Here is a 72,089-nt window from a genome sequence, read left to right as displayed (position 1 = left end):
AGTTTTGAAACACACTTTTTGTAGAATGTGCAGGTGGATATTTGGAGCGCTTTGAGGTCTATGCTGGGAAATGAAATATCTTCACCTAAAAACTAGACAGAAGCATTCTCAGAAACTTCTGTGTGATGAGTGCATTCAACTCACAGACTTCAACGTTCCTTTTGATAGAAGAGTTTTGAAACACTCTTTCTGCAGAATCTGCAAGTGTTTATTTCGAGCGCTTTGAGGCCTATGCTGGAAAAGGAATTGTCTTCAAATAGCAACTACACAGAAGCATTCTCAGAAACTTCTTTGTGATGAGTGCATTCAACTCACAGACTTGAACCTTCCTTTTGATAGAACAGTTTTGAAACACACTTTTTGTAGAATCTGCAAGTAGGTGTTTGGAGCGCTTTCAGGCCTATGCTGGGAAATGAAATATCTTCACCTAAAAACTAGACAGAAGCATTCTCAGAAACTTCTCTGTGATGAGTGCATTCAACTCACATACTTGAACATTCCTTTTGATAGAGCAGTTTGGAAACACTCCTTTTGTAAAATCTGCAAGTGTTTATTTGGAGCGCTCTGAGGCCTAAGCTGTAAAAGGAAATATCTTCAAATAAAAACTAGACAGAAGCATTCTCAGAAACTTCTTTGTGATGAGTGCATTCTACTCGCAGAGTTGAACCTTCTTTTTGGTAGAAGAGTTTTCAAACTCTCTTTTTGTAGAATCTGCAAGTGCATATTTGGAGCTGTTGGAGGCCAATGCTGGGAAAGGGAACATCCTCAGACAGAGACTAGACAGAAGCATTCTCAGAAACTTCTTTGTGACGAGTGCATTCAACTCACAGACTTGAACGTTTCTTTTGAAAGAGCAGTTTTGGAACACTCTTTTTGTAGAATCTGCTAGTGTATATTTGGAGCGCTGTGAGGCCTATGCTGGGAAATGAAATGTCTCCACTTAAAAACTAGACAGAAGCATTCTCAGAAACTTCTGTGTGATGAGTGCATTCAACTCACAGACTTGAACGTTCCTTTTGATAGAAGAGTTTTGAAACACTCTTTCTGCAGAATCTGCAAGTGTTTATTTCGAGCGCTCTGAGGCCTATGCTGGAAAAGGAAATGTCTTCAAATAACAACTACACAGAAGCATTCTCAGAAACTTCTTTGTGATGAGTGCATTCAACTCACAGACTTGAACCTTCCTTTTCAAAGAGCGGTTTTGAAACTCTCTTTTTGTAGAATCTGCAAGTGGATATTTGGAGCGCTTTCAGGTCTATGCTGGGAAATGAAATATCTTCACCTAAAAACTAGACAGAAGCATTCTCAGAAACTTCTGTGTGATGAGTGCATTCAACTCACAGACTTGAACGTTCCTTTTGATAGAACAGTTTTGAAACACTCTTTCTGCAGAATCTGCAAGTGTTTATTTCGAGCGCTTTGAGGCCTATGCTGGAAAAGGAAGTGTCTTCAAATAACAACTACACAGAAGCATTCTCAGAAACTTCTTTGTGATGAGTGCATTCAACTCACAGACTTGAACCTTCCTTTTGATGGAACAGTTTTGAAACACACTTTTTGTAGGATCTGCAAGTAGGTATTTGGAGCGCTTTCAGGCCTATGCTGGGAAATGAAATATCTTCACCTAAAAACTAGACAGAAGCATTCTCAGAAACTTCTCTGTGATGAGTGCATTCAACTCACATACTTGAACATTCCTTTTGATAGAGCACTTTAGAAACACTCCTTTTGTAAAATCTGCAAGTGTTTATTTGGAGCGCTCTGAGGCCTAAGCTGGAAAAGGAAATATCTTCAAATAAAAACTAGACAGAAGCATTCTCAGAAACTTCTTTGTGATGAGTGCATTCTACTCGCAGAGTTGAACCTTCTTTTTGGTAGAAGAGTTATCAAACTCTCTTTTTGTAGAATCTGCAAGTGCATATTTGTAGCTGTTGAAGGCCAATGCTGGGAAAGGGAACATCCTCAGACAGAGACTAGACAGAAGCATTCCCAGAAACTTGTTTGTGACGAGTGCATTCAACTCACAGACTTGAACGTTTCTTTTGAAAGAGCAGTTTTGGAACACTCTTTTTGTAGAATCTGCTAGCGTATATTTGGAGCGCTGTGAAGCCTATGCTGGGAAATGTAATGTCTCCACCTAAAAACTAGACAGAAGCATTCTCAGAAACTTCTGTGTGATGAGTGCATTCAACTCACGGACTTGAACGTTCCTTTTGATAGAACAGTTTTCAAACACTCTTTCTGCGGAATCTGCAAGTGTTCATTTCGAGCGCTCTGAGGCCTATGCTGGAAAAGGAAATGTCTTCAAATAACAAGTACACAGAAGCATTCTCAGAAACTTCTTTGTGATGAGTACATTCAACACACAGACTTGAACCTTCCTTTTCAAAGAGCGGTTTTGAAACTCTCTTTTTGTAGAATCTGCAAGTGGATATTTGGAGCGCTTTGAGGCCTATGCTGGGAAATGAAATATCTTCACCTAAAAACTAGACAGAAGCATTCTCAGAAACTTGTTTGTGACGAGTGCATTCAACTCACAGACTTGAACGTTTCTTTTGCAAGAGCAGTTTTGGAACACTCTTTTTGTAGAATCTGCTAGTGTATATTTGGAGCGCTGTGAGGCCTATGCTGGGAAATGAAATGTCTCCACTTAAAAACTAGACAGAAGCATTCTCAGAAACTTCTGTGTGATGAGTGCATTCAACTCACAGACTTGAACGTTCCTTTTGATAGAACAGTTTTGAAACACTCTTTCAGCAGAATCTGCAAGTGTTCATTTCGAGCGATTTGAGGCCTATGTTGGAAAAGGAAATGTCTTCAAATAACAACTACACAAAAGTATTCTCAGAAACTTCTTTGTGATGAGTGCATTCAACTCACAGACTTGAACCTTCCTTTTGAAAGAGCAGTTTTGAAACACACTTTTTGTAGAATCTGCAAGTGGATATTTGGAGCGCTTTGAGGTCTATGCTGGGAAATGAAATATCTTCACCTAAAAACTAGACAGAAGCATTCTCAGAAACTTCTGTGTGATGAGTGCATTCAACTCACAGACTTGAACGTTCCTTTTGATAGAAGACTTTTGAAACACTCTTTCTGCAGAATCTGCATGTGTTTATTTCGAGCGCTTTGAGGCCTATGCTGGAAAAGGAAGTGTCTTCAAATAACAACTACACAGAAGCATTCTCAGAAACTTCTTTGTGATGAGTGCATTCAACTCACAGACTTGAACCTTCCTTTTGATGGAACAGTTTTGAAACACACTTTTTGTAGAATCTGCAAGTAGGTATTTGGAGCGCTTTCAGGCCTATGCTGGGAAATGAAATATCTTCACCTAAAAACTAGACAGAAGCATTCTCAGAAACTTCTGTGTGATGAGTGCATTCAACTCACAGACTTCAACGTTCCTGTTGATAGAACAGTTTTCAAACACTCTTTCTGCAGAATCTGCAAGTGTTCATTTCGAGGGCTTTGAGGCCTATGCTGGAAAAGGAAATGCCTTCAAATAACAACTACACAGAAGCATTCTCAGAAACTTCTTTGTGATGAGTGCATTCAACTCACAGACTTGAACCTTTCTTTTGATGGAACAGTTTTGAAACACACTTTTTGTAGAATCTGCAAGTAGGTATTTGGAGCGCTTTCAGGCCTATGCTGGGAAATGAAATATCTTCACCTAAAAACTAGACAGAAGCATTCTCAGAAACTTCTCTGTGATGAGTGCATTCAACTCACATACTTGAACATTCCTTTTGATAGAGCAGTTTGGAAACACTCCTTTTGTAAAATCTGCAAGTGTTTATTTGGAGCGCTCTGAGGCCTAAGCTGGAAAAGGAAATATCTTCAAATAAAAACTAGACAGAAGCATTCTCAGAAACTTCTTTGTGATGAGTGCATTCTACTCGCAGAGTTGAACCTTCTTTTTGGTAGAAGACTTATCAAACTCTCTTTTAGTAGAATCTCCAAGTGCATATTTGTAGCTGTTGAAGGCCAATGCTGGGAAAGGGAACATCCTCAGACAGAGACTAGACAGAAGCATTCCCAGAAACTTGTTTGTGACGAGTGCATTCAACTCACAGACTTGAACGTTTCTTTTGAAAGAGCAGTTTTGGAACACTCTTTTTGTAGAATCTGCTAGCGTATATTTGGAGCGCTGTGAAGCCTATGCTGGGAAATGTAATGTCTCCACCTAAAAACTAGACAGAAGCATTCTCAGAAACTTCTGTGTGATGAGTGCATTCAACTCACAGACTTGAACGTTCCTTTTGATAGAACAGTTTTCAAACACTCTTTCTGCGGAATCTGCAAGTGTTCATTTGGAGCGCTCTGAGGCCTATGCTGGAAAAGGAAATGTCTTCAAATAACAAGTACACAGAAGCATTCTCAGAAACTTCTTTGTGATGAGTGCATTCAACTCACAGACTTGAACCTTCCTTTTCAAAGAGCGGTTTTGAAACTCTCTTTTTGTAGAATCTGCAAGTGGATATTTGGAGCGCTTTGAGGCCTATGCTGGGAAATGAAATATCTTCACCTAAAAACTAGACAGAAGCATTCTCAGAAACTTCTGTGTGACGAGTGCATTCAACTCACAGACTTGAACGTTTCTTTTGCAAGAGCAGGTTTGGAACACTCTTTTTGTAGAATCTGCTCGTGTATATTTGGAGCGCTGTGAGGCCTATGCTGGGAAATGAAATGTCTCCACTTAAAAACTAGACAGAAGCATTCTCAGAAACTTCTGTGTGATGAGTGCATTCAACTCACAGACTTGAACGTTCCTTTTGATAGAACAGTTTTGAAACACTCTTTCTGCAGAATCTGCAAGTGTTTATTTCGAGGGCTTTGAGGCCTATGCTGGAAAAGGAAGTGTCTTCAAATAACAACTACACAGAAGCATTCTCAGAAACTTCTTTGTGATGAGTGCATTCAACTCACAGACTTGAACCTTCCTTTTGATGGAACAGTTTTGAAACACACTTTTTGTAGAATCTGCAAGTAGGTATTTGGAGCGCTTTCAGGCCTATGATGGGAAATGAAATATCTTCACCTAAAAACTAGACAGAAGAATTCTCAGAAACTTCTCTGTGATGAGTGCATTCAACTCACAGACTTGAACGTTCCTTTTGATAGAAGAGTTTTGAAACACTCTTTCTGCAGGATCTGCAAGTGTTTATTTCGAGCGCTTTGAGGCCTATGCTGGAAAAGGAAGTGTCTTCAAATAACACCTACACAGAAGCATTCTCAGAAACTTCTTTGTGATGAGTGCATTCTACTCGCAGAGTTGAACCTTCTTTTTGGTAGAAGAGTTATCAAACTCTCTTTTTGTAGAATCTGCAAGTGCATATTTGTAGCTGTTGAAGGCCAATGCTGGGAAAGGGAACATCCTCAGACAGAGACTAGACAGAAGCATTCCCAGAAACTTGTTTGTGACGAGTGCATTCAACTCACAGACTTGAACGTTTCTTTTGAAAGAGCAGTTTTGGAACACTCTTTTTGTAGAATCTGCTAGCGTATATTTGGAGCGCTGTGAAGCCTATGCTGGGAAATGTAATGTCTCCACCTAAAAACTAGACAGAAGCATTCTCAGAAACTTCTGTGTGATGAGTGCATTCAACTCACAGACTTGAACGTTCCTTTTGATAGAACAGTTTTCAAACACTCTTTCTGCGGAATCTGCAAGTGTTCATTTCGAGCGCTCTGAGGCCTATGCTGGAAAAGGAAATGTCTTCAAATAACAAGTACACAGAAGCATTCTCAGAAACTTCTTTGTGATGAGTACATTCAACTCACAGACTTGAACCTTCCTTTTCAAAGAGCGGTTTTGAAACTCTCTTTTTGTAGAATCTGCAAGTGGATATTTGGAGCGCTTTGAGGCCTATGCTGGGAAATGAAATATCTTCACCTAAAAACTAGACAGAAGCATTCTCAGAAACTTGTTTGTGACGAGTGCATTCAACTCACAGACTTGAACGTTTCTTTTGCAAGAGCAGTTTTGGAACACTCTTTTTGTAGAATCTGCTATTGTATATTTGGAGCGCTGTGAGGCCTATGCTGGGAAATGAAATGTCTCCACTTAAAAACTAGACAGAAGCATTCTCAGAAACTTCTGTGTGATGAGTGCATTCAACTCACACACTTGAACGTTCCTTTTGATAGAACAGTTTTGAAACACTCTTTCAGCAGAATCTGCAAGTGTTCATTTCGAGCGATTTGAGGCCTATGTTGGAAAAGGAAATGTCTTCAAATAACAACTACACAGAAGTATTCTCAGAAACTTCTTTGTGATGAGTGCATTCAACTCACAGACTTGAACCTTCCTTTTGAAAGAGCAGTTTTGAAACACACTTTTTGTAGAATCTGCAAGTGGATATTTGGAGCGCTTTGAGGTCTATGCTGGGAAATGAAATATCTTCACCTAAAAACTAGACAGAAGCATTCTCAGAAACTTCTGTGTGATGAGTGCATTCAACTCACAGACTTGAACGTTCCTTTTGATAGAAGACTTTTGAAACACTCTTTCTGCAGAATCTGCAAGTGTTTATTTCGAGGGCTTTGAGGCCTATGCTGGAAAAGGAAGTGTCTTCAAATAACAACTACACAGAAGCATTCTCAGAAACTTCTTTGTGATGAGTGCATTCAACTCACAGACTTGAACCTTCCTTTTGATGGAACAGTTTTGAAACACACTTTTTGTAGAATCTGCAAGTTGGTATTTGGAGCGCTTTCAGGCCTATACTGGGAAATGAAATATCTTCACCTAAAAACTAGACAGAAGCATTCTCAGAAACTTCTGTGTGATGAGTGCATTCAACTCACAGACTTCAACGTTCCTGTTGATAGAAGACTTTTGAAACACTCTTTCTGCAGAATCTGCAAGTGTTCATTTTGAGCGATTTGAGGCCTATGCTGGAAAAGGAAATGCCTTCAAATAACAACTACACAGAAGCATTCTCAGAAACTTCTTTGTGATGAGTGCATTCAACTCACAGACTTGAACCTTTCTTTTGATGGAACAGTTTTGAAACACACTTTTTGTAGAATCTGCAAGTAGGTATTTGGAGCGCTTTCAGGCCTATGCTGGGAAATGAAATATCTTCACCTAAAAACTAGACAGAAGCATTCTCAGAAACTTCTCTGTGATGAGTGCATTCAACTCACATACTTGAGCATTCCTTTTGATAGAGCAGTTTGGAAACACTCCTTTTGTAAAATCTGCAAGTGTTTATTTGGAGCGCTCTGAGGCCTAAGCTGGAAAAGGAAATATCTTCAAATAAAAACTAGACAGAAGCATTCTCAGAAACTTCTTTGTGATGAGTGCATTCTACTCGCAGAGTTGAACCTTCTTTTTGGTGGAAGAGTTTTCAAACTCTCTTTTTGTAGAATCTGCAAGTGCATATTTGGAGCTGTTGGAGGCCAATGCTGGGAAAGGGAACATCCTCAGACAGAGACTAGACAGAAGCATTCTCAGAAACTTCTTTGTGACGAGTGCATTCAACTCACAGACTTGAACGTTTCTTTTGAAAGAGCAGTTTTGGAACACTCTTTTTGTAGAATCTGGTAGTGTATATTTGGAGCGCTGTGAGGCCTATGCTGGGAAATGAAATGTCTCCACTTAAAAACTAGACAGAAGCATTCTCAGAAACTTCTGTGTGATGAGTGCATTCAACTCACAGACTTGAACGTTCCTTTTGATAGAACAGTTTTGAAACACTCTTTCTGCAGAATCTGCAAGTGTTTATTTCGAGCGCTTTGAGGCCTATGCTGGAAAAGGAAGTGTCTTCAAATAACAACTACACAGAAGCATTCTCAGAAACTTCTTTGTGATGAGTGCATTCAACTCACAGACTTGAACCTTCCTTTTGATGGAACAGTTTTGAAACACACTTTTTGTAGGATCTGCAAGTAGGTATTTGGAGCGCTTTCAGGCCTATGCTGGGAAATGAAATATCTTCACCTAAAAACTAGACAGAAGCATTCTCAGAAACTTCTCTGTGATGAGTGCATTCAACTCACATACTTGAACATTCCTTTTGATAGAGCACTTTAGAAACACTCCTTTTGTAAAATCTGCAAGTGTTTATTTGGAGCGCTCTGAGGCCTAAGCTGGAAAAGGAAATATCTTCAAATAAAAACTAGACAGAAGCATTCTCAGAAACTTCTTTGTGATGAGTGCATTCTACTCGCAGAGTTGAACCTTCTTTTTGGTAGAAGAGTTATCAAACTCTCTTTTTGTAGAATCTGCAAGTGCATATTTGTAGCTGTTGAAGGCCAATGCTGGGAAAGGGAACATCCTCAGACAGAGACTAGACAGAAGCATTCCCAGAAACTTGTTTGTGACGAGTGCATTCAACTCACAGACTTGAACGTTTCTTTTGAAAGAGCAGTTTTGGAACACTCTTTTTGTAGAATCTGCTAGCGTATATTTGGAGCGCTGTGAAGCCTATGCTGGGAAATGTAATGTCTCCACCTAAAAACTAGACAGAAGCATTCTCAGAAACTTCTGTGTGATGAGTGCATTCAACTCACGGACTTGAACGTTCCTTTTGATAGAACAGTTTTCAAACACTATTTCTGCGGAATCTGCAAGTGTTCATTTCGAGCGCTCTGAGGCCTATGCTGGAAAAGGAAATGTCTTCAAATAACAAGTACACAGAAGCATTCTCAGAAACTTCTTTGTGATGAGTACATTCAACACACAGACTTGAACCTTCCTTTTCAAAGAGCGGTTTTGAAACTCTCTTTTTGTAGAATCTGCAAGTGGATATTTGGAGCGCTTTGAGGCCTATGCTGGGAAATGAAATATCTTCACCTAAAAACTAGACAGAAGCATTCTCAGAAACTTGTTTGTGACGAGTGCATTCAACTCACAGACTTGAACGTTTCTTTTGCAAGAGCAGTTTTGGAACACTCTTTTTGTAGAATCTGCTAGTGTATATTTGGAGCGCTGTGAGGCCTATGCTGGGAAATGAAATGTCTCCACTTAAAAACTAGACAGAAGCATTCTCAGAAACTTCTGTGTGATGAGTGCATTCAACTCACAGACTTGAACGTTCCTTTTGATAGAACAGTTTTGAAACACTCTTTCAGCAGAATCTGCAAGTGTTCATTTCGAGCGATTTGAGGCCTATGTTGGAAAAGGAAATGTCTTCAAATAACAACTACACAAAAGTATTCTCAGAAACTTCTTTGTGATGAGTGCATTCAACTCACAGACTTGAACCTTCCTTTTGAAAGAGCAGTTTTGAAACACACTTTTTGTAGAATCTGCAAGTGGATATTTGGAGCGCTTTGAGGTCTATGCTGGGAAATGAAATATCTTCACCTAAAAACTAGACAGAAGCATTCTCAGAAACTTCTGTGTGATGAGTGCATTCAACTCACAGACTTGAACGTTCCTTTTGATAGAAGACTTTTGAAACACTCTTTCTGCAGAATCTGCATGTGTTTATTTCGAGCGCTTTGAGGCCTATGCTGGAAAAGGAAGTGTCTTCAAATAACAACTACACAGAAGCATTCTCAGAAACTTCTTTGTGATGAGTGCATTCAACTCACAGACTTGAACCTTCCTTTTGATGGAACAGTTTTGAAACACACTTTTTGTAGAATCTGCAAGTAGGTATTTGGAGCGCTTTCAGGCCTATGCTGGGAAATGAAATATCTTCACCTAAAAACTAGACAGAAGCATTCTCAGAAACTTCTGTGTGATGAGTGCATTCAACTCACAGACTTCAACGTTCCTGTTGATAGAACAGTTTTCAAACACTCTTTCTGCAGAATCTGCAAGTGTTCATTTCGAGGGCTTTGAGGCCTATGCTGGAAAAGGAAATGCCTTCAAATAACAACTACACAGAAGCATTCTCAGAAACTTCTTTGTGATGAGTGCATTCAACTCACAGACTTGAACCTTTCTTTTGATGGAACAGTTTTGAAACACACTTTTTGTAGAATCTGCAAGTAGGTATTTGGAGCGCTTTCAGGCCTATGCTGGGAAATGAAATATCTTCACCTAAAAACTAGACAGAAGCATTCTCAGAAACTTCTCTGTGATGAGTGCATTCAACTCACATACTTGAACATTCCTTTTGATAGAGCAGTTTGGAAACACTCCTTTTGTAAAATCTGCAAGTGTTTATTTGGAGCGCTCTGAGGCCTAAGCTGGAAAAGGAAATATCTTCAAATAAAAACTAGACAGAAGCATTCTCAGAAACTTCTTTGTGATGAGTGCATTCTACTCGCAGAGTTGAACCTTCTTTTTGGTAGAAGACTTATCAAACTCTCTTTTAGTAGAATCTCCAAGTGCATATTTGTAGCTGTTGAAGGCCAATGCTGGGAAAGGGAACATCCTCAGACAGAGACTAGACAGAAGCATTCCCAGAAACTTGTTTGTGACGAGTGCATTCAACTCACAGACTTGAACGTTTCTTTTGAAAGAGCAGTTTTGGAACACTCTTTTTGTAGAATCTGCTAGCGTATATTTGGAGCGCTGTGAAGCCTATGCTGGGAAATGTAATGTCTCCACCTAAAAACTAGACAGAAGCATTCTCAGAAACTTCTGTGTGATGAGTGCATTCAACTCACAGACTTGAACGTTCCTTTTGATAGAACAGTTTTCAAACACTCTTTCTGCGGAATCTGCAAGTGTTCATTTGGAGCGCTCTGAGGCCTATGCTGGAAAAGGAAATGTCTTCAAATAACAAGTACACAGAAGCATTCTCAGAAACTTCTTTGTGATGAGTGCATTCAACTCACAGACTTGAACCTTCCTTTTCAAAGAGCGGTTTTGAAACTCTCTTTTTGTAGAATCTGCAAGTGGATATTTGGAGCGCTTTGAGGCCTATGCTGGGAAATGAAATATCTTCACCTAAAAACTAGACAGAAGCATTCTCAGAAACTTCTGTGTGACGAGTGCATTCAACTCACAGACTTGAACGTTTCTTTTGCAAGAGCAGGTTTGGAACACTCTTTTTGTAGAATCTGCTCGTGTATATTTGGAGCGCTGTGAGGCCTATGCTGGGAAATGAAATGTCTCCACTTAAAAACTAGACAGAAGCATTCTCAGAAACTTCTGTGTGATGAGTGCATTCAACTCACAGACTTGAACGTTCCTTTTGATAGAACAGTTTTGAAACACTCTTTCTGCAGAATCTGCAAGTGTTTATTTCGAGGGCTTTGAGGCCTATGCTGGAAAAGGAAGTGTCTTCAAATAACAACTACACAGAAGCATTCTCAGAAACTTCTTTGTGATGAGTGCATTCAACTCACAGACTTGAACCTTCCTTTTGATGGAACAGTTTTGAAACACACTTTTTGTAGAATCTGCAAGTAGGTATTTGGAGCGCTTTCAGGCCTATGATGGGAAATGAAATATCTTCACCTAAAAACTAGACAGAAGAATTCTCAGAAACTTCTCTGTGATGAGTGCATTCAACTCACAGACTTGAACGTTCCTTTTGATAGAAGAGTTTTGAAACACTCTTTCTGCAGGATCTGCAAGTGTTTATTTCGAGCGCTTTGAGGCCTATGCTGGAAAAGGAAGTGTCTTCAAATAACACCTACACAGAAGCATTCTCAGAAACTTCTTTGTGATGAGTGCATTCTACTCGCAGAGTTGAACCTTCTTTTTGGTAGAAGAGTTATCAAACTCTCTTTTTGTAGAATCTGCAAGTGCATATTTGTAGCTGTTGAAGGCCAATGCTGGGAAAGGGAACATCCTCAGACAGAGACTAGACAGAAGCATTCCCAGAAACTTGTTTGTGACGAGTGCATTCAACTCACAGACTTGAACGTTTCTTTTGAAAGAGCAGTTTTGGAACACTCTTTTTGTAGAATCTGCTAGCGTATATTTGGAGCGCTGTGAAGCCTATGCTGGGAAATGTAATGTCTCCACCTAAAAACTAGACAGAAGCATTCTCAGAAACTTCTGTGTGATGAGTGCATTCAACTCACAGACTTGAACGTTCCTTTTGATAGAACAGTTTTCAAACACTCTTTCTGCGGAATCTGCAAGTGTTCATTTCGAGCGCTCTGAGGCCTATGCTGGAAAAGGAAATGTCTTCAAATAACAAGTACACAGAAGCATTCTCAGAAACTTCTTTGTGATGAGTACATTCAACTCACAGACTTGAACCTTCCTTTTCAAAGAGCGGTTTTGAAACTCTCTTTTTGTAGAATCTGCAAGTGGATATTTGGAGCGCTTTGAGGCCTATGCTGGGAAATGAAATATCTTCACCTAAAAACTATACAGAAGCATTCTCAGAAACTTGTTTGTGACGAGTGCATTCAACTCACAGACTTGAACGTTTCTTTTGCAAGAGCAGTTTTGGAACACTCTTTTTGTAGAATCTGCTATTGTATATTTGGAGCGCTGTGAGGCCTATGCTGGGAAATGAAATGTCTCCACTTAAAAACTAGACAGAAGCATTCTCAGAAACTTCTGTGTGATGAGTGCATTCAACTCACACACTTGAACGTTCCTTTTGATAGAACAGTTTTGAAACACTCTTTCAGCAGAATCTGCAAGTGTTCATTTCGAGCGATTTGAGGCCTATGTTGGAAAAGGAAATGTCTTCAAATAACAACTACACAGAAGTATTCTCAGAAACTTCTTTGTGATGAGTGCATTCAACTCACAGACTTGAACCTTCCTTTTGAAAGAGCAGTTTTGAAACACACTTTTTGTAGAATCTGGAAGTGGATATTTGGAGCGCTTTGAGGTCTATGCTGGGAAATGAAATATCTTCACCTAAAAACTAGACAGAAGCATTCTCAGAAACTTCTGTGTGATGAGTGCATTCAACTCACAGACTTGAACGTTCCTTTTGATAGAAGACTTTTGAAACACTCTTTCTGCAGAATCTGCAAGTGTTTATTTCGAGGGCTTTGAGGCCTATGCTGGAAAAGGAAGTGTCTTCAAATAACAACTACACAGAAGCATTCTCAGAAACTTCTTTGTGATGAGTGCATTCAACTCACAGACTTGAACCTTCCTTTTGATGGAACAGTTTTGAAACACACTTTTTGTAGAATCTGCAAGTTGGTATTTGGAGCGCTTTCAGGCCTATACTGGGAAATGAAATATCTTCACCTAAAAACTAGACAGAAGCATTCTCAGAAACTTCTGTGTGATGAGTGCATTCAACTCACAGACTTCAACGTTCCTGTTGATAGAAGACTTTTGAAACACTCTTTCTGCAGAATCTGCAAGTGTTCATTTTGAGCGATTTGAGGCCTATGCTGGAAAAGGAAATGCCTTCAAATAACAACTACACAGAAGCATTCTCAGAAACTTCTTTGTGATGAGTGCATTCAACTCACAGACTTGAACCTTTCTTTTGATGGAACAGTTTTGAAACACACTTTTTGTAGAATCTGCAAGTAGGTATTTGGAGCGCTTTCAGGCCTATGCTGGGAAATGAAATATCTTCACCTAAAAACTAGACAGAAGCATTCTCAGAAACTTCTCTGTGATGAGTGCATTCAACTCACATACTTGAGCATTCCTTTTGATAGAGCAGTTTGGAAACACTCCTTTTGTAAAATCTGCAAGTGTTTATTTGGAGCGCTCTGAGGCCTAAGCTGGAAAAGGAAATATCTTCAAATAAAAACTAGACAGAAGCATTCTCAGAAACTTCTTTGTGATGAGTGCATTCTACTCGCAGAGTTGAACCTTCTTTTTGGTGGAAGAGTTTTCAAACTCTCTTTTTGTAGAATCTGCAAGTGCATATTTGGAGCTGTTGGAGGCCAATGCTGGGAAAGGGAACATCCTCAGACAGAGACTAGACAGAAGCATTCTCAGAAACTTCTTTGTGACGAGTGCATTCAACTCACAGACTTGAACGTTTCTTTTGAAAGAGCAGTTTTGGAACACTCTTTTTGTAGAATCTGGTAGTGTATATTTGGAGCGCTGTGAGGCCTATGCTGGGAAATGAAATGTCTCCACTTAAAAACTAGACAGAAGCATTCTCAGAAACTTCTGTGTGATGAGTGCATTCAACTCACAGACTTGAACGTTCCTTTTGATAGAACAGTTTTGAAACACTCTTTCTGCAGAATCTGCAAGTGTTCATTTCGAGCGATTTGAGGCCTATGTTGGAAAAGGAAATGTCTTCAAATAACAACTACACAGAAGTATTCTCAGAAACTTCTTTGTGATGAGTGCATTCAACTCACAGACTTGAACCTTCCTTTTGAAAGAGCAGTTTTGAAACACACTTTTTGTAGAATCTGCAAGTGGATATTTGGAGCGCTTTGAGGTCTATGCTGGGAAATGAAATATCTTCACCTAAAAACTAGACAGAAGCATTCTCAGAAACTTCTGTGTGATGAGTGCATTCAACTCACAGACTTGAACGTTCCTTTTGATAGAACAGTTTTGAAACACTCTTTCTGCAGAATCTGCAAGTGTTTATTTCGAGGGCTTTGAGGCCTATGCTGGAAAAGGAAGTGTCTTCAAATAACAACTACACAGAAGCATTCTCAGAAACTTCTTTGTGATGAGTGCATTAAACTCACAGACTTGAACGTTTCTTTTGATGGAACAGTTTTGAAACACACTTTTTGTAGAATCTGCAAGTAGGTATTTGGAGCGCTTTCAGGCCTATGCTGGGAAATGAAATATCTTCACCTAAAAACTAGACAGAAGCATTCTCAGAAACTTCTCTGTGATGAGTGCATTCAACTCACATACTTGAACATTCCTTTTGATAGAGCAGTTTGGAAACACTCCTTTTGTAAAATCTGCAAGTGTTTATTTGGAGCGCTCTGAGGCCTAAGCTGGAAAAGGAAATATCTTCAAATAAAAACTAGACAGAAGCATTCTCAGAAACTTCTTTGTGATGAGTGCATTCTACTCGCAGAGTTGAACCTTCTTTTTGGTAGAAGAGTTATCAAACTCTCTTTTTGTAGAATCTACAAGTGCATATTTGTAGCTGTTGAAGGCCAATGCTGGGAAAGGGAACATCCTCAGACAGAGACTAGACAGAAGCATTCCCAGAAACTTGTTTGTGACGAGTGCATTCAACTCACAGACTTGAACGTTTCTTTTGAAAGAGCAGTTTTGGAACACTCTTTTTGTAGAATCTGCTAGCGTATATTTGGAGCGCTGTGAAGCCTATGCTGGGAAATGTAATGTCTCCACCTAAAAACTAGACAGAAGCATTCTCAGAAACTTCTGTGTGATGAGTGCATTCAACTCACAGACTTGAACGTTCCTTTTGATAGAACAGTTTTCAAACACTCTTTCTGCGGAATCTGCAAGTGTTCATTTCGAGCGCTCTGAGGCCTATGCTGGAAAAGGAAATGTCTTCAAATAACAAGTACACAGAAGCATTCTCAGAAACTTCTTTGTGATGAGTACATTCAACTCACAGACTTGAACCTTCCTTTTCAAAGAGCGGTTTTGAAACTCTCTTTTTGTAGAATCTGCAAGTGGATATTTGGAGCGCTTTGAGGTCTATGCTGGGAAATGAAATATCTTCACCTAAAAACTAGACAGAAGCATTCTCAGAAACTTCTCTGTGATGAGTGCATTCAACTCACATACTTGAACATTCCTTTTGATACAGCAGTTTGGAAACACTCCTTTTGTAAAATCTGCAAGTGTTTATTTGGAGCGCTCTGAGGCCTAAGCTGGAAAAGGAAATATCTTCAAATAAAAACTAGACAGAAGCATTCTCAGAAACTTCTTTGTGATGAGTGCATTCTACTCGCAGAGTTGAACCTTCTTTTTGGTAGAAGAGTTTTCAAACTCTCTTTTTGTAGAATCTGCAAGTGCATATTTGGAGCTGTTGGAGGCCAATGCTGGGAAAGGGAACATCCTCAGACAGAGACTAGACAGAAGCATTCTCAGAAACTTCTTTGTGACGAGTGCATTCAACTCACAGACTTGAAAGTTTCTTTTGAAAGAGCAGTTTTGGAACACTCTTTTTGTAGAATCTGCTAGTGTATATTTGGAGCGCTGTGAGGCCTATGCTGGGAAATGAAATGCCTCCACTTAAAAACTAGACAGAAGCATTCTCAGAAACTTCTGTGTGATGAGTGCATTCAACTCACAGACTTGAACGTTCCTTTTGATAGAACAGTTTTGAAACACTCTTTCTGCAGAATCTGCAAGTGTTTATTTCGAGGGCTTTGAGGCCTATGCTGGAAAAGGAAGTGTCTACAAATAACAACTACACAGAAGCATTCTCAGAAACTTCTTTGTGATGAGTGCATTAAACTCACAGACTTCAACCTTTCTTTTGATGGAACAGTTTTGAAACACACTTTTTGTAGAATCTGCAAGTAGGTATTTGGAGCGCTTTCAGGCCTATGCTGGGAAATGAAATATCTTCACCTAAAAACTAGACAGAAGCATTCTCAGAAACTTCTCTGTGATGAGTGCATTCAACTCACATACTTGAACATTCCTTTTGATAGAGCACTTTAGAAACACTCCTTTTGTAAAATCTGCAAGTGTTTATTTGGAGCGCTCTGAGGCCTAAGCTGGAAAAGGAAATATCTTCAAATAAAAACTAGACAGAAGCATTCTCAGAAACTTCTTTGTGATGAGTGCATTCTACTCGCAGAGTTGAACCTTCTTTTTGGTAGAAGAGTTTTCAAACTCTCTTTTTGTAGAATCTGCAAGTGCATATTTGGAGCTGTTGGAGGCCAATGCTGGGAAAGAGAACATCCTCAGACAGAGACTAGACAGAAGCATTCCCAGAAACTTGTTTGTGACGAGCGCATTCAACTCACAGATTTGAACGTTTCTTTTGAAAGAGCAGTTTTGGAACACTCTTTGTAGAATCTGCTAGCGTATATTTGGAGCGCTGAGAAGCCTATGCTGGGAAATGTAATGTCTCCACTTAAAAACTAGACAGAAGCATTCTCAGAAACTTCTGCGTGATGAGTGCATTCAACTCACAGACTTGAACGTTCCTTTTGATAGAACAGTTTTGAAACACTCTTTCTGCAGAATCTGCAAGTGTTCATTTCGAGCGATTTGAGGCCTATGCTGGAAAAGGAAATGCCTTCAAATAACAACTACACAGAAGCATTCTCAGAAACTTCTTTGTGATGAGTGCATTCAACTCACAGACTTGAACCTTCCTTTTGAAAGAGCAGTTTTGAAACATACTTTTTGTAGAATCTGCAAGTGGATATTTGGGGCGCTTTGAGGCCTATGCTGGGAAATGAAATATCTTCACCTAAAAACTAGACAGAAGCATTCTCAGAAACTTCTGTGTGATGAGTGCATTCAACTCACAGACTTGAACGTTCCTTTTGATAGAAGAGTTTTGAAACACTCTTTCTGCAGAATCTGCAAGTGTTTATTTCGAGCGCTTTGAGGCCTATGCTGGAAAAGGAAATGTCTTCAAATAACAACTACACAGAAGCATTCTCAGAAACTTCTTTGTGATGAGTGCATTCAACTCACAGACTTGAACCTTCCTTTTCAAAGAGCGGTTTTGAAACTCTCTTTTTGTAGAATCTGCAAGTGGATATTTGGAGCGCTTTCAGGCCTATGCTGGGAAATGAAATATCTTCACCTAAAAACTAGACAGAAGCATTCTCAGAAACTTCTGTGTGATGAGTGCATTCAACTCACAGGCTTGAACGTTCCTTTTGATAGAACAGTTTTGAAACACTCTTTCTGCAGAATCTGCAAGTGTTTATTTCGAGCGCTTTGAGGCCTATGCTGGAAAAGGAAGTGTCTTCAAATAACAACTACACAGAAGCATTCTCAGAAACTTCTTTGTGATGAGTGCATTCAACTCACAGACTTGAACCTTCCTTTTGATGGAACAGTTTTGAAACACAATTTTTGTAGGATCTGCAAGTAGGTATTTGGAGCGCTTTCAGGCCTATGCTGGGAAATGAAATATCTTCACCTAAAAACTAGACAGAAGCATTCTCAGAAACTTCTCTGTGATGAGTGCATTCAACTCACATACTTGAACATTCCTTTTGATAGAGCACTTTAGAAACACTCCTTTTGTAAAATCTGCAAGTGTTTATTTGGAGCGCTCTGAGGCCTAAGCTGGAAAAGGAAATATCTTCAAATAAAAACTAGACAGAAGCATTCTCAGAAACTTCTTTGTGATGAGTGCATTCTACTCGCAGAGTTGAACCTTCTTTTTGGTAGAAGAGTTATCAAACTCTCTTTTTGTAGAATCTGCAAGTGCATATTTGTAGCTGTTGAAGGCCAATGCTGGGAAAGGGAACATCCTCAGACAGAGACTAGACAGAAGCATTCCCAGAAACTTGTTTGTGACGAGTGCATTCAACTCACAGACTTGAACGTTTCTTTTGAAAGAGCAGTTTTGGAACACTCTTTTTGTAGAATCTGCTAGCGTATATTTGGAGCGCTGTGAAGCCTATACTGGGAAATGTAATGTCTCCACCTAAAAACTAGACAGAAGCATTCTCAGAAACTTCTGTGTGATGAGTGCATTCAACTCACGGACTTGAACGTTCCTTTTGATAGAACAGTTTTCAAACACTCTTTCTGCGGAATCTGCAAGTGTTCATTTCGAGCGCTCTGAGGCCTATGCTGGAAAAGGAAATGTCTTCAAATAACAAGTACACAGAAGCATTCTCAGAAACTTCTTTGTGATGAGTACATTCAACTCACAGACTTGAACCTTCCTTTTCAAAGAGCGGTTTTGAAACTCTCTTTTTGTAGAATCTGCAAGTGGATATTTGGAGCGCTTTGAGGCCTATGCTGGGAAATGAAATATCTTCACCTAAAAACTAGACAGAAGCATTCTCAGAAACTTGTTTGTGACGAGTGCATTCAACTCACAGACTTGAACGTTTCTTTTGCAAGAGCAGTTTTGGAACACTCTTTTTGTAGAATCTGCTAGTGTATATTTGGAGCGCTGTGAGGCCTATGCTGGGAAACGAAATGTCTCCACTTAAAAACTAGACAGAAGCATTCTCAGAAACTTCTGTGTGATGAGTGCATTCAACTCACAGACTTGAACGTTCCTTTTGATAGAACAGTTTTGAAACACTCTTTCAGCAGAATCTGCAAGTGTTCATTTCGAGCGATTTGAGGCTATGTTGGAAAAGGAAATGTCTTCAAATAACAACTACACAGAAGTATTCTCAGAAACTTCTTTGGGATGAGTGCATTCAACTCACAGACTTGAACCTTCCTTTTGAAAGAGCAGTTTTGAAACACACTTTTTGTAGAATCTGCAAGTGGATATTTGGAGCGCTTTGAGGTCTATGCTGGGAAATGAAATATCTTCACCTAAAAACTAGACAGAAGCATTCTCAGAAACTTCTGTGTGATGAGTGCATTCAACTCACAGACTTCAACGTTCCTGTTGATAGAACAGTTTTCAAACACTCTTTCTGCAGAATCTGCAAGTGTTCATTTCGAGCGATTTGAGGCCTATGCTGGAAAAGGAAATGCCTTCAAATAACAACTACACAGAAGCATTCTCAGAAACTTCTTTGTGATGAGTGCATTCAACTCACAGACTTGAACCTTCCTTTTGAAAGAGCAGTTTTGAAACATACTTTTTGTAGAATCTGCAAGTGGATATTTGGAGCGCTTTGAGGCCTATGCTGGGAAATGAAATATCTTCACCTAAAAACTAGACAGAAGCATTCTCAGAAACTTCTGTGTGATGAGTGCATTCAACTCACAGACTTGAACGTTCCTTTTGATAGAACAGTTTTGAAACACTCTTTCTTCAGAATCTGCAAGTGTTTATTTCGAGCGCTCAGAGGCCTATGCTGGAAAAGGAAATGTCTTCAAATAACAACTACACAGAAGCATTCTCAGAAACTTCTTTGTGATGAGTGCATTCAACTCACAGACTTGAACCTTCCTTTTCAAAGAGCGGTTTTGAAACTCTCTTTTTGTAGAATCTGCAAGTGGATATTTGGAGCGCTTTGAGGCCTATGCTGGGAAATGAAATATCTTCACCTAAAAACTAGACAGAAGCATTCTCAGAAACTTCTTTGTGACGAGTGCATTCAACTCACAGACTTGAACGTTTCTTTTGCAAGAGCAGTTTTGGAACACTCTTTTTGTAGAATCTGCTAGTGTATATTTGGAGCGCTGTGAGGCCTATGCTGGGAAATGAAATGTCTCCACTTATAAACTAGACAGAAGCATTCTCAGAAACTTCTGTGTGATGAGTGCATTCAACTCACAGACTTGAACGTTCCTTTTGATAGAACAGTTTTGAAACACTCTTTCAGCAGAATCTGCAAGTGTTCATTTCGAGCGATTTGAGGCCTATGTTGGAAAAGGAAATGTCTTCAAATAACAACTACACAGAAGTATTCTCAGAAACTTCTTTGTGATGAGTGCATTCAACTCACAGACTTGAACCTTCCTTTTGAAAGAGCAGTTTTGAAACACACTTTTTGTAGAATCTGCAAGTGGATATTTGGAGCGCTTTCAGGCCTATGCTGGGAAATGAAATATCTTCACCTAAAAACTAGACAGAAGCATTCTCAGAAACTTCTGTGTGATGAGTGCATTCAACTCACAGACTTGAACGTTCCTTTTGATAGAACAGTTTTGAAACACTCTTTCTGCAGAATCTGCAAGTGTTTATTTCGAGGGCTTTGAGGCCTATGCTGGAAAAGGAAGTGTCTTCAAATAACAACTACACAGAAGCATTCTCAGAAACTTCTTTGTGATGAGTGCATTCAACTCACAGACTTGAACCTTTCTTTTGATGGAACACTTTTGAAACACACTTTTTGTAGAATCTGCAAGTAGGTATTTGGAGCGCTTTCAGGCCTATGCTGGGAAATGAAATATCTTCACCTAAAAACTAGACAGAAGCATTCTCAGAAACTTCTCTGTGATGAGTGCATTCAACTCACATACTTGAACATTCTTTTTGATAGAGCAGTTTGGAAACACTCCTTTTGTAAAATCTGCAAGTGTTTATTTGGAGCGCTCTGAGGCCTAAGCTGGAAAAGGAAATATCTTCAAATAAAAACTAGACAGAAGCATTCTCAGAAACTTCTTTGTGATGAGTGCATTCTACTCGCAGAGTTGAACCTTCTTTTTGGCAGAAGAGTTATCAAACTCTCTTTTTGTAGAATCTGCAAGTGCATATTTGGAGCTGTTGGAGGCCAATGCTGGGAAAGGGAACATCCTCAGACAGAGACTAGACAGAAGCATTCCCAGAAACTTGTTTGTGACGAGTGCATTCAACTCACAGACTTGAACGTTTCTTTTGCAAGAGCAGTTTTGGAACACTCTTTTTGTAGAATCTGCTAGCGTATATTTGGAGCGCTGTGAAGCCTATGCTGGGAAATGTAATGTCTCCACCTAAAAACTAGACAGAAGCATTCTCAGAAACTTCTGTGTGATGAGTGCATTCAACTCACGGACTTGAACGTTCCTTTTGATAGAACAGTTTTCAAACACTCTTTCTGCGGAATCTGCAAGTGTTCATTTCGAGCGCTCTGAGGCCTATGCTGGAAAAGGAAATGTCTTCAAATAACAAGTACACAGAAGCATTCTAAGAAACTTCTTTGTGATGAGTACATTCAACTCACAGACTTGAACCTTCCTTTTCAAAGAGCGGTTTTGAAACTCTCTTTTTGTAGAATCTGCAAGTGGATATTTGGAGCGCTTTGAGGCCTATGCTGGGAAATGAAATATCTTCACCTAAAAACTAGACAGAAGCATTCTCAGAAACTTGTTTGTGACGAGTGCATTCAACTCACAGACTTGAACGTTTCTTTTGCAAGAGCAGTTTTGGAACACTCTTTTTGTAGAATCTGCTAGTGTATATTTGGAGCGCTGTGAGGCCTATGCTGGGAAATGAAATGTCTCCACTTAAAAACTAGACAGAAGCATTCTCAGAAACTTCTGTGTGATGAGTGCATTCAACTCACAGACTTGAACGTTCCTTTTGATAGAACAGTTTTGAAACACTCTTTCAGCAGAATCTGCAAGTGTTCATTTCGAGCGATTTGAGGCCTATGTTGGAAAAGGAAATGTCTTCAAATAACAACTACACAGAAGTATTCTCAGAAACTTCTTTGTGATGAGTGCATTCAACTCACAGACTTGAACCTTCCTTTTGAAAGAGCAGTTTTGAAACACACTTTTTGTAGAATCTGCAAGTGGATATTTGGAGCGCTTTGAGGTCTATGCTGGGAAATGAAATATCTTCACCTAAAAACTAGACAGAAGCATTCTCAGAAACTTCTGTGTGATGAGTGCATTCAACTCACAGACTTGAACGTTCCTTTTGATAGAAGACTTTTGAAACACTCTTTCTGCAGAATCTGCATGTGTTTATTTCGAGCGCTTTGAGGCCTATGCTGGAAAAGGAAGTGTCTTCAAATAACAACTACACAGAAGCATTCTCACAAACTTCTTTGTGATGAGTGCATTCAACTCACAGACTTGAACCTTCCTTTTGATGGAACAGTTTTGAAACACACTTTTTGTAGAATCTGCAAGTAGGTATTTGGAGCGCTTTCAGGCCTATGCTGGGAAATGAAATATCTTCACCTAAAAACTAGACAGAAGCATTCTCAGAAACTTCTGTGTGATGAGTGCATTCAACTCACAGACTTCAACGTTCCTGTTGATAGAAGAGTTTTGAAACACTCTTTCTGCAGAATCTGCAAGTGTTTATTTCGAGCGCTTTGAGGCCTATGCTGGAAAAGGAAGTGTCTTCAAATAACAACTACACAGAAGCATTCTCAGAAACTTCTTTGAGATGAGTGCATTCAACTCACAGACTTGAACCTTCCTTTTGATAGAACAGTTTTGAAACACACTTTTTATAGAATCTGCAAGTAGGTGTTTGGAGCGCTTTCAGGCCTATGCTGGGAAATGAAATATCTTCACCTAAAAACTAGACAGAAGCATTCTCAGAAACTTCTCTGTGATGAGTGCATTCAACTCACATACTTGAACATTCCTTTTGATAGAGCAGTTTGGAAACACTCCTTTTGTAATATCTGCAAGTGTTTATTTGGAGCGCTCTGAGGCCTAAGCTGGAAAAGGAAATATCTTCAAATAAAAACTAGACAGAAGCATTCTCAGAAACTTCTTTGTGATGAGTGCATTCTACTCGCAGAGTTGAACCTTCTTTTTGGTAGAAGAGTTTTCAAACTCTCTTTTTGTAGAATCTGCAAGTGCATATTTGGAGCTGTTGGAGGCCAATGCTGGGAAAGGGAACATCCTCAGACAGAGACTAGACAGAAGCATTCCCAGAAACTTGTTTGTGACGAGTGCATTCAACTCACAGACTTGAACGTTTCTTTTGAAAGAGCAGTTTTGGAACACTATTTTTGTGGAATCTGCTAGCGTATATTTGGAGCGCTGTGAAGCCTATGCTGGGAAATGAAATGTCTCCACTTAAAAACTAGACAGAAGCATTCTCAGAAAATTCTGTGTGATGAGTGCATTCAACTCACAGACTTGAACGTTCCTTTTGATAGAACAGTTTTCAAACACTCTTTCTGCAGAATCTGCAAGTGTTCATTTCGAGCGATTTGAGGCCTATGCTGGAAAAGGAAATGTCTTCAAATAACAACTACACAGAAGCATTCTCAGAAACTTCTTTGTGATGAGTGCATTCAACTCACAGACTTGAACCTTCCTTTTGAAAGAGCAGTTTTGAAACATACTTTTTGTAGAATCTGCAAGTGGATATTTGGAGCGCTTTGAGGCCTATGCTGGGAAATGAAATATCTTCACCTAAAAACTAGACAGAAGCATTCTCAGAAACTTCTGTGTGATGAGTGCATTCAACTCACAGACGTGAACGTTCCTTTTGATAGAACAGTTTTGAAACACTCTTTCTGCAGAATCTGCAAGTGTTTATTTCGAGCGCTCTGAGGCCTATGCTTGAAAAGGAAATGTCTTCAAATAACAACTACACAGAATCATTCTCAGAAACTTCTTTGTGATGAGTGCATTCAACTCACAGACTTGAACCTTCCTTTTGATGGAACAGTTTTGAAACCCACTTTTTGTAGAATCTGCAAGTAGGTATTGGAGCGCTTTCAGGCCTATGCTGGGAAATGAAATATCTTCACCTAAAAACTAGACAGAAGCATTCTCAGAAACTTCTGTGTGATGAGTGCACTCAACTCACAGACTTCAACGTTCCTGTTGATAGAACAGTTTTGAAACACTCTTTCTGCAGAATCTTCAAGTGTTCATTTTGAGCGATTTGAGGCCTATGCTGGAAAAGGAAATGCCTTCAAATAACAACTACACAGAAGCATTCTCAGAAACTTCTTTGGGATGAGTGCATTCAACTCACAGACTTGAACCTTTCTTTTGATGGAACAGTTTTGAAACACACTTTTTGTAGAATCTGCAATTAGGTATTTGGAGCGCTTTCAGGCCTATGCTGGGAAATGAAATATCTTCACCTAAAAACTAGACAGAAGCATTCTCAGAAACTTCTCTGTGATGAGTGCATTCAACTCACATACTTGAACATTCCTTTTGATAGAGCAGTTTGGAAACACTCCTTTTGTAAAATCTGCAAGTGTTTATTTGGAGCGCTCTGAGGCCTAAGCTGGAAAAGGAAATATCTTCAAATAAAAACTAGACAGAAGCATTCTCAGAAACTTCTTTGTGATGAGTGCATTCTACTCGCAGAGTTGAACCTTCTTTTTGGTAGAAGAGTTTTCAAACTCTCTTTTTGTAGAATCTGCAAGTGCATATTTGGAGCTGTTGGAGGCCAATGCTGGGAAAGGGAACATCCTCAGACAGAGACTAGACAGAAGCATTCTCAGAAACTTCTTTGTGACGAGTGCATTCAACTCACAGACTTGAACGTTTCTTTTGAAAGAGCAGTTTTGGAACACTCTTTTTGTAGAATCTGCTAGTGTATATTTGGAGCGCTGTGAGGCCTATGCTGGGAAATGAAATGTCTCCACTTAAAAACTAGACAGAAGCATTCTCAGAAACTTCTTTGTGATGAGTGCATTCTACTCGCAGAGTTGAACCTTCTTTTTGGTAGAAGAGTTATCAAACTCTCTTTTTGTAGAATCTGCAAGTGCATATTTGTAGCTGTTGAAGGCCAATGCTGGGAAAGGGAACATCCTCAGACAGAGACTAGACAGAAGCATTCCCAGAAACTTGTTTGTGACGAGTGCATTCAACTCACAGACTTGAACGTTTCTTTTGAAAGAGCAGTTTTGGAACACTCTTTTTGTAGAATCTGCTAGCGTATATATGGAGCGCTGTGAAGCCTATGCTGGGAAATGTAATGTCTCCACCTAAAAACTAGACAGAAGCATTCTCAGAAACTTCTGTGTGATGAGTGCATTCAACTCACAGACTTGAACGTTCCTTTTGATAGAACAGTTTTCAAACACTCTTTCTGCGGAATCTGCAAGTGTTCATTTCGAGCGCTCTGAGGCCTATGCTGGAAAAGGAAATGTCTTCAAATAACAAGTACACAGAAGCATTCTCAGAAACTTCTTTGTGATGAGTACATTCAACTCACAGACTTGAACCTTCCTTTTCAAAGAGCGGTTTTGAAACTCTCTTTTTGTAGAATCTGCAAGTGGATATTTGGAGCGCTTTGAGGCCTATGCTGGGAAATGAAATATCTTCACCTAAAAACTAGACAGAAGCATTCTCAGAAACTTGTTTGTGACGAGTGCATTCAACTCACAGACTTGAACGTTTCTTTAGCAAGAGCAGTTTTGGAACACTCTTTTTGTAGAATCTGCTAGTGTATATTTGGAGCGCTGTGAGGCCTATGCTGGGAAATGAAATGTCTCCACTTAAAAACTAGACAGAAGCATTCTCAGAAACTTCTGTGTGATGAGTGCATTCAACTCACAGACTTGAACGTTCCTTTTGATAGAACAGTTTTGAAACACTCTTTCAGCAGAATCTGCAAGTGTTCATTTCGAGCGATTTGAGGCCTATGTTGGAAAAGGAAATGTCTTCAAATAACAACTACACAGAAGTATTCTCAGAAACTTCTTTGTGATGAGTGCATTCAACTCACAGACTTGAACCTTCCTTTTGAAAGAGCAGTTTTGAAACACACTTTTTGTAGAATCTGCAAGTGGATATTTGGAGCGCTTTGAGGTCTATGCTGGGAAATGAAATATCTTCACCTAAAAACTAGACAGAAGCATTCTCAGAAACTTCTGTGTGATGAGTGCATTCAACTCACAGACTTCAACGTTCCTTTTGATAGAAGACTTTTGAAACACTCTTTCTGCAGAATCTGCAAGTGTTTATTTCGAGCGCTTTGAGGCCTATGCTGGAAAAGGAAGTGTCTTCAAATAACAACTACACAGAAGCATTCTCAGAAACTTCTTTGTGATGAGTGCATTCAACTCACAGACTTCAACCTTCCTTTTGATGGAACAGTTTTGAAACACACTTTTTGTAGAATCTGCAAGTAGGTATTTGGAGCGCTTTCAGGCCTATGCTGGGAAATGAAATATCTTCACCTAAAAACTAGACAGAAGCATTCTCAGAAACTTCTCTGTGATGAGTGCATTCAACTCACATACTTGAACATTCCTTTTGATAGAGCAGTTTGGAAACACTCCTTTTGTAAAATCTGCAAGTGTTTATTTGGAGCGCTCTGAGGCCTAAGCTGGAAAAGGAAATATCTTCAAATAAAAACTAGACAGAAGCATTCTCAGAAACTTCTTTGTGATGAGTGCATTCTACTCGCAGAGTTGAACCTTCTTTTTGGTAGAAGAGTTTTCAAACTCTCTTTTTGTAGAATCTGCAAGTGCATATTTGGAGCTGTTGGAGGCCAATGCTGGGAAAGGGAACATCCTCAGACAGAGACTAGACAGAAGCATTCTCAGAAACTTCTTTGTGACGAGTGCATTCAACTCACAGACTTGAACGTTTCTTTTGAAAGAGCAGTTTTGGAACACTCTTTTTGTAGAATCTGCTAGTGTATATTTGGAGCGCTGTGAGGCCTATGCTGGGAAATGAAATGTCTCCACTTAAAAACTAGACAGAAGCATTCTCAGAAACTTCTGTGTGATGAGTGCATTCAACTCACAGACTTGAACGTTCCTTTTGATAGAACAGTTTTGAAACACTCTTTCAGCAGAATCTGCAAGTGTTCATTTCGAGCGATTTGAGGCCTATGTTGGAAAAGGAAATGTCTTCAAATAACAACTACACAGAAGTATTCTCAGAAACTTCTTTGTGATGAGTGCATTCAACTCTCAGACTTGAACCTTCCTTTTGAAAGAGCAGTTTTGAAACACACTTTTTGTAGAATCTGCAAGTGGAGATTTGGAGCGCTTTGAGGTCTATGCTGGGAAATGAAATATCTTCACCTAAAAACTAGACAGAAGCATTCTCAGAAACTTCTGTGTGATGAGTGCATTCAACTCACAGACTTGAACGTTCCTTTTGATAGAAGACTTTTGAAACACTCTTTCTGCAGAATCTGCAAGTGTTTATTTCGAGCGCTTTGAGGCCTATGCTGGAAAAGGAAGTGTCTTCAAATAACAACTACACAGAAGCATTCTCAGAAACTTCTTTGTGATGAGTGCATTCAACTCACAGACTTCAACCTTCCTTTTGATGGAACAGTTTTGAAACACACTTTTTGTAGAATCTGCAAGTAGGTATTTGGAGCGCTTTCAGGCCTATGCTGGGAAATGAAATATCTTCACCTAAAAACTAGACAGAAGCATTCTCAGAAACTTCTCTGTGATGAGTGCATTCAACTCACATACTTGAACATTCCTTTTGATAGAGCAGTTTGGAAACACTCCTTTTGTAAAATCTGCAAGTGTTTATTTGGAGCGCTCTGAGGCCTAAGCTGGAAAAGGAAATATCTTCAAATAAAAACTAGACAGAAGCATTCTCAGAAACTTCTTTGTGATGAGTGCATTCTACTCGCAGAGTTGAACCTTCTTTTTGGTAGAAGAGTTATCAAACTCTCTTTTTGTAGAATCTGCAAGTGCATATTTGTAGCTGTTGAAGGCCAATGCTGGGAAAGGGAACATCCTCAGACAGAGACTAGACAGAAGCATTCCCAGAAACTTGTTTGTGACGAGTGCATTCAACTCACAGACTTGAACGTTTCTTTTGAAAGAGCAGTTTTGGAACACTCTTTTTGTAGAATCTGCTAGCGTATATTTGGAGCGCTGTGAAGCCTATGCTGGGAAATGTAATGTCTCCACCTAAAAACTAGACAGAAGCATTCTCAGAAACTTCTGTGTGATGAGTGCATTCAACTCACAGACTTGAACGTTCCTTTTGATAGAACAGTTTTCAAACACTCTTTCTGCGGAATCTGCAAGTGTTCATTTCGAGCGCTCTGAGGCCTATGCTGGAAAAGGAAATGTCTTCAAATAACAAGTACACAGAAGCATTCTCAGAAACTTCTTTGTGATGAGTACATTCAACTCACAGACTTGAACCTTCCTTTTCAAAGAGCGGTTTTGAAACTCTCTTTTTGTAGAATCTGCAAGTGGATATTTGGAGCGCTTTGAGGCCTATGCTGGGAAATGAAATATCTTCACCTAAAAACTAGACAGAAGCATTCTCAGAAACTTGTTTGTGACGAGTGCATTCAACTCACAGACTTGAACGTTTCTTTTGCAAGAGCAGTTTTGGAACACTCTTTTTGTAGAATCTGCTAGTGTATATTTCGAGCGCTGTGAGGCCTATGCTGGGAAATGAAATGTCTCCACTTAAAAACTAGACAGAAGCATTCTCAGAAACTTCTGTGTGATGAGTGCATTCAACTCACAGACTTGAACGTTCCTTTTGATAGAACAGTTTTGAAACACTCTTTCAGCAGAATCTGCAAGTGTTCATTTCGAGCGATTTGAGGCCTATGTTGGAAAAGGAAATGTCTTCAAATAACAACTACACAGAAGTATTCTCAGAAACTTCTTTGTGATGAGTGCATTCAACTCACAGACTTGAACCTTCCTTTTGAAAGAGCAGTTTTGAAACACACTTTTTGTAGAATCTGCAAGTGGATATTTGGAGCGCTTTGAGGTCTATGCTGGGAAATGGAATATCTTCACCTAAAAACTAGACAGAAGCATTCTCAGAAACTTCTGTGTGATGAGTGCATTCAACTCACAGACTTGAACGTTCCTTTTGATAGAAGACTTTTGAAACACTCTTTCTGCAGAATCTGCAAGTGTTTATTTCGAGCGCTTTGAGGCCTATGCTGGAAAAGGAAGTGTCTTCAAATAACAACTACACGGAAGCATTCTCAGAAACTTCTTTGTGATGAGTGCATTCAACTCACAGACTTGAACCTTCCTTTTGATGGAACAGTTTTGAAACACACTTTTTGTAGAATCTGCAAGTAGGTATTTGGAGCGCTTTCAGGCCTATGCTGGGAAATGAAATATCTTCACCTAAAAACTAGACAGAAGCATTCTCAGAAACTTCTGTGTGATGAGTGCATTCAACTCACAGACTTCAACGTTCCTGTTGATAGAACAGTTTTGAAACACTCTTTCGGCAGAATCTGCAAGTGTTCATTTTGAGCGATTTGAGGCCTATGCTGGAAAAGGAAATGCCTTCAAATAACAACTACACAGAAGCATTCTCAGAAACTTCTTTGTGATGAGTGCATTCAACTCACAGACTTGAACCTTTCTTTTGATGGAACAGTTTTGAAACACACTTTTTGTAGAATCTGCAAGTAGGTATTTGGAGCGCTTTCAGGCCTATGCTGGGAAATGAAATATCTTCACCTAAAAACTAGACAGAAGCATTCTCAGAAACTTCTCTGTGATGAGTGCATTCAACTCACATACTTGAACATTCCTTTTGATAGAGCAGTTTGGAAACACTCCTTTTGTAAAATCTGCAAGTGTTTATTTGGAGCGCTCTGAGGCCTAAGCTGGAAAAGGAAATATCTTCAAATAAAAACTAGACAGAAGCATTCTCAGAAACTTCTTTGTGATGAGTGCATTCTACTCGCAGAGTTGAACCTTCTTTTTTGTAGAAGAGTTTTCAAACTCTCTTTTTGTAGAATCTGCAAGTGCATATTTGGAGCTGTTGGAGGCCAATGCTGGGAAAGGGAACATCCTCAGACAGAGACTAGACAGAAGCATTCTCAGAAACTTCTTTGTGACGAGTGCATTCAACTCACAGACTTGAACGTTTCTTTTGAAAGAGCAGTTTTGGAACACTCTTTTTGTAGAATCTGCTAGCGTATATTTGGAGCGCTGTGAGGCCTATGCTGGGAAATGAAATGTCTCCACTTAAAAACTAGACAGAAGCATTCTCAGAAACTTCTGTGTGATGAGTGCATTCAACTCACAGACTTGAACGTTCCTTTTGATAGAACAGTTTTGAAACACTCTTTCAGCAGAATCTGGAAGTGTTCATTTCGAGAGATTTGAGGCCTATGTTGGAAAAGGAAATGTCTTCAAATAACAACTACACAGAAGTATTCTCAGAAACTTCTTTGTGATGAGTGCATTCAACTCACACACTTGAACCTTCCTTTTGAAAGAGCAGTTTTGAAACACACTTTTTGTAGAATCTGCAAGTGGATATTTGGAGCGCTTTGAGGTCTATGCTGGGAAATGAAATATCTTCACCTAAAAACTAGACAGAAGCATTCTCAGAAACTTCTGTGTGATGAGTGCATTCAACTCACAGACTTGAACGTTCCTTTTGATAGAACAGTTTTGAAACACTCTTTCTGCAGAATCTGCAAGTGTTTATTTCGAGGGCTTTGAGGCCTATGCTGGAAAAGGAAGTGTCTTCAAATAACAACTACACAGAAGCATTCTCAGAAACTTCTTTGTGATGAGTGCATTAAACTCACAGACTTGAACCTTTCTTTTGATGGGACAGTTTTGAAACACACTTTTTGTAGAATCTGCAAGTAGGTATTTGGAGCGCTTTCAGGCCTATGCTGGGAAATGAAATATCTTCACCTAAAAACTAGACAGAAGCATTCTCAGAAACTTCTCTGTGATGAGTGCATTCAACTCACATACTTGAACATTCCTTTTGATAGAGCAGTTTGGAAACACTCCTTTTGTAAAATCTGCAAGTGTTTATTTGGAGCGCTCTGAGGCCTAAGCTGGAAAAGGAAATATCTTCAAATAAAAACTAGACAGAAGCATTCTCAGAAACTTCTTTGTGATGAGTGCATTCTACACGCAGAGTTGAACCTTCTTTTTGGTAGAAGAGTTTTCAAACTCTCTTTTTGTAGAATCTGCAAGTGCATATTTGGAGCTGTTGGAGGCCAATGCTGGGAAAGAGAACATCCTCAGACAGAGACTAGACAGAAGCATTCCCAGAAACTTGTTTGCGACGAGCGCATTCAACTCACAGATTTGAACGTTTCTTTTGAAAGAGCTGTTTTGGAACACTCTTTTTGTAGAATCTGCTAGCGTATATTTGGAGCGCTGAGAAGCCTATGCTGGGAAATGTAATGTCTCCACTTAAAAACTAGACAGAAGCATTCTCAGAAACTTCTGTGTGATGAGTGCATTCAACTCACAGACTTGAACGTTCCTTTTGATAGAACAGTTTTGAAACACTCTTTCTGCAGAATCTGCAAGTGTTCATTTCGAGCGATTTGAGGCCTATGCTGGAAAAGGAAATGTCTTCAAATAACAACTACACAGAAGCATTCTCAGAAACTTCTTTGTGATGAGTGCATTCAACTCACAGACTTGAACCTTCCTTTTGAAAGAGCAGTTTTGAAACATACTTTTTGTAGAATCTAGAAGTGGATATTTGGAGCGCTTTGAGGCCTATGCTGGGAAATGAAATATCTTCACCTAAAAATTAGACAGAAGCATTCTCAGAAACTTCTGTGTGATGAGTGCATTCAACTCACAGACTTGAACGTTCCTTTTGATAGAACAGTTTTGAAACACTCTTTCTGCAGAATCTGCAAGTGTTTATTTCGAGCGCTCTGAGGCCTATGCTGGAAAACGAAATATCTTCAAATAACAACTACACAGAAGCATTCTCAGAAACTTCTTTGTGATGAGTGCATTCAACTCACAGACTTGAACCTTCCTTTTCAAAGAGCGGTTTTGAAACTCTCTTTTTGTAGAATCTGCAAGTGGATATTTGGAGCGCTTTCAGGCCTATGCTGGGAAATGAAATATCTTCACCTAAAAACTAGACAGAAGCATTCTCAGAAACTTCTGTGTGATGAGTGCATTCAACTCACAGACTTGAACGTTCCTTTTGATAGAACAGTTTTGAAACACTCTTTCTGCAGAATCTGCAAGTGTTTATTTCGAGCGCTTTGAGGCCTATGCTGGAAAAGGAAGTGTCTTCAAATAACAACTACACAGAAGCATTCTCAGAAACTTCTTTGGGATGAGTGCATTCAACTCACAGACTTGAACCTTCCTTTTGATGGAACAGTTTTGAAACACACTTTTTGTAGGATCTGCAAGTAGGTATTTGGAGCGCTTTCAGGCCTATGCTGGGAAATGAAATATCTTCACCTAAAAACTAGACAGAAGCATTCTCAGAAACTTCTCTGTGATGAGTGCATTCAACTCACATACTTGAACATTCCTTTTGATAGAGCACTTTAGAAACACTCCTTTTGTAAAATCTGCAAGTGTTTATTTGGAGCGCTCTGAGGCCTAAGCTGGAAAAGGAAATATCTTCAAATAAAAACTAGACAGAAGCATTCTCAGAAACTTCTTTGTGATGAGTGCATTCTACTCGCAGAGTTGAACCTTCTTTTTGGTAGAAGAGTTATCAAACTCTCTTTTTGTAGAATCTGCAAGTGCATATTTGTAGTTGTTGGAGGCCAATGCTGGGAAAGGGAATATCCTCAGACAGAGACTAGACAGAAGCATTCCCAGAAACTTGTTTGTGACGAGTGCATTCAACTCACAGACTTGAACGTTTCTTTTGAAAGAGCAGTTTTGGAACACTCTTTTTGTAGAATCTGCTAGCGTATATTTGGAGCGCTGTGAAGCCTATGCTGGGAAATGTAATGTCTCCACCTAAAAACTAGACAGAAGCATTCTCAGAAACTTCTGTGTGATGAGTGCATTCAACTCACGGACTTGAACGTTCCTTTTGATAGAACAGTTTTCAAACACTCTTTCTGCGGAATCTGCAAGTGTTCATTTCGAGCGCTCTGAGGCCTATGCTGGAAAAGGAATTGTCTTCAAATAACAAGTACACAGAAGCATTCTCAGAAACTTCTTTGTGATGAGTACATTCAACTCACAGACTTGAAACTTCCTTTTCAAAGAGCGGTTTTGAAACTCTCTTTTTGTAGAATCTGCAAGTGGATATTTGGAGCGCTTTGAGGCCTATGCTGGGAAATGAAATATCTTCACCTAAAAACTAGACAGAAGCATTCTCAGAAACTTGTTTGTGACGAGTGCATTCAACTCACAGACTTGAACGTTTCTTTTGCAAGAGCAGTTTTGGAACACTCTTTTTGTAGAATCTGCTAGTGTATATTTGGAGGGCTGTGAGGCCTATGCTGGGAAATGAAATGTCTCCACTTAAAAACTAGACAGAAGCATTCTCAGAAACTTCTGTGTGATGAGTGCATTCAACTCACAGACTTGAACGTTCCTTTTGATAGAACAGTTTTGAAACACTCTTTCAGCAGAATCTGCAAGTGTTCATTTCGAGCGATTTGAGGCCTATGTTGGAAAAGGAAATGTCTTCAAATAACAACTACACAGAAGTATTCTCAGAAACTTCTTTGTGATGAGTGCATTCAACTCACAGACTTGAACCTTCCTTTTGAAAGAGCAATTTTGAAACACACTTTTTGTAGAATCTACAAGTGGATATTTGGAGCGCTTTGAGGTCTATGCTGGGAAATGAAATATCTTCACCTAAAAACTAGACAGAAGCATTCTCAGAAACTTCTGTGTGATGAGTGCATTCAACTCACAGACTTGAACGTTCCTTTTGATAGAAGACTTTTGAAACACTCTTTCTGCAGAATCTGCATGTGTTTATTTCGAGCGCTTTGAGGCCTATGCTGGAAAAGGAAGTGTCTTCAAATAACAACTACACAGAAGCATTCTCAGAAACTTCTTTGTGATGAGTGCATTCAACTCACAGACTTGAACCTTCCTTTTGATGGAACAGTTTTGAAACACACTTTTTGTAGAATCTGCAAGTAGGTATTTGGAGCGCTTTCAGGCCTATGCTGGGAAATGAAATATCTTCACCTAAAAACTAGACAGAAGCATTCTCAGAAACTTCTCTGTGATGAGTGCATTCAACTCACAGACTTCAACGTTCCTGTTGATAGAACAGTTTTGAAACACTCTTTCTGCAGAATCTGCAAGTGTTCATTTCGAGCGATTTGAGTCCTATGCTGGAAAAGGAAATGCCTTCAAATAACAACTACACAGAAGCATTCTCAGAAACTTCTTTGTGATGAGTGCATTCAACTCACAGACTTGAACCTTTCTTTTGATGGAACAGTTTTGAAACACACTTTTTGTAGAATCTGCAAGTAGGTATTTGGAGCGCTTTCAGGCCTATGCTGGGAAATGAAATATCTTCACCTAAAAACTAGACAGAAGCATTCTCAGAAACTTCTCTGTGATGAGTGCATTCAACTCACATACTTGAACATTCCTTTTGATAGAGCAGTTTGGAAACACTCCTTTTGTAAAATCTGCAAGTGTTTATTTGGAGCGCTCTGAGGCCTAAGCTGGAAAAGGAAATATCTTCAAATAAAAACTAGACAGAAGCATTCTCAGAAACTTCTTTGTGATGAGTGCATTCTACTCGCAGAGTTGAACCTTCTTTTTGGTAGAAGAGTTTTCAAACTCTCTTTTTGTAGAATCTGCAAGTGCATATTTGGAGTTGTTGGAGGCCAATGCTGGGAAAGGGAACATCCTCAGACAGAGACTAGACAGAAGCATTCACAGAAACTTGTTTGTGACGAGTGCATTCAACTCACAGATTTGAACGTTTCTTTTGAAAGAGCAGTTTTGGAACACTCTTTTTGTAGAATCTGCTAGCGTATATTTGGATCGCTGTGAAGCCTATGCTGGGAAATGTAATGTCTCCACTTAAAAACTAGACAGAAGCATTCTCAGAAACTTCTGTGTGATGAGTGCATTCAACTCACAGACTTGAACGTTCCTTTTGATAGAACAGTTTTCAAACACTCTTTCTGCAGAATCTGCAAGTGTACATTTCGACCGATTTGAGGCCTATGCTGGAAAAGGAAATGCCTTCAAATAACAACTACACAGAAGCATTCTCAGAAACTTCTTTGTGATGAGTGCATTCAACTCAGAGACTTGAACCTTCCTTTTGAAAGAGCAGTTTTGAAACATACTTTTTGTAGAATCTGCAAGTGGATATTTGGAGCGCTTTGAGGCCTATGCTGGGAAATGAAATATCTTCACCTAAAAACTAGACAGAAGCATTCTCAGAAACTTCTGTGTGATGAGTGCATTCAACTCACAGACTTGAACGTTCCTTTTGATAGAACAGTTTTGAAACACTCTTTCTTCAGAATCTGCAAGTGTTTATTTCGAGCGCTCAGAGGCCTATGCTGGAAAAGGAAATGTCTTCAAATAACAACTACACAGAAGCATTCTCAGAAACTTCTTTGTGATGAGTGCATTCAACTCACAGACTTGAACCTTCCTTTTCAAAGAGCGGTTTTGAAACTCTCTTTTTGTAGAATCTGAAAGTGGATATTTGGAGCGCTTTGAGGCCTATGCTGGGAAATGAAATATCTTCACCTAAAAACTAGACAGAAGCATTCTCAGAAACTTCTTTGTGACGAGTGCATTCAACTCACAGACTTGAACGTTTCTTTTGAAAGAGCATTTTTGGAACACTCTTTTTGTAGAATCTGCTAGTGTATATTTGGAGCGCTGTGAGGCCTATGCTGGGAAATGAAATGTCTCCACTTAAAAACTAGACAGAAGCATTCTCAGAAACTTCTGTGTGATGAGTGCATTCAACTCACAGACTTGAACGTTCCTTTTGATAGAACAGTTTTGAAACACTCTTTCAGCAGAATCTGCAAGTGTTCATTTCGAGCGATTTGAGGCCTATGTTGGAAAAGGAAATGTCTTCAAATAACAACTACACAGAAGTATTCTCAGAAACTTCTTTGTGATGAGTGCATTCAACTCACAGACTTGAACCTTCCTTTTGAAAGAGCAGTTTTGAAACACACTTTTTGTAGAATCTGCAAGTGGATATTTGGAGCGCTTTGAGGTCTATGCTGGGAAATGAAATATCTTCACCTAAAAACTAGACAGAAGCATTCTCAGAAACTTCTGTGTGATGAGTGCATTCAACTCACAGACTTGAACGTTCCTTTTGATAGAACAGTTTTGAAACACTCTTTCTGCAGAATCTGCAAGTGTTTATTTCGAGGGCTTTGAGGCCTATGCTGGAAAAGGAAGTGTCTTCAAATAACAACTACACAGAAGCATTCTCAGAAACTTCTTTGTGATGAGTGCATTCAACTCACAGACTTGAACCTTTCTTTTGATGGAACAGTTTTGAAACACACTTTTTGTAGAATCTGCAAGTAGGTATTTGGAGCGCTTTCAGGCCTATGCTGGGAAATGAAATATCTTCACCTAAAAACTAGACAGAAGCATTCTCAGAAACTTCTCTGTGATGAGTGCATTCAACTCACATACTTGAACATTCCTTTTGATAGAGCAGTTTGGAAACACTCCTTTTGTAAAATCTGCAAGTGTTTATTTGGAGCGCTCTTTGGCCTAAGCTGGAAAAGGAAATATCTTCAAATAAAAACTAGACAGAAGCATTCTCAGAAACTTCTTTGTGATGAGTGCATTCTACACGCAGAGTTGAACCTTCTTTTTGGTAGAAGAGTTTTCAAACTCTCTTTTTGTAGAATCTGCAAGTGCATATTTGGAGCTGTTGGAGGCCAATGCTGGGAAAGAGAACATCCTCAGACAGAGACTAGACAGAAGCATTCCCAGAAACTTGTTTGTGACGAGTGCATTCAACTCACAGATTTGAACGTTTCTTTTGAAAGAGCTGTTTTGGAACACTCTTTTTGTAGAATCTGCTAGCGTATATTTGGAGCGCTGAGAAGCCTATGCTGGGAAATGTAATGTCTCCACTTAAAAACTAGACAGAAGCATTCTCAGAAACTTCTGTGTGATGAGTGCATTCAACTCACAGACTTGAACGTTCCTTTTGATAGAACAGTTTTGAAACACTCTTTCTGCAGAATCTGCAAGTGTTCATTTCGAGCGATTTGAGGCCTATGCTGGAAAAGGAAATGCCTTCAAATAACAACTACACAGAAGCATTCTCAGAAACTTCTTTGTGATGAGTGCATTCAACTCACAGACTTGAACCTTCCTTTTGAAAGAGCAGTTTTGAAACATACTTTTTGTAGAATCTAGAAGTGGATACTTGCAGCGCTTTGAGGCCTATGCTGGGAAATGAAATATCTTCACCTAAAAATTAGACAGAAGCATTCTCAGAAACTTCTGTGTGATGAGTGCATTCAACTCACAGACTTGAACGTTCCTTTTGATAGAAGAGTTTTGAAACACTCTTTCTGCAGAATCTGCAAGTGTTTATTTCGAGCGCTCTGAGGCCTATGCTGGAAAAGGAAATGTCTTCAAATAACAACTACACAGAAGCATTCTCAGAAACTTCTTTGTGATGAGTGCATTCAACTCACAGACTTGAACCTTCCTTTTCAAAGAGCGGTTTTGAAACTCTCTTTTTGTAGAATCTGCAAGTGGATATTTGGAGCGCTTTCAGGCCTATGCTGGGAAATGAAATATCTTCACCTAAAAACTAGACAGAAGCATTCTCAGAAACTTCTGTGTGATGAGTGCATTCAACTCACAGACTTGAACGTTCCTTTTGATAGAACAGTTTTGAAACACTCTTTCAGCAGAATCTGCAAGTGTTCATTTCGAGCGATTTGAGGCCTATGTTGGAAAAGGAAATGTCTTCAAATAACGACTACACAGAAGTATTCTCAGAAACTTCTTTGTGATGAGTGCATTCAACTCACAGACTTGAACCTTCCTTTTGAAAGAGCAGTTTTGAAACACACTTTTTGTAGAATCTGCAAGTGGAGATTTGGAGCGCTTTGAGGTCTATGCTGGGAAATGAAATATCTTCACCTAAAAACTAGACAGAAGCATTCTCAGAAACTTCTGTGTGATGAGTGCATTCAACTCACAGACTTGAACGTTCCTTTTGATAGAAGACTTTTGAAACACTCTTTCTGCAGAATCTGCATGTGTTTATTTCGAGCGCTTTGAGGCCTATGCTGGAAAAGGAAGTGTCTTCAAATAACAACTACACAGAAGCATTCTCAGAAACTTCTTTGTGATGAGTGCATTCAACTCACAGACTTGAACCTTCCTTTTGATGGAACAGTTTTGAAACACACTTTTTGTAGAATCTGCAAGTAGGTATTTGGAGCGCTTTCAGGCCTATGCTGGGAAATGAAATATCTTCACCTAAAAACTAGACAGAAGCATTCTCAGAAACTTCTCTGTGATGAGTGCATTCAACTCACATACTTGAACATTCCTTTTGATAGAGCAGTTTGGAAACACTCCTTTTGTAAAATCTGCAAGTGTTTATTTGGAGCGCTCTGAGGCCTAAGCTGGAAAAGGAAATATCTTCAAATAAAAACTAGACAGAAGCATTCTCAGAAACTTCTTTGTGATGAGTGCATTCTACTCGCAGAGTTGAACCTTCTTTTTGGTAGAAGAGTTTTCAAACTCTCTTTTTGTAGAATCTGCAAGTGCATATTTGGAGCTGTTGGAGGCCAATGCTGGGAAAGGGAACATCCTCAGACAGAGACTAGACAGAAGCATTCTCAGAAACTTCTTTGTGACGAGTGCATTCAACTCACAGACTTGAACGTTTCTTTTGAAAGAGCAGTTTTGGAACACTCTTTTTGTAGAATCTGCTAGTGTATATTTGGAGCGCTGTGAGGCCTATGCTGGGAAATGAAATGTCTCCACTTAAAAACTAGACAGAAGCATTCTCAGAAACTTCTGTGTGATGAGTGCATTCAACTCACAGACTTGAACGTTTCTTTTGATAGAACAGTTTTGAAACACTCTTTCAGCAGAATCTGCAAGTGTTCATTTCGAGCGATTTGAGGCCTATGTTGGAAAAGGAAATGTCTTCAAATAACAACTACACAGAAGTATTCTCAGAAACTTCTTTGTGATGAGTGCATTCAACTCACAGACTTGAACCTTCCTTTTGAAAGAGCAGTTTTGAAACACACTTTTTGTAGAATCTGCAAGTGGATATTTGGAGCGCTTTGAGGTCTATGCTGGGAAATGAAATATCTTCACCTAAAAACTAGACAGAAGCATTCTCAGAAACTTCTGTGTGATGAGTGCATTCAACTCACAGACTTGAACGTTCCTTTTGATAGAACAGTTTTGAAACACTCTTTCTGCAGAATCTGCAAGTGTTTACTTCGAGGGCTTTGAGGCCTATGCTGGAAAAGGAAGTGTCTTCAAATAACAACTACACAGAAGCATTCTCAGAAACTTCTTTGTGATGAGTGCATTAAACTCACAGACTTGAACCTTTCTTTTGATGGGACAGTTTTGAAACACACTTTTTGTAGAATCTGCAAGTAGGTATTTGGAGCGCTTTCAGGCCTATGCTGGGAAATGAAATATCTTCACCTAAAAACTAGACAGAAGCATTCTCAGAAACTTCTCTGTGATGAGTGCATTCAACTCACATACTTGAACATTCCTTTTGATAGAGCAGTTTGGAAACACTCCTTTTGTAAAATCTGCAAGTGTTTATTTGGAGCGCTCTGAGGCCTAAGCTGGAAAAGGAAATATCTTCAAATAAAAACTAGACAGAAGCATTCTCAGAAACTTCTTTGTGATGAGTGCATTCTACTCGCAGAGTTGAACCTTCTTTTTGGTAGAAGAGTTATCAAACTCTCTTTTTGTAGAATCTGCAAGTGCATATTTGTAGCTGTTGAAGGCCAATGCTGGGAAAGGGAACATCCTCAGACAGAGACTAGACAGAAGCATTCCCAGAAACTTGTTTGTGACGAGTGCATTCAACTCACAGACTTGAACGTTTCTTTTGAAAGAGCAGTTTTGGAACACTCTTTTTGTAGAATCTGCTAGCGTATATTTGGAGCGCTGTGAAGCCTATGCTGGGAAATGTAATGTCTCCACCTAAAAACTAGACAGAAGCATTCTCAGAAACTTCTGTGTGATGAGTGCATTCAACTCACAGACTTGAACGTTCCTTTTGATAGAACAGTTTTCAAACACTCTTTCTGCGGAATCTGCAAGTGTTCATTTCGAGCGCTCTGAGGCCTATGCTGGAAAAGGAAATGTCTTCAAATAACAAGTACACAGAAGCATTCTCAGAAACTTCTTTGTGATGAGTACATTCAACTCACAGACTTGAACCTTCCTTTTCAAAGAGCGGTTTTGAAACTCTCTTTTTGTAGAATCTGCAAGTGGATATTTGGAGCGCTTTGAGGCCTATGCTGGGAAATGAAATATCTTCACCTAAAAACTAGACAGAAGCATTCTCAGAAACTTGTTTGTGACGAGTGCATTCAACTCACAGACTTGAACGTTTCTTTTGCAAGAGCAGTTTTGGAACACTCTTTTTGTAGAATCTGCTAGTGTATATTTCGAGCGCTGTGAGGCCTATGCTGGGAAATGAAATGTCTCCACTTAAAAACTAGACAGAAGCATTCTCAGAAACTTCTGTGTGATGAGTGCATTCAACTCACAGACTTGAACGTTCCTTTTGATAGAACAGTTTTGAAACACTCTTTCAGCAGAATCTGCAAGTGTTCATTTCGAGCGATTTGAGGCCTATGTTGGAAAAGGAAATGTCTTCAAATAACAACTACACAGAAGTATTCTCAGAAACTTCTTTGTGATGAGTGCATTCAACTCACAGACTTGAACCTTCCTTTTGAAAGAGCAATTTTGAAACACACTTTTTGTAGAATCTACAAGTGGATATTTGGAGCGCTTTGAGGTCTATGCTGGGAAATGAAATATCTTCACCTAAAAACTAGACAGAAGCATTCTCAGAAACTTCTGTGTGATGAGTGCATTCAACTCACAGACTTGAACGTTCCTTTTGATAGAAGACTTTTGAAACACTCTTTCTGCAGAATCTGCATGTGTTTATTTCGAGCGCTTTGAGGCCTATGCTGGAAAAGGAAGTGTCTTCAAATAACAACTACACAGAAGCATTCTCAGAAACTTCTTTGTGATGAGTGCATTCAACTCACAGACTTGAACCTTCCTTTTGATGGAACAGTTTTGAAACAAACTTTTTGTAGAATCTGCAAGTAGGTATTTGGAGCGCTTTCAGGCCTATGCTGGGAAATGAAATATCTTCACCTAAAAACTAGACAGAAGCATTCTCAGAAACTTCTGTGTGATGAGTGCATTCAACTCACAGACTTCAACGTTCCTGTTGATAGAACAGTTTTGAAACACTCTTTCTGCAGAATCTGCAAGTGTTCATTTCGAGCGATTTGAGTCCTATGCTGGAAAAGGAAATGCCTTCAAATAACAACTACACAGAAGCATTCTCAGAAACTTCTTTGTGATGAGTGCATTCAACTCACAGACTTGAACCTTTCTTTTGATGGAACAGTTTTGAAACACACTTTTTGTAGAATCTGCAAGTAGGTATTTGGAGCGCTTTCAGGCCTATGCTGGGAAATGAAATATCTTCACCTAAAAACTAGACAGAAGCATTCTCAGAAACTTCTCTGTGATGAGTGCATTCAACTCACATACTTGAACATTCCTTTTGATAGAGCAGTTTGGAAACACTCCTTTTGTAAAATCTGCAAGTGTTTATTTGGAGCGCTCTGAGGCCTAAGCTGGAAAAGGAAATATCTTCAAATAAAAACTAGACAGAAGCATTCTCAGAAACTTCTTTGTGATGAGTGCATTCTACTCGCAGAGTTGAACCTTCTTTTTGGTAGAAGAGTTTTCAAACTCTCTTTTTGTAGAATCTGCAAGTGCATATTTGGAGTTGTTGGAGGCCAATGCTGGGAAAGGGAACATCCTCAGACAGAGACTAGACAGAAGCATTCACAGAAACTTGTTTGTGACGAGTGCATTCAACTCACAGATTTGAACGTTTCTTTTGAAAGAGCAGTTTTGGAACACTCTTTTTGTAGAATCTGCTAGCGTATATTTGGATCGCTGTGAAGCCTATGCTGGGAAATGTAATGTCTCCACTTAAAAACTAGACAGAAGCATTCTCAGAAACTTCTGTGTGATGAGTGCATTCAACTCACAGACTTGAACGTTCCTTTTGATAGAACAGTTTTCAAACACTCTTTCTGCAGAATCTGCAAGTGTTCATTTCGACCGATTTGAGGCCTATGCTGGAAAAGGAAATGCCTTCAAATAACAACTACACAGAAGCATTCTCAGAAACTTCTTTGTGATGAGTGCATTCAACTCAGAGACTTGAACCTTCCTTTTGAAAGAGCAGTTTTGAAACATACTTTTTGTAGAATCTGCAAGTGGATATTTGGAGCGCTTTGAGGCCTATGCTGGGAAATGAAATATCTTCACCTAAAAACTAGACAGAAGCATTCTCAGAAACTTCTGTGTGATGAGTGCATTCAACTCACAGACTTGAACGTTCCTTTTGATAGAACAGTTTTGAAACACTCTTTCTTCAGAATCTGCAAGTGTTTATTTCGAGCGCTCAGAGGCCTATGCTGGAAAAGGAAATGTCTTCAAATAACAACTACACAGAAGCATTCTCAGAAACTTCTTTGTGATGAGTGCATTCAACTCACAGACTTGAACCTTCCTTTTCAAAGAGCGGTTTTGAAACTCTCTTTTTGTAGAATCTGAAAGTGGATATTTGGAGCGCTTTGAGGCCTATGCTGGGAAATGAAATATCTTCACCTAAAAACTAGACAGAAGCATTCTCAGAAACTTCTTTGTGACGAGTGCATTCAACTCACAGACTTGAACGTTTCTTTTGAAAGAGCATTTTTGGAACACTCTTTTTGTAGAATCTGCTAGTGTATATTTGGAGCGCTGTGAGGCCTATGCTGGGAAATGAAATGTCTCCACTTAAAAACTAGACAGAAGCATTCTCAGAAACTTCTGTGTGATGAGTGCATTCAACTCACAGACTTGAACGTTCCTTTTGATAGAACAGTTTTGAAACACTCTTTCAGCAGAATCTGCAAGTGTTCATTTCGAGCGATTTGAGGCCTATGTTGGAAAAGGAAATGTCTTCAAATAACAACTACACAGAAGTATTCTCAGAAACTTCTTTGTGATGAGTGCATTCAACTCACAGACTTGAACCTTCCTTTTGAAAGAGCAGTTTTGAAACACACTTTTTGTAGAATCTGCAAGTGGATATTTGGAGCGCTTTGAGGTCTATGCTGGGAAATGAAATATCTTCACCTAAAAACTAGACAGAAGCATTCTCAGAAACTTCTGTGTGATGAGTGCATTCAACTCACAGACTTGAACGTTCCTTTTGATAGAACAGTTTTGAAACACTCTTTCTGCAGAATCTGCAAGTGTTTATTTCGAGGGCTTTGAGGCCTATGCTGGAAAAGGAAGTGTCTTCAAATAACAACTACACAGAAGCATTCTCAGAAACTTCTTTGTGATGAGTGCATTCAACTCACAGACTTGAACCTTTCTTTTGATGGAACAGTTTTGAAACACACTTTTTGTAGAATCTGCAAGTAGGTATTTGGAGCGCTTTCAGGCCTATGCTGGGAAATGAAATATCTTCACCTAAAAACTAGACAGAAGCATTCTCAGAAACTTCTCTGTGATGAGTGCATTCAACTCACATACTTGAACATTCCTTTTGATAGAGCAGTTTGGAAACACTCCTTTTGTAAAATCTGCAAGTGTTTATTTGGAGCGCTCTTTGGCCTAAGCTGGAAAAGGAAATATCTTCAAATAAAAACTAGACAGAAGCATTCTCAGAAACTTCTTTGTGATGAGTGCATTCTACACGCAGAGTTGAACCTTCTTTTTGGTAGAAGAGTTTTCAAACTCTCTTTTTGTAGAATCTGCAAGTGCATATTTGGAGCTGTTGGAGGCCAATGCTGGGAAAGAGAACATCCTCAGACAGAGACTAGACAGAAGCATTCCCAGAAACTTGTTTGTGACGAGTGCATTCAACTCACAGATTTGAACGTTTCTTTTGAAAGAGCTGTTTTGGAACACTCTTTTTGTAGAATCTGCTAGCGTATATTTGGAGCGCTGAGAAGCCTATGCTGGGAAATGTAATGTCTCCACTTAAAAACTAGACAGAAGCATTCTCAGAAACTTCTGTGTGATGAGTGCATTCAACTCACAGACTTGAACGTTCCTTTTGATAGAACAGTTTTGAAACACTCTTTCTGCAGAATCTGCAAGTGTTCATTTCGAGCGATTTGAGGCCTATGCTGGAAAAGGAAATGCCTTCAAATAACAACTACACAGAAGCATTCTCAGAAACTTCTTTGTGATGAGTGCATTCAACTCACAGACTTGAACCTTCCTTTTGAAAGAGCAGTTTTGAAACATACTTTTTGTAGAATCTAGAAGTGGATATTTGCAGCGCTTTGAGGCCTATGCTGGGAAATGAAATATCTTCACCTAAAAATTAGACAGAAGCATTCTCAGAAACTTCTGTGTGATGAGTGCATTCAACTCACAGACTTGAACGTTCCTTTTGATAGAAGAGTTTTGAAACACTCTTTCTGCAGAATCTGCAAGTGTTTATTTCGAGCGCTCTGAGGCCTATGCTGGAAAAGGAAATGTCTTCAAATAACAACTACACAGAAGCATTCTCAGAAACTTCTTTGTGATGAGTGCATTCAACCCACAGACTTGAACCTTCCTTTTCAAAGAGCGGTTTTGAAACTCTCTTTTTGTAGAATCTGCAAGTGGATATTTGGAGCGCTTTCAGGCCTATGCTGGGAAATGAAATATCTTCACCTAAAAACTAGACAGAAGCATTCTCAGAAACTCCTGTGTGATGAGTGCATTCAACTCACAGACTTGAACGTTCCTTTTGATAGAACAGTTTTGAAACACTCTTTCAGCAGAATCTGCAAGTGTTCATTTCGAGCGATTTGAGGCCTATGTTGGAAAAGGAAATGTCTTCAAATAACGACTACACAGAAGTATTCTCAGAAACTTCTTTGTGATGAGTGCATTCAACTCACAGACTTGAACCTTCCTTTTGAAAGAGCAGTTTTGAAACACACTTTTTGTAGAATCTGCAAGTGGAGATTTGGAGCGCTTTGAGGTCTATGCTGGGAAATGAAATATCTTCACCTAAAAACTAGACAGAAGCATTCTCAGAAACTTCTGTGTGATGAGTGCATTCAACTCACAGACTTGAACGTTCCTTTTGATAGAAGACTTTTGAAACACTCTTTCTGCAGAATCTGCATGTGTTTATTTCGAGCGCTTTGAGGCCTATGCTGGAAAAGGAAGTGTCTTCAAATAACAACTACACAGAAGCATTCTCAGAAACTTCTTTGTGATGAGTGCATTCAACTCACAGACTTGAACCTTCCTTTTGATGGAACAGTTTTGAAACACACTTTTTGTAGAATCTGCAAGTAGGTATTTGGAGCGCTTTCAGGCCTATGCTGGGAAATGAAATATCTTCACCTAAAAACTAGACAGAAGCATTCTCAGAAACTTCTCTGTGATGAGTGCATTCAACTCACATACTTGAACATTCCTTTTGATAGAGCAGTTTGGAAACACTCCTTTTGTAAAATCTGCAAGTGTTTATTTGGAGCGCTCTGAGGCCTAAGCTGGAAAAGGAAATATCTTCAAATAAAAACTAGACAGAAGCATTCTCAGAAACTTCTTTGTGATGAGTGCATTCTACTCGCAGAGTTGAACCTTCTTTTTGGCAGAAGAGTTTTAAAACTCTCTTTTTGTAGAATCTGCAAGTGCATATTTGGAGCTGTTGGAGGCCAATGCTGGGAAAGGGAACATCCTCAGACAGAGACTAGACAGAAGCATTCTCAGAAACTTCTTTGTGACGAGTGCATTCAACTCACAGACTTGAACGTTTCTTTTGAAAGAGCAGTTTTGGAACACTCTTTTTGTAGAATCTGCTAGTGTATATTTGGAGCGCTGTGAGGCCTATGCTGGGAAATGAAATGTCTCCACTTAAAAACTAGACAGAAGCATTCTCAGAAACTTCTGTGTGATGAGTGCATTCAACTCACAGACTTGAACGTTTCTTTTGATAGAACAGTTTTGAAACACTCTTTCAGCAGAATCTGCAAGTGTTCATTTCGAGCGATTTGAGGCCTATGTTTGAAAAGGAAATGTCTTCAAATAACAACTACACAGAAGTATTCTCAGAAACTTCTTTGTGATGAGTGCATTCAACTCACAGACTTGAACCTTCCTTTTGAAAGAGCAGTTTTGAAACACACTTTTTGTAGAATCTGCAAGTGGATATTTGGAGCGCTTTGAGGTCTATGCTGGGAAATGAAATATCTTCACCTAAAAACTAGACAGAAGCATTCTCAGAAACTTCTGTGTGATGAGTGCATTCAACTCACAGACTTGAACGTTCCTTTTGGTAGAACAGTTTTGAAACACTCTTTCTGCAGAATCTGCAAGTGTTTACTTCGAGGGCTTTGAGGCCTATGCTGGAAAAGGAAGTGTCTTCAAATAACAACTACACAGAAGCATTCTCAGAAACTTCTTTGTGATGAGTGCATTAAACTCACAGACTTGAACCTTTCTTTTGATGGGACAGTTTTGAAACACACTTTTTGTAGAATCTGCAAGTAGGTATTTGGAGCGCTTTCAGGCCTATGCTGGGAAATGAAATATCTTCACCTAAAAACTAGACAGAAGCATTCTCAGAAACTTCTCTGTGATGAGTGCATTCAACTCACAAACTTGAACATTCCTTTTGATAGAGCAGTTTGGAAACACTCCTTTTGTAAAATCTGCAAGTGTTTATTTGGAGCGCTCTGAGGCCTAAGCTGGAAAAGGAAATATCTTCAAATAAAAACTAGACAGAAGCATTCTCAGAAACTTCTTTGTGATGAGTGCATTCTACTCGCAGAGTTGAACCTTCTTTTTGGTAGAAGAGTTATCAAACTCTCTTTTTGTAGAATCTGCAAGTGCATATTTGTAGCTGTTGAAGGCCAATGCTGGGAAAGGGAACATCCTCAGACAGAGACTAGACAGAAGCATTCCCAGAAACTTGTTTGTGACGAGTGCATTCAACTCACAGACTTGAACGTTTCTTTTGAAAGAGCAGTTTTGGAACACTCTTTTTGTAGAATCTGCTAGCGTATATTTGGAGCGCTGTGAAGCCTATGCTGGGAAATGTAATGTCTCCACCTAAAAACTAGACAGAAGCATTCTCAGAAACTTCTGTGTGATGAGTGCATTCAACTCACAGACTTGAACGTTCCTTTTGATAGAACAGTTTTCAAACACTCTTTCTGCGGAATCTGCAAGTGTTCATTTCGAGCGCTCTGAGGCCTATGCTGGAAAAGGAAATGTCTTCAAATAACAAGTACACAGAAGCATTCTCAGAAACTTCTTTGTGATGAGTACATTCAACTCACAGACTTGAACCTTCCTTTTCAAAGAGCGGTTTTGAAACTCTCTTTTTGTAGAATCTGCAAGTGGATATTTGGAGCGCTTTGAGGCCTATGCTGGGAAATGAAATATCTTCACCTAAAAACTAGACAGAAGCATTCTCAGAAACTTGTTTGTGACGAGTGCATTCAACTCACAGACTTGAACGTTTCTTTTGCAAGAGCAGTTTTGGAACACTCTTTTTGTAGAATCTGCTAGTGTATATTTCGAGCGCTGTGAGGCCTATGCTGGGAAATGAAATGTCTCCACTTAAAAACTAGACAGAAGCATTCTCAGAAACTTCTGTGTGAAGAGTGCATTCAACTCACAGACTTCAACGTTCCTGTTGATAGAACAGTTTTGAAACACTCTTTCGGCAGAATCTGCAAGTGTTCATTTTGAGCGATTTGAGGCCTATGCTGGAAACGGAAATGCCTTCAAATAACAACTACACAGAAGCATTCTCAGAAACTTCTTTGTGATGAGTGCATTCAACTCACAGACTTGAACCTTTCTTTTGATGGAACAGTTTTGAAACACACTTTTTGTAGAATCTGCAAGTAGGTATTTGGAGCGCTTTCAGGCCTATGCTGGGAAATGAAATATCTTCACCTAAAAACTAGACAGAAGCATTCTCAGAAACTTCTCTGTGATGAGTGCATTCAACTCACATACTTGAACATTCCTTTTGATAGAGCAGTTTGGAAACACTCCTTTTGTAAAATCTGCAAGTGTTTATTTGGAGCGCTCTGAGGCCTAAGCTGGAAAAGGAAATATCTTCAAATAAAAACTAGACAGAAGCATTCTCAGAAACTTCTTTGTGATGAGTGCATTCTACTCGCAGAGTTGAACCTTCTTTTTTGTAGAAGAGTTTTCAAACTCTCTTTTTGTAGAATCTGCAAGTGCATATTTGGAGCTGTTGGAGGCCAATGCTGGGAAAGGGAACATCCTCAGACAGAGACTAGACAGAAGCATTCTCAGAAACTTCTTTGTGACGAGTGCATTCAACTCACAGACTTGAACGTTTCTTTTGAAAGAGCAGTTTTGGAACACTCTTTTTGTAGAATCTGCTAGCGTATATTTGGAGCGCTGTGAGGCCTATGCTGGGAAATGAAATGTCTCCACTTAAAAACTAGACAGAAGCATTCTCAGAAACTTCTGTGTGATGAGTGCATTCAACTCACAGACTTGAACGTTCCTTTTGATAGAACAGTTTTGAAACACTCTTTCAGCAGAATCTGGAAGTGTTCATTTCGAGCGATTTGAGGCCTATGTTGGAAAAGGAAATGTCTTCAAATAACAACTACACAGAAGTATTCTCAGAAACTTCTTTGTGATGAGTGCATTCAACTCACAGACTTGAACCTTCCTTTTGAAAGAGCAGTTTTGAAACACACTTTTTGTAGAATCTGCAAGTGGATATTTGGAGCGCTTTGAGGTCTATGCTGGGAAATGAAATATCTTCACCTAAAAACTAGACAGAAGCATTCTCAGAAACTTCTGTGTGATGAGTGCATTCAACTCACAGACTTGAACGTTCCTTTTGATAGAAGACTTTTGAAACACTCTTTCTGCAGAATCTGCAAGTGTTTATTTCGAGCGCTTTGAGGCCTATGCTGGAAAAGGAAGTGTCTTCAAATAACAACTACACAGAAGCATTCTCAGAAACTTCTTTGTGATGAGTGCATTAAACTCACAGACTTGAACCTTTCTTTTGATGGGACAGTTTTGAAACACACTTTTTGTAGAATCTGCAAGTAGGTATTTGGAGCGCTTTCAGGCCTATGCTGGGAAATGAAATATCTTCACCTAAAAACTAGACAGAAGCATTCTCAGAAACTTCTCTGTGATGAGTGCATTCAACTCACATACTTGAACATTCCTTTTGATAGAGCAGTTTGGAAACACTCCTTTTGTAAAATCTGCAAGTGTTTATTTGGAGCGCTCTGAGGCCTAAGCTGGAAAAGGAAATATCTTCAAATAAAAACTAGACAGAAGCATTCTCAGAAACTTCTTTGTGATGACTGCATTCTACACGCAGAGTTGAACCTTCTTTTTGGTAGAAGAGTTTTCAAACTCTCTTTTTGTAGAATCTGCAAGTGCATATTTGGAGCTGTTGGAGGCCAATGCTGGGAAAGAGAACATCCTCAGACAGAGACTAGACAGAAGCATTCCCAGAAACTTGTTTGCGACGAGCGCATTCAACTCACAGATTTGAACGTTTCTTTTGAAAGAGCTGTTTTGGAACACTCTTTTTGTAGAATCTGCTAGCGTATATTTGGAGCGCTGAGAAGCCTATGCTGGGAAATGTAATGTCTCCACTTAAAAACTAGACAGAAGCATTCTCAGAAACTTCTGTGTGATGAGTGCATTCAACTCACAGACTTGAACGTTCCTTTTGATAGAACAGTTTTGAAACACTCTTTCTGCAGAATCTGCAAGTGTTCATTTCGAGCGATTTGAGGCCTATGCTGGAAAAGGAAATGCCTTCAAATAACAACTACACAGAAGCATTCTCAGAAACTTCTTTGTGATGAGTGCATTCAACTCACAGACTTGAACCTTCCTTTTGAAAGAGCAGTTTTGAAACATACTTTTTGTAGAATCTAGAAGTGGATATTTGGAGCGCTTTGAGGCCTATGCTGGGAAATGAAATATCTTCACCTAAAAATTAGACAGAAGCATTCTCAGAAACTTCTGTGTGATGAGTGCATTCAACTCACAGACTTGAACGTTCCTTTTGATAGAACAGTTTTGAAACACTCTTTCTGCAGAATCTGCAAGTGTTTATTTCGAGCGCTCTGAGGCCTATGCTGGAAAACGAAATATCTTCAAATAACAACTACACAGAAGCATTCTCAGAAACTTCTTTGTGATGAGTGCATTCAACTCACAGACTTGAACCTTCCTTTTCAAAGAGCGGTTTTGAAACTCTCTTTTTGTAGAATCTGCAAGTGGATATTTGGAGCGCTTTCAGGCCTATGCTGGGAAATGAAATATCTTCACCTAAAAACTAGACAGAAGCATTCTCAGAAACTTCTGTGTGATGAGTGCATTCAACTCACAGACTTGAACGTTCCTTTTGATAGAACAGTTTTGAAACACTCTTTCTGCAGAATCTGCAAGTGTTTATTTCGAGCGCTTTGAGGCCTATGCTGGAAAAGGAAGTGTCTTCAAATAACAACTACACAGAAGCATTCTCAGAAACTTCTTTGTGATGAGTGCATTCAACTCACAGACTTGAACCTTCCTTTTGATGGAACAGTTTTGAAACACACTTTTTGTAGGATCTGCAAGTAGGTATTTGGAGCGCTTTCAGGCCTATGCTGGGAAATGAAATATCTTCACCTAAAAACTAGACAGAAGCATTCTCAGAAACTTCTCTGTGATGAGTGCATTCAACTCACATACTTGAACATTCCTTTTGATAGAGCACTTTAGAAACACTCCTTTTGTAAAATCTGCAAGTGTTTATTTGGAGCGCTCTGAGGCCTAAGCTGGAAAAGGAAATATCTTCAAATAAAAACTAGACAGAAGCATTCTCAGAAACTTCTTTTGATGAGTGCATTCTACTCGCAGAGTTGAACCTTCTTTTTGGTAGAAGAGTTATCAAACTCTCTTTTTGTAGAATCTGCAAGTGCATATTTGTAGTTGTTGGAGGCCAATGCTGGGAAAGGGAATATCCTCAGACAGAGACTAGACAGAAGCATTCCCAGAAACTTGTTTGTGACGAGTGCATTCAACTCACAGACTTGAACGTTTCTTTTGAAAGAGCAGTTTTGGAACACTCTTTTTGTAGAATCTGCTAGCGTATATTTGGAGCGCTGTGAAGCCTATGCTGGGAAATGTAATGTCTCCACCTAAAAACTAGACAGAAGCATTCTCAGAAACTTCTGTGTGATGAGTGCATTCAACTCACGGACTTGAACGTTCCTTTTGATAGAACAGTTTTCAAACACTCTTTCTGCGGAATCTGCAAGTGTTCATTTCGAGCGCTCTGAGGCCTATGCTGGAAAAGGAATTGTCTTCAAATAACAAGTACACAGAAGCATTCTCAGAAACTTCTTTGTGATGAGTACATTCAACTCACAGACTTGAAACTTCCTTTTCAAAGAGCGGTTTTGAAACTCTCTTTTTGTAGAATCTGCAAGTGGATATTTGGAGCGCTTTGAGGCCTATGCTGGGAAATGAAATATCTTCACCTAAAAACTAGACAGAAGCATTCTCAGAAACTTGTTTGTGACGAGTGCATTCAACTCACAGACTTGAACGTTTCTTTTGCAAGAGCAGTTTTGGAACACTCTTTTTGTAGAATCTGCTAGTGTATATTTGGAGGGCTGTGAGGCCTATGCTGGGAAATGAAATGTCTCCACTTAAAAACTAGACAGAAGCATTCTCAGAAACTTCTGTGTGATGAGTGCATTCAACTCACAGACTTGAACGTTCCTTTTGATAGAACAGTTTTGAAACACTCTTTCAGCAGAATCTGCAAGTGTTCATTTCGAGCGATTTGAGGCCTATGTTGGAAAAGGAAATGTCTTCAAATAACAACTACACAGAAGTATTCTCAGAAACTTCTTTGTGATGAGTGCATTCAACTCACAGACTTGAACCTTCCTTTTGAAAGAGCAATTTTGAAACACACTTTTTGTAGAATCTACAAGTGGATATTTGGAGCGCTTTGAGGTCTACGCTGGGAAATGAAATATCTTCACCTAAAAACTAGACAGAAGCATTCTCAGAAACTTCTGTGTGATGAGTGCATTCAACTCACAGACTTGAACGTTCCTTTTGATAGAAGACTTTTGAAACACTCTTTCTGCAGAATCTGCATGTGTTTATTTCGAGCGCTTTGAGGCCTATGCTGGAAAAGGAAGTGTCTTCAAATAACAACTACACAGAAGCATTCTCAGAAACTTCTTTGTGATGAGTGCATTCAACTCACAGACTTGAACCTTCCTTTTGATGGAACAGTTTTGAAACACACTTTTTGTAGAATCTGCAAGTAGGTATTTGGAGCGCTTTCAGGCCTATGCTGGGAAATGAAATATCTTCACCTAAAAACTAGACAGAAGCATTCTCAGAAACTTCTGTGTGATGAGTGCATTCAACTCACAGACTTCAACGTTCCTGTTGATAGAACAGTTTTGAAACACTCTTTCTGCAGAATCTGCAAGTGTTCATTTCGAGCGATTTGAGTCCTATGCTGGAAAAGGAAATGCCTTCAAATAACAACTACACAGAAGCATTCTCAGAAACTTCTTTGTGATGAGTGCATTCAACTCACAGACTTGAACCTTTCTTTTGATGGAACAGTTTTGAAACACACTTTTTGTAGAATCTGCAAGTAGGTATTTGGAGCGCTTTCAGGCCTATGCTGGGAAATGAAATATCTTCACCTAAAAACTAGACAGAAGCATTCTCAGAAACTTCTCTGTGATGAGTGCATTCAACTCACATACTTGAACATTCCTTTTGATAGAGCAGTTTGGAAACACTCCTTTTGTAAAATCTGCAAGTGTTTATTTGGAGCGCTCTGAGGCCTAAGCTGGAAAAGGAAATATCTTCAAATAAAAACTAGACAGAAGCATTCTCAGAAACTTCTTTGTGATGAGTGCATTCTACTCGCAGAGTTGAACCTTCTTTTTGGTAGAAGAGTTTTCAAACTCTCTTTTTGTAGAATCTGCAAGTGCATATTTGGAGTTGTTGGAGGCCAATGCTGGGAAAGGGAACATCCTCAGACAGAGACTAGACAGAAGCATTCACAGAAACTTGTTTGTGACGAGTGCATTCAACTCACAGATTTGAACGTTTCTTTTGAAAGAGCAGTTTTGGAACACTCTTTTTGTAGAATCTGCTAGCGTATATTTGGATCGCTGTGAAGCCTATGCTGGGAAATGAAATGTCTCCACTTAAAAACTAGACAGAAGCATTCTCAGAAACTTCTGTGTGATGAGTGCATTCAACTCACAGACTTGAACGTTCCTTTTGATAGAACAGTTTTCAAACACTCTTTCTGCAGAATCTGCAAGTGTTCATTTCGACCGATTTGAGGCCTATGCTGGAAAAGGAAATGCCTTCAAATAACAACTACACAGAAGCATTCTCAGAAACTTCTTTGTGATGAGTGCATTCAACTCAGAGACTTGAACCTTCCTTTTGAAAGAGCAGTTTTGAAACATACTTTTTGTAGAATCTGCAAGTGGATATTTGGAGCGCTTTGAGGCCTATGCTGGGAAATGAAATATCTTCACCTAAAAACTAGACAGAAGCATTCTCAGAAACTTCTGTGTGATGAGTGCATTCAACTCACAGACTTGAACGTTCCTTTTGATAGAACAGTTTTGAAACACTCTTTCTTCAGAATCTGCAAGTGTTTATTTCGAGCGCTCAGAGGCCTATGCTGGAAAAGGAAATGTCTTCAAATAACAACTACACAGAAGCATTCTCAGAAACTTCTTTGTGATGAGTGCATTCAACTCACAGACTTGAACCCTCCTTTTCAAAGAGCGGTTTTGAAACTCTCTTTTTGTAGAATCTGAAAGTGGATATTTGGAGCGCTTTGAGGCCTATGCTGGGAAATGAAATATCTTCACCTAAAAACTAGACAGAAGCATTCTCAGAAACTTCTTTGTGACGAGTGCATTCAACTCACAGACTTGAACGTTTCTTTTGAAAGAGCATTTTTGGAACACTCTTTTTGTAGAATCTGCTAGTGTATATTTGTAGCGCTGTGAGGCCTATGCTGGGAAATGAAATGTCTCCACTTAAAAACTAGACAGAAGCATTCTCAGAAACTTCTGTGTGATGAGTGCATTCAACTCACAGACTTGAACGTTCCTTTTGATAGAACAGTTTTGAAACACTCTTTCAGCAGAATCTGCAAGTGTTCATTTCGAGCGATTTGAGGCCTATGTTGGAAAAGGAAATGTCTTCAAATAACAACTACACAGAAGTATTCTCAGAAACTTCTTTGTGATGAGTGCATTCAACTCACAGACTTGAACCTTCCTTTTGAAAGAGCAGTTTTGAAACACACTTTTTGTAGAATCTGCAAGTGGATATTTGGAGCGCTTTGAGGTCTATGCTGGGAAATGAAATATCTTCACCTAAAAACTAGACAGAAGCATTCTCAGAAACTTCTGTGTGATGAGTGCATTCAACTCACAGACTTGAACGTTCCTTTTGATAGAACAGTTTTGAAACACTCTTTCTGCAGAATCTGCAAGTGTTTATTTCGAGGGCTTTGAGGCCTATGCTGGAAAAGGAAGTGTCTTCAAATAACAACTACACAGAAGCATTCTCAGAAACTTCTTTGTGATGAGTGCATTCAACTCACAGACTTGAACCTTTCTTTTGATGGAACAGTTTTGAAACACACTTTTTGTAGAATCTGCAAGTAGGTATTTGGAGCGCTTTCAGGCCTATGCTGGGAAATGAAATATCTTCACCTAAAAACTAGACAGAAGCATTCTCAGAAACTTCTCTGTGATGAGTGCATTCAACTCACATACTTGAACATTCCTTTTGATAGAGCAGTTTGGAAACACTCCTTTTGTAAAATCTGCAAGTGTTTATTTGGAGCGCTCTTTGGCCTAAGCTGGAAAAGGAAATATCTTCAAATAAAAACTAGACAGAAGCATTCTCAGAAACTTCTTTGTGATGAGTGCATTCTACACGCAGAGTTGAACCTTCTTTTTGGTAGAAGAGTTTTCAAACTCTCTTTTTGTAGAATCTGCAAGTGCATATTTGGAGCTGTTGGAGGCCAATGCTGGGAAAGAGAACATCCTCAGACAGAGACTAGACAGAAGCATTCCCAGAAACTTGTTTGTGACGAGTGCATTCAACTCACAGATTTGAACGTTTCTTTTGAAAGAGCTGTTTTGGAACACTCTTTTTGTAGAATCTGCTAGCGTATATTTGGAGCGCTGAGAAGCCTATGCTGGGAAATGTAATGTCTCCACTTAAAAACTAGACAGAAGCATTCTCAGAAACTTCTGTGTGATGAGTGCATTCAACTCACAGACTTGAACGTTCCTTTTGATAGAACAGTTTTGAAACACTCTTTCTGCAGAATCTGCAAGTGTTCATTTCGAGCGATTTGAGGCCTATGCTGGAAAAGGAAATGCCTTCAAATAACAACTACACAGAAGCATTCTCAGAAACTTCTTTGTGATGAGTGCATTCAACTCACAGACTTGAACCTTCCTTTTGAAAGAGCAGTTTTGAAACATACTTTTTGTAGAATCTAGAAGTGGATATTTGCAGCGCTTTGAGGCCTATGCTGGGAAATGAAATATCTTCACCTAAAAATTAGACAGAAGCATTCTCAGAAACTTCTGTGTGATGAGTGCATTCAACTCACAGACTTGAACGTTCCTTTTGATAGAAGAGTTTTGAAACACTCTTTCTGCAGAATCTGCAAGTGTTTATTTCGAGCGCTCTGAGGCCTATGCTGGAAAAGGAAATGTCTTCAAATAACAACTACACAGAAGCATTCTCAGAAACTTCTTTGTGATGAGTGCATTCAACTCACAGACTTGAACCTTCCTTTTCAAAGAGCGGTTTTGAAACTCTCTTTTTGTAGAATCTGCAAGTGGATATTTGGAGCGCTTTCAGGCCTATGCTGGGAAATGAAATATCTTCACCTAAAAACTAGACAGAAGCATTCTCAGAAACTTCTGTGTGATGAGTGCATTCAACTCACAGACTTGAACGTTCCTTTTGATAGAACAGTTTTGAAACACTCTTTCTGCAGAATCTGCAAGTGTTTATTTCGAGCGCTTTGAGGCCTATGCTGGAAAAGGAAATGTCTTCAAATAACAACTACACAGAAGCATTCTCAGAAACTTCTTTGTGATGAGTGCATTCAACTCACAGACTTGAACCTTCCTTTTGATGGAACAGTTTTGAAACACACTTTTTGTAGGATCTGCAAGTAGGTATTTGGAGCGCTTTCAGGCCTATGCTGGGAAATGAAATATCTTCACCTAAAAACTAGACAGAAGCATTCTCAGAAACTTCTCTGTGATGAGTGCATTCAACTCACATACTTGAACATTCCTTTTGATAGAGCACTTTAGAAACACTCCTTTTGTAAAATCTGCAAGTGTTTATTTGGAGCGCTCTGAGGCCTAAGCTGGAAAAGGAAATATCTTCAAATAAAAACTAGACAGAAGCATTCTCAGAAATTTCTTTGTGATGAGTGCATTCTACTCGCAGAGTTGAACCTTCTTTTTGGTAGAAGAGTTATCAAACTCTCTTTTTGTAGAATCTGCAAGTGCATATTTGTAGCTGTTGAAGGCCAATGCTGGGAAAGGGAACATCCTCAGACAGAGACTAGACAGAAGCATTCCCAGAAACTTGTTTGTGACGAGTGCATTCAACTCACAGACTTGAACGTTTCTTTTGAAAGAGCAGTTTTGGAACACTCTTTTTGTAGAATCTGCTAGCGTATATTTGGAGCGCTGTGAAGCCTATGCTGGGAAATGTAATGTCTCCACCTAAAAACTAGACAGAAGCATTCTCAGAAACTTCTGTGTGATGAGTGCATTCAACTCACGGACTTGAACGTTCCTTTTGATAGAACAGTTTTCAAACACTCTTTCTGCGGAATCTGCAAGTGTTCATTTCGAGCGCTCTGAGGCCTATGCTGGAAAAGGAAATGTCTTCAAATAACAAGTACACAGAAGCATTCTCAGAAACTTCTTTGTGATGAGTACATTCAACTCACAGACTTGAACCTTCCTTTTCAAAGAGCGGTTTTGAAACTCTCTTTTTGTAGAATCTGCAAGTGGATATTTGGAGCGCTTTGAGGCCTATGCTGGGAAATGAAATATCTTCACCTAAAAACTAGACAGAAGCATTCTCAGAAACTTCTTTGTGACGAGTGCATTCAACTCACAGACTTGAACGTTTCTTTTGCAAGAGCAGTTTTGGAACACTCTTTTTGTAGAATCTGCTAGTGTATATTTGGAGCGCTGTGAGGCCTATGCTGGGAAATGAAATGTCTCCACTTAAAAACTAGACAGAAGCATTCTCAGAAACTTCTGTGTGATGAGTGCATTCAACTCACAGACTTGAACGTTCCTTTTGATAGAACAGTTTTGAAACACTCTTTCAGCAGAATCTGCAAGTGTTCATTTCGAGCGATTTGAGGCCTATGTTGGAAAAGGAAATGTCTTCAAATAACAACTACACAGAAGTATTCTCAGAAACTTCTTTGTGATGAGTGCATTCAACTCACAGACTTGAACCTTCCTTTTGAAAGAGCAGTTTTGAAACACACTTTTTGTAGAATCTGCAAGTGGATATTTGGAGCGCTTTGAGGTCTATGCTGGGAAATGAAATATCTTCACCTAAAAACTAGACAGAAGCATTCTCAGAAACTTCTGTGTGATGAGTGCATTCAACTCACAGACTTGAACGTTCCTTTTGATAGAAGAGTTTTGAAACACTCTTTCTACAGAATCTGCATGTGTTTATTTCGAGCGCTTTGAGGCCTATGCTGGAAAAGGAAGTGTCTTCAAATAACAACAACACAGAAGCATTCTCAGAAACTTCTTTGTGATGAGTGCATTCAACTCTCAGACTTGAACCTTCCTTTTGATGGGACAGTTTTGAAACACACTTTTTGTAGAATCTGCAAGTAGGTATTTGGAGCGCTTTCAGGCCTATGCTGGGAAATGAAATATCTTCACCTAAAAACTAGACAGAAGCATTCTCAGAAACTTCTGTGTGATGAGTGCATTCAACTCACAGACTTCAACGTTCCTGTTGATAGAACAGTTTTCAAACACTCTTTCTGCAGAATCTGCAAGTGTTCATTTCGAGCGATTTGAGTCCTATGCTGGAAAAGGAAATGCCTTCAAATAACAACTACACAGAAGCATTCTCAGAAACTTCTTTGTGATGAGTGCATTCAACTCACAGACTTGAACCTTTCTTTTGATGGAACAGTTTTGAAACACACTTTTTGTAGAATCTGCAAGTAGGTATTTGGAGCGCTTTCAGGCCTATGCTGGGAAATGAAATATCTTCACCTAAAAACTAGACAGAAGCATTCTCAGAAACTTCTCTGTGATGAGTGCATTCAACTCACATACTTGAACATTCCTTTTGATAGAGCAGTTTGGAAACACTCCTTTTGTAAAATCTGCAAGTGTTTATTTGGAGCGCTCTGAGGCCTAAGCTGGAAAAGGAAATATCTTCAAATAAAAACTAGACAGAAGCATTCTCAGAAACTTCTTTGTGATGAGTGCATTCTACTCGCAGAGTTGAACCTTCTTTTTGGTAGAAGAGTTTTCAAACTCTCTTTTTGTAGAATCTGCAAGTGCATATTTGGAGTTGTTGGAGGCCAATGCTGGGAAAGGGAACATCCTCAGACAGAGACTAGACAGAAGCATTCACAGAAACTTGTTTGTGACGAGTGCATTCAACTCACAGATTTGAACGTTTCTTTTGAAAGAGCAGTTTTGGAACACTCTTTTTGTAGAATCTGCTAGCGTATATTTGGAGCGCTGTGAAGCATATGCTGGGAAATGTAATGTCTCCACTTAGAAACTAGACAGAAGCATTCTCAGAAACTTCTGTGTGATGAGTGCATTCAACTCACAGACTTGAACGTTGCTTTTGATAGAACAGTTTTCAAACACTCTTTCTGCAGAATCTGCAAGTGTTCATTTCGAGCGATTTGAGGCCTATGCTGGAAAAGGAAATGCCTTCAAATAACAACTACACAGAAGCACTCTCAGAAACTTCTTTGGATGAGTGCATTCAACTCACAGACTTGAACCTTCCTTTTGAAAGAGCAGTTTTGAAACATACTTTTTGTAGAATCTGCAAGTGGATATTTGGAGCGCTTTGAGGCCTATGCTGGGAAATGAAATATCTTCACCTAAAAAGTAGACAGAAGCATTCTCAGACACTTCTGTGTGATGAGTGCATTCAACTCACAGACTTGAACGTTCCTTTTGATAGAACAGTTTTGAAACACTCTTTCTTCAGAATCTGCAAGTGTTTATTTCGAGCGCTCAGAGGCCTATGCTGGAAAAGGAAATGTCTTCAAATAACAACTACACAGAAGCATTCTCAGAAACTTCTTTGTGATGAGTGCATTCAACTCACAGACTTGAACCTTCCTTTTCAAAGAGCGGTTTTGAAACTCTCTTTTTGTAGAATCTGCAAGTGGATATTTGGAGCGCTTTGAGGCCTATGCTGGGAAATGAAATATCTTCACCTAAAAACTAGACAGAAGCATTCTCAGAAACTTCTTTGTGACGAGTGCATTCAACTCACAGACTTGAACGTTTCTTTTGAAAGAGCAGTTTTGGAACACTCTTTTTGTAGAATCTGCTAGTGTATATTTGGAGCGCTGTGAGGCCTATGCTGGGAAATGAAATGTCTCCACTTAAAAACTAGACAGAAGCATTCTCAGAAACTTCTGTGTGATGAGTGCATTCAACTCACAGACTTGAACGTTCCTTTTGATAGAACAGTTTTGAAACACTCTTTCAGCAGAATCTGCAAGTGTTCATTTCGAGCGATTTGAGGCCTATGTTGGAAAAGGAAATGTCTTCAAATAACAACTACACAGAAGTATTCTCAGAAACTTCTTTGTGATGAGTGCATTCAACTCACATACTTGAACATTCCTTTTGACAGAGCAGTTTGGAAACACTCCTTTTGTAAAATCTGCAAGTGTTTATTTGGAGCGCTCTGAGGCCTAAGCTGGAAAAGCATATATCTTCAAATAAAAACTAGACAGAAGCATTCTCAGAAACTTCTTTGTGATGAGTGCATTCTACTCGCAGAGTTGAACCTTCTTTTTGGTAGATGAGTTTTCAAACTCTCTTTTTGTAGAATCTGCAAGTGCATATTTGGAGTTGTTGGAGGCCAATGCTGGGAAAGGGAACATCCTCAGACAGAGACTAGACAGAAGCATTCCCAGAAACTTGTTTGTGACGAGTGCATTCAACTCACAGATTTGAACGTTTCTTTTGAAAGAGCAGTTTTGGAACACTCTTTTTGTAGAATCTGCTAGCGTATATTTGGAGCGCTGTGAAGCCTATGCTGGGAAATGTAATGTCTCCACTTAAAAACTAGACAGAAGCATTCTCAGAAACTTCTGTGTGATGAGTGCATTCAACTCACAGACTTGAACGTTCCTTTTGATAGAACAGTTTTGAAACACTCTTTCTGCAGAATCTGCAAGTGTTCATTTCGAGCGATTTGAGGCCTATGCTGGAAAAGGAAATGCCTTCAAATAACAACTACACAGAAGCATTCTCAGAAACTTCTTTGTGATGAGTGCATTCAACTCACAGACTTGAACCTTCCTTTTGAAAGAGCAGTTTTGAAACATACTTTTTGTAGAATCTAGAAGTGGATATTTGGAGCGCTTTGAGGCCTATGCTGGGAAATGAAATATCTTCACCTAAAAATTAGACAGAAGCATTCTCAGAAACTTCTGTCTGATGAGTGCATTCAACTCACAGACTTGAACGTTCCTTTTGATAGAAGAGTTTTGAAACACTCTTTCTGCAGAATCTGCAAGTGTTTATTTCGAGCGCTCTGAGGCCTATGCTGGAAAAGGAAATGTCTTCAAATAACAACTACACAGAAGCATTCTCAGAAACTTCTTTGTGATGAGAGCATTCAACTCACAGACTTGAACCTTCCTTTTCAAAGAGCGGTTTTGAAACTCTCTTTTTGTAGAATCTGCAAGTGGATATTTGGAGCGCTTTCAGGCCTATGCTGGGAAATGAAATATCTTCACCTAAAAACTAGACAGAAGCATTCTCAGAAACTTCTGTGTGATGAGTGCATTCAACTCACAGACTTGAACCTTCCTTTTGATGGAACAGTTTTGAAACACACTTTTTGTAGGATCTGCAAGTAGGTATTTGGAGCGCTTTCAGGCCTATGCTGGGAAATGAAATATCTTCACCTAAAAACTAGACAGAAGCATTCTCAGAAACTTCTCTGTGATGAGTGCATTCAACTCACATACTTGAACATTCCTTTTGATAGAGCACTTTAGAAACACTCCTTTTGTAAAATCTGCAAGTGTTTATTTGGAGCGCTCTGAGGCCTAAGCTGGAAAAGGAAATATCTTCAAATAAAAACTAGACAGAAGCATTCTCAGAAATTTCTTTGTGATGAGTGCATTCTACTCGCAGAGTTGAACCTTCTTTTTGGTAGAAGAGTTATCAAACTCTCTTTTTGTAGAATCTGCAAGTGCATATTTGTAGCTGTTGAAGGCCAATGCTGGGAAAGGGAACATCCTCAGACAGAGACTAGACAGAAGCATTCCCAGAAACTTGTTTGTGACGAGTGCATTCAACTCACAGACTTGAACGTTTCTTTTGAAAGAGCAGTTTTGGAACACTCTTTTTGTAGAATCTGCTAGCGTATATTTGGAGTGCTGTGAAGCCTATGCTGGGAAATGTAATGTCTCCACCTAAAAACTAGACAGAAGCATTCTCAGAAACTTCTGTGTGATGAGTGCATTCAACTCACGGACTTGAACGTTCCTTTTGATAGAACAGTTTTCAAACACTCTTTCTGCGGAATCTGCAAGTGTTCATTTCGAGCGCTCTGAGGCCTATGCTGGAAAAGGAAATGTCTTCAAATAACAAGTACACAGAAGCATTCTCAGAAACTTCTTTGTGATGAGTACATTCAACTCACAGACTTGAACCTTCCTTTTCAAAGAGCGGTTTTGAAACTCTCTTTTTGTAGAATCTGCAAGTGGATATTTGGAGCGCTTTGAGGCCTATGCTGGGAAATGAAATATCTTCACCTAAAAACTAGACAGAAGCATTCTCAGAAACTTCTTTCTGATGAGTGCATTCTACTCGCAGAGTTGAACCTTCTTTTTGGTAGAAGAGTTTTCAAACTCTCTTTTAGTAGAATCTGCAAGTGCATATTTGGAGCTGTTGGAGGCCAATGCTGGGAAAGGGAACATCCTCAGACAGAGACTAGACAGAAGCATTCTCAGAAACTTGTTTGTGAGGAGTGCATTCAACTCACAGACTTGAACGTTTCTTTTGAAAGAGCAGTTTTGGAACACTCTTTTTGTAGAATCTGCTAGCGTAAATTTGGAGCGCTGTGAAGCCTATGCTAGGAAATGTAATGTCTCCACTTAAAAACTAGACAGAAGCATTCTCAGAAACTTCTGTGTGATGAGTGCATTCAACTCACAGACTTGAACGTTCCTTTTGATAGAACAGTTTTGAAACACTCTTTCTGCAGAATCTGCAAGTGTTCATTTCGAGCGATTTGAGGCCTATGCTGGAAAAGGAAATGCCTTCAAATAACAACTACACAGAAGCATTCTCAGAAACTTCTTTGTGATGAGTGCATTCAACTCACAGACTTGAACCTTCCTTTTGAAAGAGCAGTTTTGAAACATACTTTTTGTAGAATCTAGAAGTGGATATTTGGAGCGCTTTGAGGCCTATGCTGGGAAATGAAATATCTTCACCTAAAAATTAGACAGAAGCATTCTCAGAAACTTCTGTGTGATGAGTGCATTCAACTCACAGACTTGAACGTTCCTTTTGATAGAAGAGTTTTGAAACACTCTTTCTGCAGAATCTGCAAGTGTTTATTTCGAGCGCTCTGAGGCCTATGCTGGAAAAGGAAATGTCTTCAAATAACAACTACACAGAAGCATTCTCAGAAACTTCTTTGTGATGAGTGCATTCAACTCACAGACTTGAACCTTCCTTTTCAAAGAGCGGTTTTGAAACTCTCTTTTTGTAGAATCTGCAAGTGGATATTTGGAGCGCTTTCAGGCCTATGCTGGGAAATGAAATATCTTCACCTAAAAACTAGACAGAAGCATTCTCAGAAACTTCTGTGTGATGAGTGCATTCAACTCACAGACTTGAACCTTCCTTTTGATGGAACAGTTTTGAAACACACTTTTTGTAGGATCTGCAAGTAGGTATTTGGAGCGCTTTCAGGCCTATGCTGGGAAATGAAATATCTTCACCTAAAAACTAGACAGAAGCATTCTCAGAAACTTCTCTGTGATGAGTGCATTCAACTCACATACTTGAACATTCCTTTTGATAGAGCACTTTAGAAACACTCCTTTTGTAAAATCTGCAAGTGTTTATTTGGAGCGCTCTGAGGCCTAAGCTGGAAAAGGAAATATCTTCAAATAAAAACTAGACAGAAGCCTTCTCAGAAATTTCTTTGTGATGAGTGCATTCTACTCGCAGAGTTGAACCTTCTTTTTGGTAGAAGAGTTATCAAACTCTCTTTTTGTAGAATCTGCAAGTGCATATTTGTAGCTGTTGAAGGCCAATGCTGGGAAAGGGAACATCCTCAGACAGAGACTAGACAGAAGCATTCCCAGAAACTTGTTTGTGACGAGTGCATTCAACTCACAGACTTGAACGTTTCTTTTGAAAGAGCAGTTTTGGAACACTCTTTTTGTAGAATCTGCTAGCGTATATTTGGAGCGCTGTGAAGCCTATGCTGGGAAATGTAATGTCTCCACCTAAAAACTAGACAGAAGCATTCTCAGAAACTTCTGTGTGATGAGTGCATTCAACTCACGGACTTGAACGTTCCTTTTGATAGAACAGTTTTCAAACACTCTTTCTGCGGAATCTGCAAGTGTTCATTTCGAGCGCTCTGAGGCCTATGCTGGAAAAGGAAATGTCTTCAAATAACAAGTACACAGAAGCATTCTCAGAAACTTCTTTGTGATGAGTACATTCAACTCACAGACTTGAACCTTCCTTTTCAAAGAGCGGTTTTGAAACTCTCTTTTTGTAGAATCTGCAAGTGGATATTTGGAGGCGCTTTGAGGCCTATGCTGGGAAATGAAATATCTTCAACTAAAAACTAGACAGAAGCATTCTCAGAAACTTCTTTCTGATGAGTGCATTCTACTCGCAGAGTTGAACCTTCTTTTTGGTAGAAGAGTTTTCAAACTCTCTTTTAGTAGAATCTGCAAGTGCATATTTGGAGCTGTTGGAGGCCAATGCTGGGAAAGGGAACATCCTCAGACAGAGACTAGACAGAAGCATTCTCAGAAACTTGTTTGTGAGGAGTGCATTCAACTCACAGACTTGAAAGTTTCTTTTGAAAGAGCAGTTTTGGAACACTCTTTTTGTAGAATCTGCTAGCGTAAATTTGGAGTGCTGTGAAGCCTATGCTAGGAAATGTAATGTCTCCACTTAAAAACTAGACAGAAGCATTCTCAGAAACTTCTGTGTGATGAGTGCATTCAACTCACAGACTTGAACGTTCCTTTTGATAGAAGAGTTTTGAAACACTCTTTCTGCAGAATCTGCAAGTGTTCATTTCGAGCGATTTGAGGCCTATGCTGGAAAAGGAAGTGTCTTCAAATAACAACTACACAGAAGCATTCTCAGAAACTTCTTTGTGATGAGTGCATTCAACTCACAGACTTGAACCTTTCTTTTGATGGAACAGTTTTGAAACACACTTTTTGTAGAATCTGCAAGTAGGTATTTGGAGCGCTTTCAGGCCTATGCTGGGAAATGAAATATCTTCACCTATAAACTAGACAGAAGCATTCTCAGAAACTTCTCTGTGATGAGTGCATTCAACTCACATACTTGAACATTCCTTTTGATAGAGCAGTTTGGAAACACTCCTTTTGTAAAATCTGCAAGTGTTTATTTGGAGCGCTCCGAGGCCTAAGCTGGAAAAGGAAATATCTTCAAATAAAAACTAGACAGAAGCATTCTCAGAAACTTCTTTGTGATGAGTGCATTCTACTCGCAGAGTTGAACCTTCTTTTTGGTAGAAGAGTTTTCAAACTCTCTTTTAGTAGAATCTGCAAGAGCATATTTGGAGCTGTTGGAGGCCAATGCTGGGAAAGGGAACATCCTCAGACAGAGACTAGACAGAAGCATTCTCAGAAACTTGTTTGTGACGAGTGCATTCAACTCACAGACTTGAACGTTTCTTTTGAAAGAGCAGTTTTGGAACACTCTTTTTGTAGAATCTGCTAGCGTAAATTTGGAGCGCTGTGAAGCCTATGCTAGGAAATGTAATGTCTCCACTTAAAAACTAGACAGAAGCATTCTCAGAAACTTCTGTGTGATGAGTGCATTCAACTCACAGACTTGAACGTTCCTTTTGATAGAACAGTTTTGAAACACTCTTTCAGCAGAATCTGCAAGTGTTCATTTCGAGCGATTTGAGGCCTATGTTGGAAAAGGAAATGTCTTCAAATAACAACTACACAGAAGTATTCTCAGAAACTTCTTTGTGATGAGTGCATTCAACTCACAGACTTGAACCTTCCTTTTGAAAGAGCAGTTTTGAAACACACTTTTTGTAGAATCTGCAAGTGGATATTTGGAGCGCTTTGAGGTCTATGCTGGGAAATGAATTATCTTCACCTAAAAACTAGACAGAAGCATTCTCAGAAACTTCTGTGTGATGAGTGCATTCAACTCACAGACTTGAACGTTCCTTTTGATAGAGGAGTTTTGAAACACTCTTTCTGCAGAATCTGCAAGTGTTTATTTCGAGCGCTTTGAGGCCTATGCTGGAAAAGGAAGTGTCTTCAAATAACAACTACACAGAAGCATTCTCAGAAACTTCTTTGTGATGAGTGCATTCAACTCACAGACTTGAACCTTTCTTTTGATGGAACAGTTTTGAAACACACTTTTTGTAGAATCTGCAAGTAGGTATTTGGAGCGCTTTCAGGCCTATGCTGGGAAATGAAATATCTTCACCTATAAACTAGACAGAAGCATTCTCAGAAACTTCTCTGTGATGAGTGCATTCAACTCACATACTTGAACATTCCTTTTGATAGAGCACTTTAGAAACACTCCTTTTGTAAAATCTGCAAGTGTTTATTTGGAGCGCTCTGAGGCCTAAGCTGGAAAAGGAAATATCTTCAAATAAAAACTAGACAGAAGCATTCTCAGAAACTTCTTTGTGATGAGTGCATTCTACTCGCAGAGTTGAACCTTCTTTTTGGTAGAAGAGTTATCAAACTCTCTTTTTGTAGAATCTGCAAGTGCATATTTTTAGTTGTTGGAGGTCAATGCTGGGAAAGGGAATATCCTCAGACAGAGACTAGACAGAAGCATTCCCAGAAACTTGTTTGTGACGAGTGCATTCAACTCACAGACTTGAACGTTTCTTTTGAAAGAGCAGTTTTGGAACACTCTTTTTGTAGAATCTGCTAGCGTATATTTGGAGCGCTGTGAAGCCTATGCTGGGAAATGTAATGTCTCCACCTAAAAACTAGACAGAAGCATTCTCAGAAACTTCTGTGTGATGAGTGCATTCAACTCACGGACTTGAACGTTCCTTTTGATAGAACAGTTTTCAAACACTCTTTCTGCGGAATCTGCAAGTGTTCATTTCGAGCGCTCTGAGGCCTATGCTGGAAAAGGAATTGTCTTCAAATAACAAGTACACAGAAGCATTCTCAGAAACTTCTTTGTGATGAGTACATTCAACTCACAGACTTGAAACTTCCTTTTCAAAGAGCGGTTTTGAAACTCTCTTTTTGTAGAATCTGCAAGTGGATATTTGGAGCGCTTTGAGGCCTATGCTGGGAAATGAAATATCTTCACCTAAAAACTAGACAGAAGCATTCTCAGAAACTTGTTTGTGACGAGTGCATTCAACTCACAGACTTGAACGTTTCTTTTGCAAGAGCAGTTTTGGAACACTCTTTTTGTAGAATCTGCTAGTGTATATTTGGAGGGCTGTGAGGCCTATGCTGGGAAATGAAATGTCTCCACTTAAAAACTAGACAGAAGCATTCTCAGAAACTTCTGTGTGATGAGTGCATTCAACTCACAGACTTGAACGTTCCTTTTGATAGAACAGTTTTGAAACACTCTTTCAGCAGAATCTGCAAGTGTTCATTTCGAGCGATTTGAGGCCTATGTTGGAAAAGGAAATGTCTTCAAATAACAACTACACAGAAGTATTCTCAGAAACTTCTTTGTGATGAGTGCATTCAACTCACAGACTTGAACCTTCCTTTTGAAAGAGCAATTTTGAAACACACTTTTTGTAGAATCTACAAGTGGATATTTGGAGCGCTTTGAGGTCTACGCTGGGAAATGAAATATCTTCACCTAAAAACTAGACAGAAGCATTCTCAGAAACTTCTGTGTGATGAGTGCATTCAACTCACAGACTTGAACGTTCCTTTTGATAGAAGACTTTTGAAACACTCTTTCTGCAGAATCTGCATGTGTTTATTTCGAGCGCTTTGAGGCCTATGCTGGAAAAGGAAGTGTCTTCAAATAACAACTACACAGAAGCATTCTCAGAAACTTCTTTGTGATGAGTGCATTCAACTCACAGACTTGAACCTTCCTTTTGATGGAACAGTTTTGAAACACACTTTTTGTAGAATCTGCAAGTAGGTATTTGGAGCGCTTTCAGGCCTATGCTGGGAAATGAAATATCTTCACCTAAAAACTAGACAGAAGCATTCTCAGAAACTTCTGTGTGATGAGTGCATTCAACTCACAGACTTCAACGTTCCTGTTGATAGAACAGTTTTGAAACACTCTTTCTGCAGAATCTGCAAGTGTTCATTTCGAGCGATTTGAGTCCTATGCTGGAAAAGGAAATGCCTTCAAATAACAACTACACAGAAGCATTCTCAGAAACTTCTTTGTGATGAGTGCATTCAACTCACAGACTTGAACCTTTCTTTTGATGGAACAGTTTTGAAACACACTTTTTGTAGAATCTGCAAGTAGGTATTTGGAGCGCTTTCAGGCCTATGCTGGGAAATGAAATATCTTCACCAAAAAACTAGACAGAAGCATTCTCAGAAACTTCTCTGTGATGAGTGCATTCAACTCACATACTTGAACATTCCTTTTGATAGAGCAGTTTGGAAACACTCCTTTTGTAAAATCTGCAAGTGTTTATTTGGAGCGCTCTGAGGCCTAAGCTGGAAAAGGAAATATCTTCAAATAAAAACTAGACAGAAGCATTCTCAGAAACTTCTTTGTGATGAGTGCATTCTACTCGCAGAGTTGAACCTTCTTTTTGGTAGAAGAGTTTTCAAACTCTCTTTTTGTAGAATCTGCAAGTGCATATTTGGAGTTGTTGGAGGCCAATGCTGGGAAAGGGAACATCCTCAGACAGAGACTAGACAGAAGCATTCACAGAAACTTGTTTGTGACGAGTGCATTCAACTCACAGATTTGAACGTTTCTTTTGAAAGAGCAGTTTTGGAACACTCTTTTTGTAGAATCTGCTAGCGTATATTTGGATCGCTGTGAAGCCTATGCTGGGAAATGAAATGTCTCCACTTAAAAACTAGACAGAAGCATTCTCAGAAACTTCTGTGTGATGAGTGCATTCAACTCACAGACTTGAACGTTCCTTTTGATAGAACAGTTTTCAAACACTCTTTCTGCAGAATCTGCAAGTGTTCATTTCGACCGATTTGAGGCATATGCTGGAAAAGGAAATGCCTTCAAATAACAACTACACAGAAGCATTCTCAGAAACTTCTTTGTGATGAGTGCATTCAACTCAGAGACTTGAACCTTCCTTTTGAAAGAGCAGTTTTGAAACATACTTTTTGTAGAATCTGCAAGTGGATATTTGGAGCGCTTTGAGGCCTATGCTGGGAAATGAAATATCTTCACCTAAAAACTAGACAGAAGCATTCTCAGAAACTTCTGTGTGATGAGTGCATTCAACTCACAGACTTGAACGTTCCTTTTGATAGAACAGTTTTGAAACACTCTTTCTTCAGAATCTGCAAGTGTTTATTTCGAGCGCTCAGAGGCCTATGCTGGAAAAGGAAATGTCTTCAAATAACAACTACACAGAAGCATTCTCAGAAACTTCTTTGTGATGAGTGCATTCAACTCACAGACTTGAACCTTCCTTTTCAAAGAGCGGTTTTGAAACTCTCTTTTTGTAGAATCTGAAAGTGGATATTTGGAGCGCTTTGAGGCCTATGCTGGGAAATGAAATATCTTCACCTAAAAACTAGACAGAAGCATTCTCAGAAACTTCTTTGTGACGAGTGCATTCAACTCACAGACTTGAACGTTTCTTTTGAAAGAGCATTTTTGGAACACTCTTTTTGTAGAATCTGCTAGTGTATATTTGTAGCGCTGTGAGGCCTATGCTGGGAAATGAAATGTCTCCACTTAAAAACTAGACAGAAGCATTCTCAGAAACTTCTGTGTGATGAGTGCATTCAACTCACAGACTTGAACGTTCCTTTTGATAGAACAGTTTTGAAACACTCTTTCAGCAGAATCTGCAAGTGTTCATTTCGAGCGATTTGAGGCCTATGTTGGAAAAGGAAATGTCTTCAAATAACAACTACACAGAAGTATTCTCAGAAACTTCTTTGTGATGAGTGCATTCAACTCACAGACTTGAACCTTCCTTTTGAAAGAGCAGTTTTGAAACACACTTTTTGTAGAATCTGCAAGTGGATATTTGGAGCGCTTTGAGGTCTATGCTGGGAAATGAAATATCTTCACCTAAAAACTAGACAGAAGCATTCTCAGAAACTTCTGTGTGATGAGTGCATTCAACTCACAGACTTGAACGTTCCTTTTGATAGAACAGTTTTGAAACACTCTTTCTGCAGAATCTGCAAGTGTTTATTTCGAGGGCTTTGAGGCCTATGCTGGAAAAGGAAGTGTCTTCAAATAACAACTACACAGAAGCATTCTCAGAAACTTCTTTGTGATGAGTGCATTCAACTCACAGACTTGAACCTTTCTTTTGATGGAACAGTTTTGAAACACACTTTTTGTAGAATCTGCAAGTAGGTATTTGGAGCGCTTTCAGGCCTATGCTGGGAAATGAAATATCTTCACCTAAAAACTAGACAGAAGCATTCTCAGAAACTTCTCTGTGATGAGTGCATTCAACTCACATACTTGAACATTCCTTTTGATAGAGCAGTTTGGAAACACTCCTTTTGTAAAATCTGCAAGTGTTTATTTGGAGCGCTCTTTGGCCTAAGCTGGAAAAGGAAATATCTTCAAATAAAAACTAGACAGAAGCATTCTCAGAAACTTCTTTGTGATGAGTGCATTCTACACGCAGAGTTGAACCTTCTTTTTGGTAGAAGAGTTTTCAAACTCTCTTTTTGTAGAATCTGCAAGTGCATATTTGGAGCTGTTGGAGGCCAATGCTGGGAAAGAGAACATCCTCAGACAGAGACTAGACAGAAGCATTCCCAGAAACTTGTTTGTGACGAGTGCATTCAACTCACAGATTTGAACGTTTCTTTTGAAAGAGCTGTTTTGGAACACTCTTTTTGTAGAATCTGCTAGCGTATATTTGGAGCGCTGAGAAGCCTATGCTGGGAAATGTAATGTCTCCACTTAAAAACTAGACAGAAGCATTCTCAGAAACTTCTGTGTGATGAGTGCATTCAACTCACAGACTTGAACGTTCCTTTTGATAGAACAGTTTTGAAACACTCTTTCTGCAGAATCTGCAAGTGTTCATTTCGAGCGATTTGAGGCCTATGCTGGAAAAGGAAATGCCTTCAAATAACAACTACACAGAAGCATTCTCAGAAACTTCTTTGTGATGAGTGCATTCAACTCACAGACTTGAACCTTCCTTTTGAAAGAGCAGTTTTGAAACATACTTTTTGTAGAATCTAGAAGTGGATATTTGCAGCGCTTTGAGGCCTATGCTGGGAAATGAAATATCTTCACCTAAAAATTAGACAGAAGCATTCTCAGAAACTTCTGTGTGATGAGTGCATTCAACTCACAGACTTGAACGTTCCTTTTGATAGAAGAGTTTTGAAACACTCTTTCTGCAGAATCTGCAAGTGTTTATTTCGAGCGCTCTGAGGCCTATGCTGGAAAAGGAAATGTCTTCAAATAACAACTACACAGAAGCATTCTCAGAAACTTCTTTGTGATGAGTGCATTCAACTCACAGACTTGAACCTTCCTTTTCAAAGAGCGGTTTTGAAACTCTCTTTTTGTAGAATCTGCAAGTGGATATTTGGAGCGCTTTCAGGCCTATGCTGGGAAATGAAATATCTTCACCTAAAAACTAGACAGAAGCATTCTCAGAAACTTCTGTGTGATGAGTGCATTCAACTCACAGACTTGAACGTTCCTTTTGATAGAACAGTTTTGAAACACTCTTTCTGCAGAATCTGCAAGTGTTTATTTCGAGCGCTTTGAGGCCTATGCTGGAAAAGGAAATGTCTTCAAATAACAACTACACAGAAGCATTCTCAGAAACTTCTTTGTGATGAGTGCATTCAACTCACAGACTTGAACCTTCCTTTTGATGGAACAGTTTTGAAACACACTTTTTGTAGGATCTGCAAGTAGGTATTTGGAGCGCTTTCAGGCCTATGCTGGGAAATGAAATATCTTCACCTAAAAACTAGACAGAAGCATTCTCAGAAACTTCTCTGTGATGAGTGCATTCAACTCACATACTTGAACATTCCTTTTGATAGAGCACTTTAGAAACACTCCTTTTGTAAAATCTGCAAGTGTTTATTTGGAGCGCTCTGAGGCCTAAGCTGGAAAAGGAAATATCTTCAAATAAAAACTAGACAGAAG

This window comes from Pongo abelii, chromosome 5 (genome assembly GCF_028885655.2).
Source record: "Pongo abelii isolate AG06213 chromosome 5, NHGRI_mPonAbe1-v2.0_pri, whole genome shotgun sequence".
Classification (NCBI taxonomy): Eukaryota; Metazoa; Chordata; class Mammalia; order Primates; family Hominidae; genus Pongo; species Pongo abelii.
This window is presented reverse-complemented; position numbering follows the sequence as displayed.